This window comes from Brachypodium distachyon, chromosome 1 (assembly GCF_000005505.3).
Source record: "Brachypodium distachyon strain Bd21 chromosome 1, Brachypodium_distachyon_v3.0, whole genome shotgun sequence".
Taxonomy (NCBI): domain Eukaryota; kingdom Viridiplantae; phylum Streptophyta; class Magnoliopsida; order Poales; family Poaceae; genus Brachypodium; species Brachypodium distachyon.
The window spans coordinates 10,239,008-10,292,092 of record NC_016131.3 but is presented as its reverse complement, the minus strand read 5'-3'; the positions used below and the strand labels follow the sequence as shown (position 1 = coordinate 10,292,092).

Here is a 53,085-nt window from a genome sequence, read left to right as displayed (position 1 = left end):
CCTCGTTATTAAATGACAACACATGTCTATGGTTAGGAAACCTTAACCATCTTTAATCAACGAGCTAATCTAGTAGAGGCGTATTAGGGACACGGTATTTGTTTATTTATCCACACATGTATTTGAGTTTCCAATCAATACAATTATAGCATGGGCAATAAACATTTATCAAGAACAATGAAATATGATAATAACAAATTTATTATTGCCTCTAGGGCATATTTCCAACAGTCTCCCACTTGCACTAGAGTCAATAATCTAGTTTACATTGTAATAAATCTAACACCCATGGAGTCTTGGTGTTGATCATGTTTTGCTCGTGGAAGAGGTTTAGTCAACGGGTCTGCGACATTCAGATCCGTATGTACTTTGCAAATCTTTATGTCACCATCCTTGACATATTCACGAATAGTGTGAAACCGGCGTTTAATATGCTTGGAATTCTTGTGAGACCTCGGCTCCTTGGCGTTGGCTATGGCACCAGTGTTGTCACAATAGATGTCCATGGGATCCAATGCACTCGGAACCACACCAAGTTCAGATATGAACTCCTTCATCCAAACTCCTTCCTGTGCCGCTTCTGAAGCAGCCACATATTCCGCTTCAGTTGTTGATGCTGCCACAACGCTCTGCTTGGAACTCCTCCAGCTAACTGCACCACCATTCAAAATAAATACGTATCCGGATTGAGACTTAGAGTCATCCGGATCAGTGTCAAAACTAGCATCGACGTAACCCTTTACGACGAGCTGTTCGTCACCTCCATAAACGAGAAACATTTCTTTAGTCCTTTTTAGGTACTTAAGGATATTCTTAACTGCTGTCCAGTGTTCCACTCCTGGATCACTTTGGTACCTGCTAGTCAAACTAACAGCATGACACACGTCTGGTCTAGTACACAGCATGGCATACATAATAGAGCCTATGGCTGAGGCATAGGGGATACTATTCATCTTTTCTCTATCTTCTGCCGAAGCTGGACACTGAGTCTTACTCAATATCTTACCTTGCAACATGGGCAAGAACCCTTTCTTTGCTTGATCCATTTTGAACCTTTTCAAAACTTTGTCAAGGTATGTACTTTGTGTAAGTCCTATCAGGCGTCTTGATCTATCTCTATAAATCTTGATGCCTAATATGTAAGCTGCTTCACCAAGGTCTTTCATTGAAAAACTTTTATTCAAATAGCCTTTAACACTTTTAAGAAGTTCTATATCATTCCCAATCAGCAATATGTCATCCACATACAGTATTAGAAATGCTACAGAGCTCCCACTCACTTTCTTGTAAATACAAGCTTCTCCGTGAGTTTGGACAAATCCAAACCCTTTGATCACCTTATCAAAACGGAGATTCCAACTCCGAGATGCTTGCTTCAGCCCATAAATGGAACGCTGAAGTTTGCATACCTTATTAGCATCCTTAGGATCGACAAAACCTTTGGGCTGAACCATGTATAACTCTTCCTCAATGTGACCATTAAGGAACGCGGTTTTGACATCCATCTGCCAGATTTCGTAATCGAAAAATGCAGCAATTGCTAACATAATCCGAACAGACTTTAGCATCGCTACGGGTGAGAAAGTCTCATCGTAGTCAACTCCTTGAATTTGTCGAAAACCTTTTGCGACAAGTCGAGCTTTATAGACGGTAACATTTCCATCAGCATCTGTTTTCTTCTTGAAAATCCATTTGTTCTCAACGGCCTTTCGGTCATTCGGTAAGTCTACCAAAGTCCATACTTGGTTTTCATACATGGATCCCATTTCGGATTTCATGGCTTCTAACCATTTTTCGGAGTCTGGGCTCATCATCGCTTCCTCATAATTCGCAGGTTCATCGTTGTCCAACAACATGACATTCATGACACGAACATTGTACCACTCAGGAGTATTACGTGTTCTCGTCGACCTGCGAAGTTCAGTAGTTGTCTCATTCAAAACTTTATGATCATTATCATTAGCTTCCTCTCTAGCTGATGCAGGATGCACGGGAACAGTTTCTGGTGCTGCGCTACACTCAAATTCGAGAGAAGGTTCAATAACCTCATCGAGCTCTACCTTCCTCCCACTCACTTCTTTCGAGAGAAACTCCTTCTCTAGAAAGGACCCGTTCTTAGCGACAAACACTTTTCCTTCGGATCTGTGATAGAAGGTGTACCCAATTGTTTCTTTAGGGTATCCTATGAAGACGCATTTTTCCGACTTGGGTTCGAGCTTATCAGGTTGTAGCCTTTTTACATAAGCTTCGCATCCCCAAACTTTAAGAAAGGACAGCTTAGGTTTCTTGCCAAACCATAATTCATACGGTGTCGTTTCAACGGATTTAGATGGTGCCCTATTTAAAGTGAATGCGGCTGTCTCTAATGCATAACCCCAAAACGACAGTGGCAAATCAGTAAGCGACGCAGTAGATGCTGTTGTACTAGTTGCATGCATACGGAATGTTGTGGCTGGGCTAGTTGCGGCTGGGCTAGCCCGAGCTACTTGCATGCGGGTTGCTGCTACGGTACGCGCAGATTGCCTAACGCGGACACGTTCGATTTATTCCGGCCATAGTCTATTAAGGTTGGTCCCACCAAAACATGATGCTAAGAAACAACTCATTCTGTAGTCATAGTCTATTATGGTTGATCACACCAAAACATGATGGTAGGTAACTCATTCTGCAATAGTACCATTTCTCTAAGGAGAGATCATATCTTTCCATTTGCTATTATTTTGTCATCCACACCATCAAAATGCTGCCACATCATGTTTTAGTAACGACTGATTCACCATGTCGCATATACCCTTAGGGCTTGTTTGGATCACAAGAATCCGAAAAACTTAGGAATAGAAAAAATGTAGGATTGAAATACCATGGTTGCTGACACCGATTTTGGCATCACAATTTAAATAATATGGTAATTATATGAAAAGATATTTTTAGATGGCAAACTCCGTCTTATGCAAAATAAAATATTGGCAAATAAATACGTGTATCGGTCAATTAACTGAGCCAATATTAAGACATGTGCCCTTGGTTGCGGCGGTTCCTAATGACAACTTAAATCAAGTCGTCAAGGACGGCACAAATATTTCCGAAGTATTAGACTATGGAGTAAAGATCGACATCATCCCAACGATCTCACAAAGTAATATTATCACGTCAGAATCAAGATAATACGATGATTATATCAAATACAATATTTTGGGTTACACGCAAATAGATGTTAAGCCATTCTTAATTAAATAAAAAACAATCATGGCACGTATAGGAGCTGCAAAAATCTAGCTTGGACGTTCACGCTACATATGTTAACTAGATGATGCCCCGCACGTTGTTGTAGAAATTTTTAGTAAACGTATGTAAGTGAAAAGAGTAGAACGTCGGAGACATATAATGAAATAGTAGATTTTTCACTTAGTGGGGATAGTTTGATGGAAACTACCATGCATGCATGTGCAAAAAAATATGATTTTTCCACTAAATAGGTGTGAACAAATTAATGATTGATGATGTGGCATGCTTGCATGTTGAGAAAAATCATGTAGTGGGTTTCTCCTACTTAGATATGTATCGGCCAATTAACTGAGCCAATATTAAGACATGTGCCCCTGATTGCGGCGGTTCCTAATGACGACTTAAATCAAGTCGTCAAGGACGGCACAAATATTTCTGAAGTATTAGACTATGGAGTAAAGATCGACATCATCCCAACGATCTCACAAAGTAATATTATCATGTCATAATCAAGATAATACGATGACTATATGAAATACAATATTTTGGGTTACACGCAAATAGATGTTAAGCCATGCTTAATTAAATAAAAACAATCTATGGCACATATAGGAGCCGCAAAAACCTAGCTTGGACGTTCACGCTACATATGTCAACTAGATGATGCCCCGCACGTTGTTGCGGAAATTTTTAGTAAACATATGTAAGTGAAAGTTGAGTAGAACGCAAAGTATTCAAAATTAAAAACATATAATGAAATTGTAGATTTTTCACTTAGTGGGGATAGCTTGATGGAAACTACCATGCATGCATGTGCAAAAAATATGATTTTTCCACTAAATAGGTGTAAACAAATTAATGATTGATGAGGTGGCATGCTTGCATGTTGAGAGAAATGATGTAGTTGGTTTCTCGTACTTAGATATAGAAGATTAGCATAACAAACTTGATTAACAATTAGGCCCATGCATGCACAAGCAAGGCCCACATATACACGTTACGAAGAAAAGCTCGTGCATCAACGATCGAGGGATTCCCTGGAGACGGACAAACCCTAGCCACCCTACAGAGAAAAATCCCGTTTCGATCTTCGTCGATTCCCCTCGCCTCCGATAGCCTATTGGTCATCAGGAGGTGAGGGGAACCACTTATCAACATCTGGCATCGTTTTAGTACCTTCTTTGTAAGGTTTTCTGTGTCCTTGGCGGCGGTGTCCTGACGGTGGGCGACGGCGTGTGGATTTTTGGTCTCCCAGCTTCATCCCCGTTCTGGCGTGGCTATCGTGGTCTGCTCCATGGAGTTTTGGGATCTCACGGCTCGTAATTTCGTGATTTTGGTCTTCTTCCTCATCGGTTCGGCGATGATTCAATGGTTCGACAACCTGTCTTGCGAGGGGTGTGTCCCCGACCACCACGCGTTCAATGATATTAAGTTAGCGGGTGGGCGGTTCATGCGGCTCAGTAAAACCTACAAGGTTAGTCCAGCTTATGCAGGTTTGGTCTTCTACTGTTTCGTCACCAGAAATTTGGAGATATATCAAGATGCGATTGGCGCAGCCAGAAAAGTTGGCTTCAAAGATTTTTTATGCCACTTTCGGTTTATCCGAAATCTTTATTGTCAGTTTAGTTCCCGATCAATTGTAATAAGTTTGTTGAATAAATAAAGCCAGCTCGTTGTTTTAAAAAAAAAGCGTGCATCAACTGCTGGCAATAGAATCGAAAGTCAAAGCAGCAATAAGACAAAAAGAAAAGAAAATCATTAACATAATTAAAAGGAGATCATGGCCCAAATGCTAGCACATGTGACCCGGTGTCCATCGCTAGGAAACTTGGAGCCTGCTTCAAGTTTGCAACGGCCAGCTCCCACGGCCGCCCACGAAATTGACATGAGGCAGTTAAGCTATCGCCCACTCAGCCAAAGAAAAGAAAAATCAAATAAAGAGAACAGGCATTACCGTAACAACCTCCTGTACGTGCTGCTATCTCCTTACTCGATCAATAAATAGGACATCAGCCCCAAGGCTCATCCGGGAGCATCGATGAGAGTCAGACCGCTGCTGCGATCCATCCACAGCATAAAATCCATCGAAGAGACCTCCGGCAGAAATTGAGAAGAGAGGCAAACGCTGCTGCACACATAGTGTTGAAAAATTAGGTAATTTCGATGAATATTTAATCCAGAAAGACAGTGTGTAAAACATGTAGCACATTATATCATGCAAACTAGACAAATTAAATAGCAACGCACAGCAATAAAACTCATCTAATTTCACGGCATGAATAATAGAACTAGTAATCCAAATCAACAAGAAAGAGCAGATTACGTACGGTGCTGTGCTCTTTTCTTGTGTTTGTTTGTTGAGGTCGGTGACGAGTCCGGTGGCGTCGATGTTCACGCCGGCAGCAGCTGCAGCCTTGACTACCTCCTGAGCAGCGGCCAGTGCTTGTGCTTGCGCCTGTGCAGCAGCAGTTGCCTGGGCTTGGAGTTGGGCAGCCTGCTGCTGTGCTTGGAGTTGTGCAGCCTGCTGCTGCTGAGCTAAAGCGGCAGCCTGAGCCGCGGGATCTCCGAGGTCGTCGGCCATTGGTGATGAAGATGCCGACGAAACAGAGACGTGAAGAAGCGAGCAGTCGCGTGAGAACGCTCCCCAAAAACCTTATCGACCGTCTCCCGGGCAGGATCTCGAAGGTCGGGGTTCCGGAGGCCTGCTCTCCCGGCGATCTGTGCACGCAGTCGACGGGATGGAGCAGCAGTTGGCAGCGAACAACGAGATTGGATCGTGGGCGTGACGGCTAGGGTTATCGCATCCTTTTTCCGGAGGCCGGGGTAGTCTTATTATATAGGCACGCAGGCGGACTTCGGTTCGGTTTAGGAAACCAAAACCGATTCCGCAATTATCGGGATTCGTTACGCGTCCGCAACGGATTCCGACTGCCAAAAAGATAAGCTCGAACTCCGAAACGAAACGAAACGCGGCGCGGCGCGTCGTGACGAGGCGAGCGGAGGAGGAGGAGGAGCGCGCGTAGGGATTTCCCTTGCTCACTTGCTCAAGAGGTGAGAAACAACATACCTTATATATTGGTCCAACTCCCCCTAAACTAGCAATGTGGGACTATTCCCACTTCCTCATCCCACTATATGAATGGGCTTTTGAGATTTTCCAGGAATTAATTTCAGATTGGGCCTTGGGCCTAACCCAAAATTCCAACACATAGTACATACGGCAAGCCGCTGCTGCTCTTCGTCCACAATTCCCTGATTCTCATACGCATAGACCCCCAATACATACACACGTACTGTCCTACTGCTGCTTCTCTCGATAAAATCACATAAGCCAAGAACATTCCGTGAGAGAGGGAGAAGAGGAGAGGCAAGAAAAACTGTGCTTCAAGGAGGTGAGCAGGTTGGAGAGTCATGCCGTACCTCTACCTTAGGCTCGGCCTTTTGGTTCAAGTCAAAGAACACCATCATCTTCCTCATGTCTCCTTCTTTCGGCCTTTTGGTTCGGATCAAGGAACATATTTACTTTCTCCCTGATATCATGCCCTTAGGTTCAGCCGACTGGTTCGTATTCGTATCAAGGAAAATTGCATAGTCTCCATGTTATCATGCCCTTCATTTTGTCCACCGCGGTTCAGAACAAGGGTCATATATTTTTGCATACTTTTGTTTTCGCTTTCGCGGTTCAGAACAAGGAACATATATTTCGCATACCTTTGTTTTGGCCTTCACGGTTCAGATCGAAGATCGTATATTTTGCATACCTTCGTTTTGGCCTTCGCGGTTCAGAACCAGGATCATAGATTTTGCATACCTTCATTTTGGCCTTTGTGGTTCAAACAAGAATCATATATTTTGAATACCTTCGTTTTGGCCTTCACGGTTCAGAACAACGATAATGTTTGGGGAAATACTTAAAACTAATATGCTAAAAATAATAATGATCTTAACATAAACTCTGTGCAAGGGTTCTTGGCGAATTCCATGATATGAGCCATTGAAGTCCTAAAATTATAACTCGACGCTCTGCGCAGGGGTTCTCAACAAGAATTCCATGATATGAGTTTTAAATTGCCAAAATAATAAATCATGTCCTTCGAGCCAAGGATGGTCAAATTATCCTCGGCTTCAAAACTGTAGTGTGCAAATTATATTATTGTGGGTTTTAGTCCAGGCGATATACCTAACAAGAAAAGAAATTGTGCAAATAGCAATGCATATATAACTAGCCTCAAACTGACTAATATACTAAACATGATGCATGCTAAAATCATGTCATGATAGAACCATTCATCTACCAAAAGTAAACCATGCAAATTAAATCCTATGGAAAGATAATAACATAAAGATTAAAAATAAACCATGTACTCCTTTCATATAGGTGCATGTATCCATAAAATTGAATTATAAATAGGATCATAGCCTATGTCATTTGCGCTAAACATAGCATAGTGAATGTAAATTTGTCTCATTTACATTCACGCACTTTACATTTTATGTAATTTAATCTGTATCTATGACGTGGACGTGTAGGTTTCCTCGCCCCATTTTCTCATCATCAATGGTATGTTGAGTGCAGAATCAAGACCACACAAATTTCTTTGAAAGTTTTCTTTCGATGTGACATAGAAAAATACAAGAATTTTGAGGTTAAATGATAATTAATTAGGGTACAAGAGGAGAGAGAGAGAGAGAGAGAGAGAGAGAGAGAGAGAGATGTACCGAAACTTCCAAACGAAAAAAATAGAAATGCATGTGTAAAATAGAGAATTGAAAACACAAGAATCTTGTAAACATGGGCGTTTGATTCACATGAATAGGAAAAACACAAGAATCCTACTAAACACAATCAAATCAGAGTCAATCCACTTGAATAAGTACAATTCGAATGCTATTATACCAATTAACACTCTTAACCGGTGAGTGATTGTTTTTAAAACTACTCCCTCCGACCATATTACAACTTTTTACTAAATCTGCGACAAGTAATATGGATCGGGGGAGTAGTTACTTATAATTGTACTTAAAACAAATCTATTCCTCATAAATAGCATTAGACAGATATTACATGTCCTTAATTTAGTACAACTTTGTACCAAACCTGCGACAAGTAATATGGATCAGAGGGAGTAGTTACTTATAATTGTACTTAAAACAAATCTATTCCTCATAGGTAGCTTCTAATGCCTATTAATGCTTGTGGGGGTATTGCATGACTTGTAGTTTTTAGTCATGATTTTTTATGATGCACTATACTCGTTTTATAAAGTGTTTTGTTTTAGAACACTAACAGAGATGCGCCATTGCATTAGGGCACGAGCTCCACACGGCATGCATTGCATAGGCTCCACAAATGCATGTGTGTATTTTTTTTAAATGCGCAAATATGCATGTGTATGGAGGAGAGATGAATGTAAGTTATGATTGTGAGCTATGCATGCGTGGCTGTAAACATTGGTGAAGGATAAAAAAAAATTGAGCTACGGGCAAACTTATATCCATAGACATAACATTTTATATTTATTTTATGGTTATAAAAAGGTATTTCGATGTATCTATTTTATCGTGGCGACATGCGCGTGAACAACACCTGCAAGGGCGGAAGCCCGCGGACGCTCTTGATTTTGTAGTTGTCGCGGGCGGCATACCGCGTGAGGCCATGTACCCTTACCAGGCCAGGAAGGTTACCTGTGACAGATCCAAGATCATCTTCGGCGACTCCAGCCTGCAATTGCGCGACTGGATCAGGCTCGGCACCGCGGAGGGCTGGAAGCACGCCGTGGCCAAACATGCAGTCTTGCTGCTCATCACGGTGGATGACATTTTTCGTAAGTGGGGGCCGGCAGAGCGCAACTCGGACATCTAAAACGTGCAGGTTGGCACAGAGCTCGACCACGCCGTCTTGGTGGTGGGATATGGAGGTAAGGACATAGGCGACGAATTCTGGATCGTGAAAATTTCGTGGGGGTCAAATTAGGGCGTGGGTGGCTACATCAACATGAGCACCGCCCTCTACTGGAGCAAACTGGGTGCCGCCAAGATCCTTACTATTCCTTTGTTTGCTTACTAGTAGGCATCAGGGTGCTAACAACGGATCCAATACTCGGTGCTGCTCCGTTTGTTTACTAATTACTATAGCTAGGTAGGGCAAACTTATATCCATACACATAACATTTAATATTTATTTGATTGTTATAAAAATACATTTTGATGTTTTTAGTTTTTTATAATTTTTATAATATTGTCCTTCGAGATATTTGAATTTTGTCATTCGAGTTATTTGGACTATGTCGTTTCAATTGATTTGCACTATACTATTTATCTTTGAATTGTTATTGTTGATCAATACGTAGTTGTTTGATAATAGAATTGATTGAGAAATATGTGTGCACAATTTTAAAGGTGGACATTTAGCTAGTGTCTGTTAGGTGACGCGGTAAATGGACACTATCCAAATTGTCCGAACACTTACCAAACGGACAGATGGCTTGTCCGTTTGACTAGTGACCCTTGTAGATGCCCTAGCAAATAGATATGGATCGTGAACTCAGGTTTTTATAACTGTTAATATATAGTTACATATTTTATTCTAGAAACATCTCCATACTATATGACACAGCAAACTAGACTCTCCTATCAAAGATATTGTTACATTAACAACATTATAAAAAGTATTAAATTATCACTGCTACAAAAACAGCTACTAGTGGCGGTCGAAAATCGATGTTGGTGGCGGGTAAAAGACCCGCCACCAACCACGCGTCATTGGTGATATTTGCACCAGTGGCAGTGCTGTAACCCGCCACTGGTGCTTACCGCTAGTGCTGGCGGGTAGATATGACCGCCATTGGTACGAATTTTAGAATTTAAAAAAAAAGCAGGCCACGGGCCTGGATTGCACAGAAATAATTCTTCATTAAAATCAACAAAAAAAATGCCATGAACACAAAAACACAGGCCTGGATTGCACTAGAACGTCGACGATGGTGGATCAAATTCACAGGCACAAATCCATACATATTAACAAAGAAATCTAGAGCAGTACAGAGAATAGAAAGCATACACATCGATTAATCGAGAAACCAAATAAATTACAGAGGGCATACACATCATCAAAGCATACAACATGTCCGATCCGGCGGCAGAGAGGCCGGAGACGGCTAGATCCGGCGGCGAACTCTCCACTGCGGCGTCCTCCTCTTCTGCAGGAGAGGAGAAAGAGAGTGAGAACGCAGAGAGAACCGAGAAAGAGGGAGAGAGGGGAAGGACATACCGTGGTGGCGGGGCCGGATCCGCCGTCCTCGGGGCCGTGGCGGCCAGATCTGCCGGCACTGGGGTTGCTCGGGGCCAGCCGTGAACGGCGGAGACGGCGCGGGCGGAGGCGGGGCCTTGCCGTGCGGGGACGAGGGGCCGCGGCCGTAATCGTGGCCGAGGACGGGAGGAGGGCAGCGATTGGAGAGGAGAGGAGGAGGAGGAGATCGTGAAGTAAGGGGGAGGTGTTGGAGCACGGTCTCCGGCACCGGGGATGCCGAGCACCCCCTTTTTGATTCAGTGGAGGGCGACGTGATTGCTCCGGCGATCGCCGGCGTGGAGATAGACACGAAGTGTAGACACAAGAGTTTTACCCAGGTTCGGGCCACCCGGAGGTGTAATACCCTACGTCCTGCTTTGAGTTGTATTCACAAGTTTGAGTGCGTACAGATCACCCGGGGAGTTCCCAGGTTGGCTACTTCGGTGAACGCTGTTCTATGTTCTACTCACTCGGGATCGAACTGAGCTGAACCATTTGACCGGTGGTATTGGCCCTCTTTATATACACAAGGGGATACCACAGGTGCCAACGCATGCAGCGTGACACGTTGCCTAGACACGTGTCACAGCCACACGGAATACACTTTTGCTCATCCGCGCTGGACGCCATGCAGCGCCCGGTCCACTGTACACGGTAGAAAAAATGATTCTCAGGGTAGCCGCTCTAGCCTTGCTAAGCAAGACTAGGCCTGCTGATAAGACTCTTGTCGGTGCATTAAATGCACTGCGCCCACCGTCTTGTCCTGTCTTCACTGTTCTGCGGGTCCCGCCTGCATGCCCGAGCGTGGGTTGCTGGGGTGCACCTTCCCGGCTAGTTGCCGGGAGGCGTTCCTTCGACTTCCCGGGAACGGGTACTCGGCCCTTAGCTTTAGCTTCGCTAGGGGTCATCTCCTCGAGGCAGGCCTCCCGGGCTCGTCGCTTCCCGGGAGTCCTTCCTGACGAGGCTTCGTCATTGGCGACCCACGCGTCCCGTATCAGTGGGACCCCGTGGACCACTGGTACGATAGTAGCCCCCGGGCGTGGGCCGGCAGCCTTGAAGCTTCCAACAAGTGCTATCCTCGGTCGGTTGCCGGGCTACGCCCTACCCGACTCGTGGGTCCCAAGGGGGAAACCCCCTGGCACCCGGCCTCGTGAGCCGCATTTATAGTTCCACTTCTCCGAGCGATTTCGTGCCTTACCCCCCTTAATCACCAGAGAGTTAAGGCCACGTCGCGCACCCCCCTCTTAATCTCCGATTCTTTAGGGCTCTTTATTGCCGATCGTGGGGGTGTCCGTTGCAGTCCGCCAGCCCCAATAAATACTCAAGGCCGGTGGCGTGCACTCCCCATTCTCTCTCGCTCCTGCCATTATCTCCTGCCAAGCTCCCCACGCCCCAACTCCGACCAAATCTCCTCTCCACCTCCGCCGATGTCTTCCAAGGGCCAGAACCGTCCCAAGGGGAGCACCAACAAAGAGGAAAAGCGCGAAAAGGCCGGCAAGAAGGAGCTGTTGGATAGAGCCCCGAAGGATGACGAAATGCGAGCCAAGTTCGCTTTTTTCTCACCCAGGTACAACGGCGAGGGAGTCAGCAAGCTGGTCCTGGCGCTGGCCACCAAGCACAACGACCACGGGCCAACGTGGGTCCTCCCCGTCGGCGCGGAGCACGACGGGCACTACTTCCGTATCTTCGAGAGGTTCATCCTTGCCGGGTTCGTGCCGCCGCACTCCTACTTCCTCTCAGCCATCATGGAGACCTACGGGCTCATCATGGCGCAGCTTCACCCCACGTCGTTCTTCACATTGGCCGTTTTCCAACACCTCTGTGAAGCGTTCGTGGGGGTGATGCCGTCGGTGGCACTATTATGCCATTACTACTACTCGAGGGTGGAGAAGAAGGCTCCCCTGTCCTCGGGGGTAGTGTTCCGATTCCACGACAGGATCAAATCGGAATTCATCGAGCTGGGGAAGAAGAAGATCAAGCACGAGTGGCGCCGCGATTGGTGCTGGGTGCGCACCGACGAGCTCCAGGAGTTCCACGAGGAGCCCCTCGGGCCTCCGAAGGGCTCTGACGACTGGACGCTCCGCGACCAGAAGGACGAGGAGCTGGCCCCAGTCCGTGCGAAGATCAAGGCGCTCCGTGAGGCCGGGCTCATGGACACGGATGTGGGGCGCCACTTCATTGGGAGGCGCGTGGCCCCCCTGCAGCGACCCTCGCATCCGGCGTGGATGTACACTGGACCCGACTGCAGTGCACGGATCTCCTCTCGGAGGAAGTGCAGTTCTGGGTGAAGGGTATCACTGGCCAGGATGAACCTTACCGGCTGCTCCCGCCTAAAGCGCACTCGCTCCACGCCGGGATCCCGAACCCGGGAGCCCGGGATCTCCCACTCTGCGACGAGTGGGGGATCATGGAGGACCCCTCGACGCAACCCTCACCCCCGCAGCCCAGGTCCCGGAAGGGCAAGGAGCCGGCTGCCAACTCGGGGAAAGGGGGCCAAGGCCAGGCCTCCGCCAAGGCAGAGGGCTCGGACTCCGACGACTCCTCGCTGGGCGTCAGAGGAGACCTCGGCGACGACGACGGCGACGACGATGTTCCCCCGGCAGCCGGCGAAGTCGTGCCAGAGGAGGAGGATGAGGAAGATGACGTCCCCCTGGTGAGGCGGTCCGCGGCGGAGCGTGCGGGCAGGCGGGAGGCCAGCCCGCAGCTCCAGGAGCCTCACGGTGACGCGGGGGCTGGGGCCTCCGACGGCAGTGGCGTGGCTGCAGTAGCCGCCCCGACCACCCCGGCAACTCCAACAGCTCCCCCCGCGCGAAGCGGCCCTCCGGTGAGGAGCATCCTGGCAGACAGGGTGCTCAAGCTCTAGCCGGCGAGGTAAGTCCAATGTTGTCCAGAACAGCTTTTATTTCGCGAAATTATTTTGTGCCTAACTAATCTATTTTTGCGTTTTCCAGTTTGTCGAGGAAGAGGGGGCAAGCCAGCGTGTCGCCAGCAGCAGCAGCGGATGTTCGTCAATTTCTTCAACGACGCGCAGCAGCACCACGCCCGCGTAGTTGCGGAACTAGGCGCAGCGCGACAGGAGGCGGAGGAGCAGCGCACCGAGCTGCAGCGGCTCCGGGAGGAGCTCCAGTAGGCGCGGCAAGCCAGGGCAACGCCTGCTGTGCAAGGGTTGCCGGAGGCGCAGGTCCTCCAGCAGCTGTGGAATCTCCAGCAAGAGCACCAGCGGGAGCTCGAGCTGGTGAAGGCCACACACGCCAAGAGCGAGGAGGAGCAGCAAGCGGCTCTGGACTCCTTCCAAGGGCGTCTCCGGGAGAAGACCGACTTACTGTCCGGCTACTCCCTGGAGATCCAGCGACTCCGCCGCGAGGTCGGAGAGCTGGAGACGGCGGCCGCAACAGCAGCCAAAGCCTCAGCGCGCCGGGAGAAGGAGCTGCAGGACCAGGCCCGCTCCCGGGAGCGCGAGCTTGCGGGGCAGCTCATGGCCGCCCAAGATGCCAGCTCGTCCCTTCAGGGCGAGCTCAACATGGTGCGGCAGGAACTCCGGTTGATCGACGACGACGACACCAAGAAGGCGTCGGAGATCGGTAAGCTGAAGTCCGAGTGCCGCGAGCACAAGCTGCAGGCCCAGGAGGCTTGCGGTGCGTGCACAGAGCTGCTTCGGTGAACGTTGTGCTATGTTCCCGGGTTGGCTACTTCGGTGAACGTTGTGCTATGTTCTACTCACTCGAGTTAGAAATGAGCTGAACCCTTTGACCGGTGGCATTGGTCCTCCTTTTATAGACAAGGGGATACAACAGGTGCCACCGCATGCAGCGTGACACGTTGCCTAGACACGTGTCACAGCCACACGGAATACACTTTTTCTCATCCGCGCTGGACGCCATGCAGCGCCCGGTCCACTGTACATGGTAGAAAAAATGGTTCTCAGGGTAGCCGCTCTAGCCTTGCTAAGCAAGACTAGGCCTGCTGATAAGACTCTTGTCGGTGCATTAAATGCACTGCGGCCGCCGCCTTGTCTTGTCTTCACTTTTCTGCGGGTCCCGCCTGCATGCCCGAGCGTGGGTTGCTGGGGTGCACCTTCCCAGCTAGCGCACCGGCTAGTTGTCGCGAGGCGTTCCTTCGGCTTCTCGAGACTGGGGTTCTCGGGAGCATCTTGTACTCGGCCCTTAGCTTTAGCTTCACTAGGGGTCGTCTCCTCAAGGCAGGCCTCCCAGGCTCGTCGCTTCCCGGAAGTCCTTCCTGATGGGGCTTCGTCACTGGCGACCCACGCGTCCCGTATTAGTGGGACCCCGTGGGCCACTGGTACGACAGGAGGGGTGAAGAGGAGCAGCAGATGTTCGTGGAAGAGATCGGAGAGGAGATGGGAGAAAGGAGATCGGGGGGAGGCTGGAGAGAAGGGAGGGTGGCGGCTGAGGCCTGAGGGAGAGGAATACAGAGAAGGGAGGGTGGGGATGGGATATTTTATACCATCCGTGAAAACCCTAGGTCTAACCAGACCGGCCTAGTTAAATTGCTGGGCTCAAATAAAGTACCAGTGGCGGGTACAACCCTAAAACCGCCACAGGTGACTTATGAAATTTTGTTCCTAGGCCATGCCATAGCAGTGATGGGTTTTGCACAAAAAAAAACAGCCACTGCTGAGTTTACAAAAAGAATGTTTTTTTCATTTTTAGTATAATATACATGTATTTAATGTCACTAAATTGGTTTATAAGTTTACACATATGCTCTACTTTGTCTTACAATTGGTTAGGCGCCATTTTGAGATATATTTAAAGTACTTGCTTCACAAAATACCTCGCTTTTTGTGTTTAGAAAATGAAAAAACATTTTTTAGAACTAAAAATTTCTAAACTCTTTGACAACATTGTTCGGCATGCGAAGACGCACCTCTGTGCAAAAATTGGATTCATTCTCACAAACTATGACATATAAAAGGCCGTGGCTTTGGTCATTTGGCTTGAAACTCATAAACATTCATACTTGATAGTCCATTTTGTGAAGGATTTTTTTGAACAATTGTCAAAATACAAGTTTATCATTTTTCATGTCAACTAGTACACATAGAAGGACTCCATGCCGAAGAATTGACTTTTTTGACAATTTTTTCATATTATTTGAATTTTCGCAAGATGGGGTGAAAATTGTCAGCACATGTTTCCATAGAAAGATGTTGAATATTTCGACACCCTATATGAATCTTGCATAATTCTTACTTGGGTAGCTTAAAATGTTTTCTGAATTTTTTAGGAACAAACTATCACACACTTGTAGTTCAAATTTGAATTACTTTTGGGAAATCGCTAAAAATTCATTTATATGGGGAAAAGTATCAATATAGCTAGAAAATTCAAAGCCTTTGGACACAGACCTTTCAATATGTTCTAGTTCGTGTGAAAATTGTATAGGTGCCATTTTGAACCATAAAAATTGTACTTGCTTCACTAAATACTTCATTTTTTGCATTGAAAAAATGGAAAATCATATTTTATGAGAAAGACCATGTGATATTATTGTTCCAACGTGTTAATCATAAAAATGAAGACTTAAGAAAAAATAATCACATCGTTTTGATTTGTTTTGAATTAGTTATGATTTTTGCAAGTTTCACCTGTCTCGGAGGATCACCAGTGGCGGGTTTGAGATTAGAACCGCCACTGGTAGGTGGGGGGTCATCAGTGGCTGTTCTAAGAGGTCACCAGTGGCTGTCCTAATGACCTCCACTAGTGAGCACCAGTGGTGGTGATTATTTTGAAATGGGAATCACCGCCACTGGTGCCACCACCACTGGTCCTGTTCCTGGATGCCCCGAACGACCACCAGTGGCAGTGATTTTTTGGGCCCATTCTAACCGCCACTAGAGGGGGTTCACGGAAGGGGTATTTTGTAGTAGTGAATATATGTATTGTGTATAAAATAATCGGGCCGGGCCGGCCCGAGGCCCTACCTGTGGTGTGCCTGGGGTTCAACCTCAGGCCCTCGGGCCAGCCCGACACAGACCGCTTATATATTTTTTCTTTTTTTTAGATTTAATACATTTGGCTCATTAACCTTCTCAATTCTGTCCCCAACCCAACTCATTTTTACATTTGGTCCATCATCTCAGTCAGTTTGGGCCCAAATCTAACTTTTTTTTTATTTTTTTCTACCTCTAGTGAGGGGCCTTGCTGGGCCCGTTGGGCCGCGCCTGGGCCTGGAGGAGTTTTGGTGCTGGCCCGGCCTGCCCCCTCTATTGTTAGGCTTCACAGGGCCTGCCGGCCCGGGACGGCCCGTTGGCCACCTAGGGTGCATTTGGTCGAGTGGATAGTCATGGATGGGATAGGGATATCCACGCTTTATAGAGATGGTCGGCGCTTGGTGAGTGGACAACGTGGATATGGATATCCATGTTTTTGGCATATTCCGCCGATATGTTGGCTAATGATATCCGCAAAAATTAGCCGGATGGACCTGTCTAGGTGGGCGACTCTCCTTCCCAAAACATTTTCTCAGACTCTGATTCAACACCGACTCCCTTCCTCCTCCATTACTCTCCCGACCAGGTCATCGTGCAGACCAACTGCACCGGCTAGGTCGCCACGGCCAGATCTCCTCCGCCTCCCGTCCTGCATCGAGCGCCACCGTTGGATCTCATCCGCCTCTTGTCTTGCTCCAGGCGGCGCCGCCAGATCTCATCCGCCTCCCGGACTACCCGCCTCCGATCTCTTGTCCGTCCAAACAAAACAGAGACCCGGCTCATCCAAGTTAAGCGATCAAACACAAGGTAGGGATATCCATGTCCATGTCATTCATGGCTATCCCTATCCACTTTTGATCGCCGGGAACCAAACGCACCCCTATAGTTTGGCCCATGTCGGTGTCGAGCTGTTGGAGATATGCCCTAGAGGCAATCATGTGATGATGTTATTTCCTATGTATTCATGAGTTATTGTTATTGTCCTTGAACATCATCACTGATATGTATCAATAAATACGTGATTTGTTTGTGAGACTATGTATTCTATGATGTTGTTCTAATGGTCCCTAGTCATTGAGGTTATGCGGACACATAATCTAGACTAGCAATGTGAATCAGTATGATGACTATGTTTCACAAGCCATAGGGCAAGGTGTTGCCGAGTGAGATTGTTGAGTCGGACAGACCCGCACTGAGACACAACGAGATGATTGTCATTTGTTAGTCTCAAGTACGATGTATATGCCAGTCCTAGACCTGAGGTCATCGCATGAGCTTGGGATGTGAATCGGCCTACTTAGGGGTTACCAAACGCTACTCCGTAACTGGGTGGTTATAAAGGTAGCTTTCGGGTTTGCTGAGAAGCATGCTGCGAGTCATGGTTGAACAAGATGGGATTTGCCCCTCCTGTTCGGAGAGATATCTCTGGGCCCTCTCGAGTGATCAGATTCGGAAAGCATGGCCATGCGACTTGGGTTAAGTGTTAACCCGTTCGGGAATCTGTATCACAGGAACGAGAAGAGACTCGAGCTATCCACAAGGATGACAAGCACTCGCCTTGAGCTCGACACACATATCGTGAGGCAAAAGGAATGTTGCATATGACACATTGTATGGTTCGTCAATATACCTTGTGGTTACTTGGGAGTTGGCATGTGCTGCTAGGCGCCGCTACCAACTATCGACTTGAGTCGGTGCCAGTGGACGAGTAAGGTGTTACTCGGGCCCGCAGTCCGAGCTCGTAGTCGTGTCCGACTGACCGCGAACCTGAAGGGTCACACGCTTAAGGGGTGGGAACCGAGTTGGATCGGATCCAACTCATATCGGGCTTAGACTCCTAACGGGCCTCAAGTGTTGAGCCCACTAGGGACGTCTATATAAGTGGAGGAGACCAACCCGTCTAGGGTTACACCAATCCAGACGCGAGTTAGACTCGGCCGTCACACCTCCACGCCCAAAGCCTTGCGATCGGATCTAGCAGTCCGCCGCACGGAGTTTCTCCCTGTACGTGTGGATAGCTCGGAGGCGCTGCACTTGCGGCGCTTGGACGAACTGTTCGTGGGATCGGCGAGGAGGAGCAGGCTGTTCGACTACTCGGCATCGACGCGCTACATCGACTCTACTTCCGCTACGGGTCTGCGCGTCTAGTGGTAATCTCGTGATCCATTATCTACAGCATTGATCCGGGCGGAAGCGGTAGAAATTTTATTTTGTGCTAGCGTAGCGTACCGCGTTCCCCAACACGAGCGCCCAAGCCCCCGCGCTCTGTCACTCCATTAGCTAAAGTGGATCGTGGTGTAGTGCGCCACCCCTCCCTCCCCATCCCGCTGCCCGGTGCCGCAGCCCCCTGCCTCGTCTTCTTCCACCGTAGGTATCTATCTCTCCTTCGAATCTCTCGCTCCCGACCTCCCATCATCCCACAAACCCTTTAGCTCCACGTCATAATCTTCCCCAATTCCTAACTGAGGCAAAAATCACTGTAGGGCAGTTCGATTCTCTCGCTCCCGACCTCCCATCAACCCACGAACCCTTTAGTTCCCCGTCATAATCTTCCCCAATTCGTAACTGAGGCAAAAATCTACCTTGCCCTACTGGGTCCTCCGGCTGTGGCTGTAAACACAAAAACTATGCTGATGAAAGTACCGGACAACCCTGAACGTGAAGATTGTTTGCAAATTAATTCAAGACTTTAAAATGTCTTAACTCTCAACCTGTTTATTCAGTTTACGATCTGTCTTCACCGGTGTTTATATTTGGATGATGGCTTCGAAACTATATGTTGTATGACTATGTTTTGACAACTTTTTTCGTCTTAAAAAGTTGACACCTGATTAATATATGAAGTGACACCCTTTAATACTACCAAATTACCACGTGGTAACTTCGTAGAAAATAGGATGGTGACTTTTGCGTTAAAATTACCACCCAAATAACATATGAAGTTGACACCATATTAGTACCAAGTTACCACACTTCGAAAAAATTGTACTTCCTCCGATCCAAATTAATTGACACACTTTTGTTTCAAATGAGTGAATCCACACATTGATACGTGTCTAGATACACGTGTATCTAGATCAAATCTGACCAGACTTTTGACAATTAATTTGGATTTGAAGGAGTAACAAGTTACTACATGGTGACTTCATATAAAACATGGTGGTGATTTTTGCATTATAATTAACACCTAATAATATATGAAGTCACCATCCTGTTAGTAAAAAAATTACCACATGGTAAAAAAATCGAAACATAACTTTGTGAAATCTAGTTTTGAAGCCCTTGACCAAACGAAAATAATGATGAAAACGGATTTTGATTAGAGTAGACAGTTTAAGCTATGAAATATTTTAAACTTACATTCTTCTAGTCTATCTGTAAATTAGAAACACTGGAGTTCGTTCCAAGAACTTCAGTGTCAGCTGAGACAGAATATGTCTCAACTTCATTTAGCATTGTACTCCCTCAGTTTCAAACTACAAGATGTTCTAGCTTTATCATAAATCGAACCTTTTAAAATTTGACCTAAGCACAGAAAAATGTACCAATATCTACACTATCAAATAAGTATATATACTATTAAGTTATAGATCATGACAAGTTTAATAAACCTACTTACTTTGGAGTCGTAGATCTCGGCAGGTTTTTTTATAAAGTTGATCAAACTTTAAGAAGTTTGACATCGAAAAAATCTGAATCATCTTATAATTTGAAATAGACTAGGTTCTGTGGAAAAGCATGCCAACTATGTTCATCATTATAGGCTACATGAAGAAACCGGTTAAGTGACCACTTTTTATTCTTCGATTTTTTTAGGGAACTTTATTTAACATTGCAATGCTACATGTTCTCTGTTAAGAATGTTAGTAGGAAGCAAAGAATGCCCAAGGGTTGACAGTTTTTCTTTTCGCTATGTTTTGTTTGTTTTTCTGCAAGCAACCTAGTGCCGCATAGTAAAATATGGCTTGACGCCCACATTGGATTGTTGTCCATCAAGATTTGGTTACTCTAACAAAACAAAAACACAAAATACATGACATCTGGTTGTAGAGAGATCTATACGCTACGGTGGACGGACTGGTGAAATCAGTCAGCTGATGCCTTCAGACTTCTAGTACGTCCGTAGATTTGAGATACAAATAGGCGGTAGCTTCTGCACCTTCACACAAGCATGATCAACAGAGTCTTGTTCAACAACCACTTCGGCACCATTTTCAAATTCCACTATCTAGTCTGAACTCAGCCTTCATAACAAGTACATGCTCGATAGCTGCGGTTGCTTGGAATAGCATTGTATGGTGCTGATCTCTAATCCTGATATAATTATGATGTACTATACTAGTTTCAGAAAACGTTGCATTGTATCACGGTAGTTAAGCTCGGACCTGTAGCTGGAAAATACCAACAGAAGATTCAAATTTTGCATATAATGTTAAAAAATAGTTCAAGTAAGATATTACATAAATAAGTATTACCAGTATAGTTCATATGAGTTATGAAAATTCAATGGTAAACTACTCTGCGTGTCTTCACAAAGCCATAAAACCTTGATATTTTCAGAACAAAGATCTGGCTTTATTTATTCAATGAACGGAGTACAGCTGATCGGAAAAAAAAACGACAACAAAGATTTCGGATAAACGGAAAGTTACATAAAAACTCTTTGAAGCCAACTTCTCTACTTGCGCCATTCGCATCTTGATATTTCTCCAAATGTCTGGCAATGAAACAGTAGAAAACCTAACCTGCATAATTTGGACTAACCTTAAAATCATAGCTAGTTTTACTGAGCCGCCCACCCCAGCGAGTGGGAACTTAAGATAATTAAACGCACGGTGGCCGGGGATACACCCCTCGGAAGACAGGTTGTCGAACCGTTGAATCATCGCCAAACCGATGAGAAAGATGACGAAAATCACGAGATTACGAATCGTGAGGTCCACAAACTCTATGGAGTGGGTTAGACCATGATAGCCACGCCAGAACGGCGATGAAGCCGGGAGACCATTAATTCGCGCGTCGTCGCCTCCATTGTCAGGACTCCGCCGCAAAGGACACACAAAACCTTACAAAGAAAGTACCAAGATGATTGCCAGATGTTGATCCGTGGTTCCCCTTACCTCCAGATGGCCAATAGGCGATCAGAGGCAAGTGGAACCGAGAATGACGGAAACGGTGGTTTTTTCTTCCGGCGGCCAGTCACGAGACGAACTCGGCACAAAAACCTTGATTAGAGGAGTATTTTAGTATTTAGTTAAGTAGGTTGTTAGACTAATATACAGATAAAAACATGATGTACGAGAATTTTGAAATTTTGGGGGTTGCCGTTCGCGATGGCTCTTGAGAGTGTTGTAGCGGTTTTTTGCATCGAAACTTCTTCTTAGTTAATGGACGAGGCAAAGGTTTTGCCTCCGTTTCGAAAAAAAGAGTACCACCTAAGGAAAATTTCCTATCTTTTTCCTATGAATCAAAGAGACCCTAAAATGCTTGCTGGAGCACTCGTTTGAACAACTTGTGTTTTCTAGTCATGATATAATTATGATGTACTATATTAGTTTCAGAAAGTATGTTGTTTTTAGATTGGCTAAACACCATACTTTCCTAACTGCTTAAGTATCACCCCCATTTGTGTGAGAGTAAACAGGTGTGTGGCTCGTGATCGCAAAACAGTTGAGTCACGGATGTCACACCATTGCACATCTGGTGCTTAATCATGCATTTGTAGTTAATTCCTAGCTTATATATATTAGTATGATGGCTGCTCGGATGTGTGCACTGTCCTTAATATGTATATATTTTCTTTTAAAACAGGCTGATTGAGTGAGATATGGGAGGAAAACAACTGCATATATGTCCATGGCTGCCTAGAATATACACACCATTGATACAATCATCGATATGCCAACACATCCTGATAAGTCATCACTGAAGATTCCCATGTTAGTGGAAGGAGAATTCAATTTAATTAGAAATGCTAATGAGAAAAGTTCTGGAAACATTAACCAATCTTGGGCTGACAAGTTTAATAACCGGATTAACTCATCAACTCTGATGGAGTTAAAACCTGCCAATAGGCAATTTATCTGGTCAAATAACCAGGAATCCCCTGTAATGGCGGCTATAGACAAAATCTTTGTTTCAACTTGTTGGGAAGCACACTTCCCCTATTCCCTCTTATCCACTTTTGCAAGAATTGGGAGTGATCATGCACCCCTGTGGTTAGACTGTGGTGGCAGCTTTGCACCTGTTAGGAAAATCTTCAGGTTTGAAAAATGGTGGCTGGAAGTTGAGGGCTGTATTGACATAATTATCCAAAATTGGTCCCTCCCTTGTCCATGCCACAAAGCTATTGAGATTTGGAAATACAAAATAAGAAGACTCAGAAAGTTCCTGAAAGGTTGGAGTATTAATATTGAAGCATAACAAAAGAAACACAAAAAAGCTTTAATTGCTGAGTATGACTGCCTTGATATCATGGCTGAAACACAAAAACTGCTCCCCTCTGAAAACGAAAGAGCTAGAGAAAAAGACATCCTAGAAGGAGATAAAAACACTGCTTACTTTCATGCCATTGCAAATCAAAGAAGGATGAAGAAGAGAATTGTATCTTTGGAGGGTCCAAATGGGATGGTGCATGATACACCTGGCATGTTAAAAATAGCTGTGGACTTCTATCAAAAACTTTTTGGTAAAGAAGAAAGAATGGACATCTGTTTAGCTGATGATTTCTGGGGACCAGAGGACACAGTTACAGAAGAAGAAAACAACTTGTTGGACCAGAACTTCTCTGAGGAAGAAATTAAAGAGGTTGTTTTCTCCTCCTATGCAGAGGGTGCTCCAGGACCAGATGGTTTCCCTTTTTTGTTCTATCAAAAATTCTGGGACACTATTAAATCCGACCTGTTGAATCTCTTTAGAGACTTTGATAACAACAACGCGGACCTATACAGATTAAACTATGCAATGTTAACCTTGATCCCAAAAGAACAAGATGCCACTTCTCTTAAGAAGTTCAGACCTATAGCTCTTACCAACTGCAGCTTTAAAATCTTTGCTAAAGTGTGCACAATCAGAATAAGTAGTTGTGCAGACAGGTTGATTTCTATCAACCAAACTACATTATCAAAGGGAGATATGTATTGGATAGTGTTGTCACAGCACATGAAATTATTCATGAGATGCACTCTAAAAAAGATAAGGGAGTTTTACTGAAACTTGACTATGAAAAAGCATATTACAGAGTCAGCTGGGAATTTCTAGAACAAATGATCACACAGAGGGGCTTTAGCCAAAAATGGATCAAAAAAATTCAAGCACTGATCTATGGTGGATCAGTTGGTATAAGGTTAAATGACTCTGAAAGTGGTTACTTTATAACTGGAAAAGGCCTAAGACAAGGAGACCCTTTGTCTCCTATCCTGTTCAACTTAGTGGCTGATGTGTTTACTAGAATGCTTGTCAAAGTAGCTAATCAAAATCTTATCTTCGGATTGCTCCCTGAGTTTTGCCCTGGGGGTGTCATCAGCTTACAGCATGCTGATGACACATTAATTTTCCTCAAAAATGATATGTAAATGGCACAAAACCTAAAATGGGTTCTTACTCTAAATGAACAAATTTCAGGAATGAAAATTAACTACCACAAGTCTGATCTTATCACAATGAACCTCGAAGAGGAGGAGATTAATTCTTTGGCCCAAATCTTTGGTTGCAAACTGGGGGCCTTCCCTATGACTTATCTTGGTGTACCTTTGCACCACAGTAAACAAAGAAAGGAAGATCTCCAGCCTGTAATTGACAAAGTCATTAAGAGAGTGGCTGGCTGGAGAGGCAGGCTCCTATCTTATGGTGGTAGGATCATCTTGATCAGGGCTTGTTTAGCGAGTATCCCAATCTACCTGCTGTTTGTAATTAAATTTCCAAATTGGGCAATTCATGCTATAAATTCACAAATGGCTCACTGTTTGTGGGACAATTATGAAGGACATCATAAATATCATTTGGCAAACTGGGATATGATGGCAATGAAAAAAGAATATGGAGGCTTGGGTATACCCAACCTTAGAGATCTAAATGTCACACTACTTTCTTCCTGGATTCATAGATATAGGCTGGATTCACACCATGTGATGACAGGTTAAGATCAACCTTTTGGAAAGGGGTCATGTGGGCAGGGAAAGCTGCCATAATAGGTTATCACTGGGTGATAGGGAATGGAAGAAACGTTCGTTTCTGGGAGGACCAATGGTTTGGTGGGTCAAGTCTGGCAATCCAATTTTGGGACCTTTATATCATTTGCAATGAGCAAATGGCCCCCGTGAGTGAAGTTTGGACAATAATGAAATTAGGCTGTCCTTTTTGGAGAACTTTTTGGCCTAGATTAATTGAACAATGGGGACTGCTGTCCCAGATCCTGTCTAGCATTGAATTAACAGATGAACAAGACCAAATGATGTGGAAACTTAATAATTCTGGAATTTATTCCTCACAATCCCTCTATGCGGTGGTTAACTTTAGAGAAATTTTGTATGTACCTGCTCTTTGGCAGATCACTGTACCACCGAAGATACACATGTTTTTGTGGTTGCTTAGTAATAACAAGCTGCTCACTAGAGACAACCTGGGAAAGAGGCAGGAGTTAAAATATAGTACTTGTTTGTTCTGTACAGAATCTGAATCTATCGCTCACTTATTCTTTAACTGTGTGGTAGCTAGATTACTTTTTCAAGAGTTTGCTGATATTATTCAGAAACCTGAGATCTTATCGTATGAACGACTGGCAACTTCTGATTGTGCAATAAACGAAATGGGACGCTTAACATGATCACAGCTGCTGTTGTCTGGACTATTTGGAAATTTCGTAATGACTTACTCTTTGCTCGACACATATGGCCTGTGGAAGAACTTACTGCGCTTATTAAAGCGTTGGCAACCGTTGTGCCCGAAAAAGTTCATCCAAATCTGGGACAGGTGCTTGCTGCTGCTGGAGAACAAGGCCTCGGAGACACCCAGACTGCGATGAGCAAGAAGCGGCGAACACTTCTGACGGGCCCTGGGACTCTCACCTTGGCAGAAGCAAAAAGCCACTCAAGCTGTCGCTGGAGAAAAATGGAAACGAACTGGGAGCTGCCTGACAATCTATAGCTTCTGTGTTGGTAAATGATTTAGCTGCCAATTGTTTTTGGCTGTTTTGGGATTCTATGTTGTTTTTCGATGCTGCTTAGCTCCTGCTCGTTTGAGCTGTGGCCTCTGGCCTATAATCATTGTTCAAGACTTTGTGTTTCGTTTCTCCTGAAATGAAACAGGGCGATAAGCCTTTCATCTAAAAAAAACAATTTTGCTATGGATTTATTAAATCTATATGGCCAAAATGCCTTCACACTTCTACGTCAACTTTATTTAAATTTGTACTCCCTCAGATTGAAATTATAATATGTTTTAGATTTGTTCCAAGTCTAGGTGGCTACCGGGCCTGGCCTGGGCCCGGCCCGGTGAAGCCTGGCAATAGAGGGGCCGGGCCGGCCCAGCCCGAAAACGCAACCTCCAGGCCCAGGCGCGGCACTGCGCCCGGCCGGCCCAAGCCCGTTAAGGCCCGACAGGCCTACCTCCGCACATGGGCCAGATTGCTGAAAAAATAAACATGTTGGGCTGGGCCAAATTAAAGGAAAATAAAAATGGGCTGAACCAAAACAAGAAGAAACGGTGAGTTGGGTTAGAATTGAGAGGGTTAATGGACCAAATATGTAATCCTAAAAATAATAATATAAACAGGCCTGTGCCAGGGGGCTGAGGCTGAAGCCCGGGCACGGCACAGATGGGTATATATGTGCCGGGCCAGGCACAAACGGGCCAAACCCGTCAGGCTACCGGGCTTTTCAAAAAAGCCCGGCCCGATAGCCACCTATAGTCCCAAGTCAAACTTTTTAAAATTTGACCAAAGTACAGAAAAATGTACCAAATATCTATAATATCAGTATGTATGCTATTAAGTAGATCATAACAGATTTAATAAACCTAAGTTGGAGTGAGCTTGGTAGATTTCTTTTACAGATTTAATAGAGGGAGTATGTTCTATGGAAAAACATGCCAATTGCCTAATCAATGTAGGTTACATGAACAAAACGGTTAAGTGACCACTTCTGATTCTTCGGAAAAAAAATTGGGAACTTTATTTAACATTGCAGTGCTACATTTTCTCTGTTAAGAATGTTAATCGGAAGCAAACAATGCCCAAGGGTGACAGTTTTTTCTGTTCGCTATGTTCTGTTTGTTTTTCTGCAAGCAATCTTAGTGCAGCACTAGTAAAATATGGCTAGATGCCCATATCGGATTGTTGTCCATCAAGATTTGTTTACTCTAACAAAACCAAAACACAAAATACATGACATCTGGTGGTAGAGAGATCTATACGCTACGGTGGACGGACTGGTGAAATCAGTCAGCTGATGCCTTCAGACTTCTGCGTCAGTAGATTTGAGATACAAGTAGACGGTAGCTTCTGCACCTTAACACAAGCATGATCAACGGAGTCTTGTTCAACAACCACATTGGCATCATTTTCAAATTCCACTATCTAGTCTGAACTCAGCCTTCATAACAAGTACATGCTCGATAGCTGCGGTTGCTTTGAATAGCATTGTATGGTGTTAATCTCTAATCCTGATATCAACCACGAAGGAACCACAAGAAAATAGACAGGGATGTCAAGAGGAATCACATTACTATGAGCACCAAATTAACGACAATGCCTGCATAAATATATCAGTACGAACCTGCTGACTCATGAGAATCTCAATAGCAACATTTGTATCTCCATCAGCTGCAGCAAGAGCAACTTCAGCCTGAGTCTGCAGCAAAGTAACCACCAACATAAATACAAACCTGTATAGTTAAAACAATTGTGGCATCTTATATAAGGCATATGACTTGAAGAGTTAGCTATGTCTTCCTGCAAGTGTCATCTAGCATGAGCAACAATGCAGTTACTTAATATTCTAACTCACCAGTCACAGTGCACTAGCCAACCATGCAGACAATATTGGCAACAGTGTTCGTTTTACCCGTTCAAAAATGTAGTATGGGTGGACTTCGTAGACAGCAAGGACATGATAAGACAATACACTAGTACGATAGGGACAAGCCATGAAGTACCTTCTCAAATCCCATTCCGACCAGCTTCTTGAGCTCTTCATCAAATGTATCAGGCTGCACAGAATAACTTGCCACTGATTATTACTAAACCAACAGCAAGATTCCACAAGAAACCAGACGTTACAAAACACAGTACCTGGTCAGTTGTTACGGTGGCATCAGCCCTGACTGTGTTTGCTGCTGTAAGCCTGTTAAAATTGAAGGAGAAAAAATACGAATTAGTTAGGTACATTCTCGTATTAGAAGAAGATGCTGCAATTACTACTTCATATGTGTGTCATGTAACAGCAAGGAAAAATGATCTTGCTTGATGTCTCCAGGAAAACAGAATAAGCTTGTATAAGCCGCTGTCTCGCTTCTCAAGGTCTCCAGGAAAAACAGAATAAGCTTGTATAAGCCACTGTCTAGCTTCTCAAAGGCATCTTACATAAAAAAAAGGAGACTGTTTTATACATGTTGTACCTGATGGTTCATAGTCATAAAGGTATACAGCGTAAAATAAATGACACCTTTACTTTTATATGTGAGTTCGCTATGGCAAGAAGAGCGCATAAAAAATTAGAGACTATACAACACTACCCAGCAGTATAAAATTACATCCATATCCTCTGACAGCAAACGTCCCAACAGTACCGTTGTATACTCCCTCCGTTTGGGTTTATAAGACCCGTGCGGAATTTTATGCCAAACTTTGACCAAAAATTACACTGGTAATATGAGATTATTGCGGCACAAAAGATATATTGTTGGATTCACATTGAAAAACTCTTTCTAATGGTATAACTTTTATATACATATACTAAATATGATTTGAATAATTGTTAGTCAAAGTGTGGCACAAACTTCAATAGGAGCCTTATAAACCCAAATGGAGGGAGTAGTATATAGGCATTCAACATTTATATTTTTGATCCAGCACTCATATCACAATAACAGGCTAGAAGAGATCCATATTAGTTTACAACCATAAATAAGCTAAATGCTTGGTGGAGAGTAACAGTTCTTTTCATGAAAACTAGATCAGTTAAATGACCTTTGTGATTGTCTGCGCAAGAACAATAAAGTGCACGAGCTACTCAAAGACGTAGAAGAAAAAACAGGGGCATCCCAATTCCCAGACAGTTTTGAGTCAATAAAACGACCATGGCTCTAATAGTCTTAAACAGAAATCATTCGTAAAAAAAAAACTGTTCTTGCACTGGTAAAACCGTTTTGTCACCTTACCTACACACCTCACATCCCTTCCGACCCATCCGCTCATGCTAACATGTTCAATTCCCACATTACCAACTACCCACTAATCACCCCTCACCTCTTATATGTTAAGACAACTGCAATGACTATGTTATTTCTGCTTCTCCTCATGCCTTCTTTCCAATAATATTCTCTGTTCTGTTTGCCCCGCTTGTTGAACAAGTCAAAACTTCACCCTATTTTGAGAGCACGAAAACAAATGCTACTACTGATACGAAGTCTTCTGGATATCAGGAATTTATTGCATGTAAAACTGAATCAATGACAAGGTTGCAATCTATCATAATCATTTTTCTCAGCCTCTTTTTCTTTTGTGCCATCTACTCTTGCTTGGATATCTCAAGTTTCCAGGAGTGCATAACTTAATTTGCAGTTAGATCTTAAGTACAAAGTTCCAAGTACGATGCAGGTTTTGTTTGGTTACGAGAAACTGATTTAGAAATATTCAATTTGTCTATTCCAAGACGTTCTTACTTCATACGATGTTATACTTTCATTGTATACATGACTGCCGTGTGGATGTGTAATGCATTGAAGAAGTGTCAAGTAGAAAATGCATTACTGTGAATTCGTTAGAGGGTCACTTGGAGTTGTGTTATCCAACAACCTAGCATGCAAATTTGCACTTGCCTCCCTTGCAGTTGGTTCGGTTCCTGTAGAAGCAAGTGTACGTCCTCTCCCTGGAAATCTGGGATCTTCTTGTTCCTACGGGAGAATATGCAGCAAAGACTTTAGCTCATAAATTGTAGGGATAACCCGTATTTTAGAAAGATCGTGTATAGATCCTTGTGGTGTACTTGTTAGATGAAAATGAAGAATCTTATAAGCTTAGGACAGATATATCTATTGGACAGCATCATTTGATGGCTAAAAAACAACCATAACCATGAAGTACAGGACACATAGGAGATAACACCCATATCAACTAAGTGAAAATCAAGCATGACTGCTGTTTCAATGGATAACTGTCCAATATCAAAGTTTTGAAAAGCAGGCTAAGAGATTTAGCGGCAGCTTCTCCAGCAGCTAAGAAAAGCTATAGCGCAACTATAGCGGTGCTAAGCCCGTTTAGCGGTTTTGCAAAAATCATGAAAAAACAAAAAAATAATGACCCAATCAGCCATCATATATCACATATACATGCATATAACCAATTAATCACAAGAGTAACTCTTGGGAAATTAGCAGTAAAATCTTCACGCGGCCAAGCAATATACAATAAGTCAACAACCAAACAAATCGAAATGAGAGGAGACAGGAGAGAGCTGATTGCATGCGACCGGAGGTGGCTGGGCCTGAGACATTGGCTCCAGGAGCAGCAGAGTGTGGCAGGGAGCAGCAGCAGCGGATAGTGGCCGGGAGCAGCAGCCGCTGTTCGTATCCGCTGTCATAGCTGAAACCATTCCAGATCGTCCGCCGGCAGCAGCTGTTTTTTCAGGAGAGAATGGAATGAGGAATGGAGGCTAGGGTTCACACAGTGATTTTCGGAGAGAAGAGGGAATGGGGAATGGGCCACACAAATAACATTCTGGGCTGAATTTTTTGGGCCGGTGGGAACTTAGCACTAAATCAGGTCCAATTTTAGTGCTAATTGCTGTTTAGCGATTAGCGTTTACCCTATTTGGTGCTAAAACATCGTAGCTGTAGCGGGCCTACTCCCAAACCACCATATCAGCGCTATAGTCCGCTAATTAAAATTGGTCCAATGTACAGTACAGAGTATATGCATTACAGAGCTTGTGAAGGAGCCCTTGCCATAATGGTTAAGGGAGCAACTCTAGTAGCACTCCTCAGGTACTGAGTTCGACTCCCCGTGGGAGCGAATTTCAGGCTGGGGTTAAAAAATCCCCTCGTCTGTCCCACACCTTAAGCACAGACCTAAGGCCCGCCCGGCCTCACACGGGCTTCGGTGCCGCTGTGTATGGGTGGGGCAGGGGTTCGGGGCTTTCTTGACCTGCGTGAGAAGGTCTTCTTCTTAAAGGCTCATTTGGTTGCTCCAAACCCCTCCGGGATCCTGGACTGTTCCCTGGCAGAAAATTCCATGGGCCAATCTTGCCCCGGGTAGTTCGGACGCGTGTTTGGACGCCCACCCAACGAGGAAATTTCGGGTCTTCCTCCCGCGATCTCCTCCACGAGCGGCAATGCCGGCGGCGGCCTCGCCTTCGCTCCCGCAAGCAGCAACGCCGGCCTCTCCTTCTCCTCCCGCGAGCAGCGACCCCGGCAGCCTCGCCTTCTCCCTCCTGCGAGCAGCAATGGCGGGTCCCTATCTTCTTCCTAACGCTAGCAGCAATGGAGGATCTCTATCTTCTCCCTCCTGCAAAAAGCGGCACCTGCTGCTTCAGGTGAAGAGCCCCACGTTCCAATCTCCCTCCTCCCCATTACTTTCCTCCCTACCATTTGGTTCCAAATCGTAACAGGGATTTGCTCAGAAAGCTCCCCCACCAGGGAAGGGGATCCCATTTGCCCATGGAAATTCCCTCTAGGGGTTTGCTTCCCTGGTATTTTCTATCCTTGCAACCAAATGAGCCCTAATGCAAATGCCTGGGGGTGGCTTACCCCTTTGCAGGTCGAGTTTTGTATTACAGAGCTTTACATATAAATTTTGGCCTAAATTGTCTAATAAGAATTATTGTATTACTGCAAGTTTAGCTTTTGATTCTATCTACATGAATGCTTAGAATAAGTTGCCCCTCACTCAGACAATCACGTTATAAGAAATTGATAGCTAAACCAACTATTACTTAATCATGTAGTCTATCCTGGAATGATTCAATCTTGATGAATTTTTGCAAGCGTATAGAAACTTCACGAGACAGCTTCCAGGAGCTTCTCCACAAATCAATTAGCCCTATCTCTGTATCACATGGTTTATTTTGTAGTAGATCCAGAAGGACCAGAACAATAGCATACACAACTGCAGTTCTATAAACTCCCACTAGAGGGCACACGTGCCCACACTAACCTTAGCGTGCGGCTTCCCCATGCAGGCTAAAATTCATGAAACTCTTTCCTTTTGATTTTTTAATCTTTTATCTCCTAAACCGTGCACCCGATTGACGATCCGTTTTCACTGTTAGCTTAATCATGCCGAGATCCATGTTGATATGTTTTGACGACTTTTTTTTCGTCACAAGTTACAAGGTTATGATCGCTTGGTTACCAGGTTATAGTCACTTGTTTACCAGGTTAATATCACTTGGTTACCAGTTTGCTGAGCATCAGCGTGTACTTATGCATAAAACTTGGATCATTGTATTTTTATGATCCGATGAAATCTCTTGTTGAAACACTTCAATACATATTTTTTACTTGGTAGCCATATATTATTCATGAACCGATTATTAATATGGTAACTGTTAACATCTAACATGGTAACCATGATAGTATAACCTGGTAACCAGTGAAGTTGAAAAAAATATCGTCAAAACATAATGAAATGTGGTCTTGTTTTGAAGCACTCATCAAGACGGACTCAACTGTGAAAACGGATCTTTATTCGGATTAACGGTTTAGGAGATAAATCATTTTGAAAAACCGAATTTAGTAATTAATACTTTTGAGGAGGAATATTCCCTGCATGCATGCCTCCCTCCCTTATAGGGGGGTCTCCATTGAAAGCCGCCGCATGGTAAAGCAACCATGCACATGGTTGCCAATTAGATTAACCAACTATTCCTTCTTGATGGGTGCAAACCAGATCAGATTGGAGCCAATTATTACTACGATGATCACCTAAAACCCTATGTTTGAGAAAACATCACCTAAACCCTGAGTAGATGATGAGATAAACAGAAAACTACACTTAACACATGAGTATAGTAAACTGCATTCTTACTTTTATACTCTCTCCCCAAGTTATAGGTTGATTCAGAGTTTTTTCTTGTTTCCCATATTAGAGGTCTTTTTAGGTAGCAACTAATGGCTGCATGCACTAATCGCTTTGGTCGTTTCAGGTAGTAACTAATGGCTTTGGTTTCCATCTCTATCTATTCTGGTTACCGATCAATGCTCGCATGCACTGGCCCGTGCAGTCTTCGCATGGCCCATTCATTGGTGCATGTGCATAGATGCAAGCTGCAGAAAATATGCGGCCAAAACACACAAGTGATAGTTGAAGTTCTAATGCAATTGTCATCCAATGCGCTGCGGGCGTTACTCTGAGCCGGCCAGTTTATGCTGTGCTATTTTATGCCAAGGTATTCGTGAACGAACTAAAACAACCTCTAAATTGGGAAGGAGGGAGTACCTGAGTAGGGGATGCTTCAGTAGTTGATGTTTGTCTACTTGGTATCCATGATGAAATATTTCTCAACAAATTTCCATTTATCAGAGAGCTGTAAATGCAAGAAGTTAATTTACTACTTTCAGGAACATCAGATGAATATAAATAAATTCGGAAACAATACCTTGGTGCAGTGCTGGTGGACATGTTATAATGTGTAGGAAGCTGGCCATATGTAGTCCCTCCAGTACAGAGAATAAAGCCAGGACGCCTAACACAAATAGACTGACATCCAAAATCGTTAATATAAATATCGTTATATTGACAAAAATAAAAATCCCACTGAGGAAAATGGACTATGGAAGGCAATATGATAAGGACAACTTGATACATTTAGGCAAAACTTACTAGCAGTGACAAGCCTTCTATAGAAGAATAAAATGATGGTCCCGGCAGCAAGTAGTTGAACAGTCCATAAGTATCTGAGGGAAATAAAAAAGGATCAAGAAGGATGATGATAATAACTAATCTAGCTCGTTAAGATTTAAAAGGAGAAGATCAAAAGGGTACAAGGGACAAACATGCAAACCCAGACAAGATGCCAGATAGGTGCCCCAGCAATGAAACATTACTCGCGAGAAACTGAAACAGTATCAGCAAAATCCATGCATACCTGACAACGTACACATTTATAATATTGATGCATAAACATGTAGTACTAAACTGGAAGTGAAGAATTCAACAAGTCCACAGAATAGGTACCATTTTGCAGGGATGTTGAAGAGACCGAAGACACTGGCAAATGGAAGAGGGATCAGTTCACAATCAATGAATATCATAAAATAGAAAAGTTCTAGCTTCTTTCAGAAAATTGGAAGTAGGCAGGCATTCAAGGAGAAGGGTGATTTCTTTCTGAAAATGAAGAATGATTATATTGAACATTTCTAGGTCCTTGCCTAACGAGTGAAGATGTTCTTGCAGCTATACCAAGGACATTGAAAAGCAACAACCAACAAAAAATAAAGAAGGATTTGTAGGAAATTATAGTACTTCCTCCATCCAACAAAGGATGTCTCAACTTTGACTAAATTTAAATGCATCTATACACTAAGTCATGTCTAGATACATCCAAATTTTGACAAACTTGAGACATCTTTTGTTGGACGGAGGGAGTAGCTTATCCAGTAAAAACCAACAACACATATTTGTTTCCAGTATTTCCTCATGGAAGGGTGATTTCTTTCTGAAAATGAAGAATGATTATATTTAACATTTCTAGATCCTTGTCTAATGAGTGAAGATGCTCTTGCAACTATACCAAGGACATTAAAAAGAAACAACTAAAAAAATAAAGGACTTTTAGGAAATTATAGTAGGTCAAGCTATCTACGTAGCAAAAACTGAAAACACATATTTGTTTCTAATATTTTCTCGTGGGCCATTGGGTAAGTGGAGGACATATCAGATTCATGAGGACTCAATTAATGTTTCCAGGATAACCCCGCCGTAAACAGGAAAGTCGTTTGCCCCCACAATGGTTCCATCTAATATTTATCCAACAGTCCATGTCGGAAAATGCAGCATAATTGCATCTAGATATGGCATTGCACTAGACATGCTCCTTTATAGCAGAGTAAGTACTCCTAATTTATCAATTGCTGGTAATTAAATGTATAAAAAATAACCAATGATGGCCGACAACTGATCATATGATATTAGTCTAACAGCATCATCAACTTAACATTTAAAATGACATGATATTTGAACATTTTACAATCTTATATTCTGCACGCCAAAAATATGGTAATTGGTAGAGTAAATTCCATTTTTTACCCTCTAAATTCATTTTTGTGACACGAATTACCTATTTAGTGGAATTTCCATAATTTTGCCCCATTTAGTGAAACTTTTGCCACTTTTTACCCCATTTAAGATTTTTTCCTGTTTCCCCCCTATGATGACAGTTTGGGCCTACACGTCATGACATTCCTAGGATGCCTATGATGACAGTTTGGGCTTACCGGTTCAGTCGGGCAGCCTGGACGCGGTACCGCTCGCGGGCAGCCCCGGCCCCCTCCCGCTGCAGCTGTTGTTCGTGCGCCACCAGCATGCACGCAGAGGACAGCAGCAGAAGGAAGCTTTGGTAGAGGCCGTCCATATGAACACCGTCGCGAGGCGGTGGGGGGCGTCGGCGGATCAATGCTGCGGTGTCATCACCTCCACAACGACATTGTGAAGGTGATTCTGGAGCTGGACGAGGCCAGTCCATGGTCGTGAGCAGTGTCATGCTGACGACAGGGGCGCCAACGTTACAAACATTGGCACAACCAGAATAATGGCTCCGAGACCGTGGCCCGTGGACGAGCTCAGCTGCAGTGGAGCATGAGATGCTGCACCTGCCTACTCTATCTCCACGTACTTCTCCGCTGGTACAGCTTATAAGTACTGTAGAACTGATCGGCAAGATGTATATCCATTTTGGTGGAGAGCATTGTCGTGTGCCTGCACATGGCCTCCCAGCCTCTAATACGCTTCCTCCCGCTGCTGTCCTCTATGTGCATGCAGGCAGTACCCGAGCAGCAGCTGCAGCAGGAGGTGGCCGCCTGCGAGCGGCATCCATGCTGCCCCGCTAAACCAGTCGGGTTCTGGCACCAATTGCAACTCAAGGGCATTCGGTTTATCAGCCGCACGACGGGATACCCAGGAACGCCTATGACATGCGGAACCAAGTTGTCATAATTGGGATAAAACAGGGGAAACTATTAGGTGGGGTAATAAGTGGCAAAGGTTTCACTAAATGGGGTAAAATTGTAGAAATCTCACTAAATGGGGTAATTTGCGTCAAAAAAGTGAAACTAGGGGGTAAAAAAGGAATTCACTCTAATTGGTACGGACCCAGCACGTGTATTTGTGACATACCCGATTCCTCCCACATGAAATGAGCCCTCACATAAATCATCAAAATGGATACGATGTATAATTAACTACCAGGAGAAGCAATGACCTTCGAGATTGTACTCCACTCAGACTTGTCTCGATGACAATCATTGAGAATAGAACTCCAGAAAAGCCAATAGAACATTCATCCACAAGAGATGGGACAGGGTATAGAGGATTATAAGCCACCAAGAAGGCAACAATGAGATGAAGAACTGCATTAGTCGTTGCGAGAAGGAACATCAGGAATAAGAGACGGACTGATCCCATGATTCTCTCCAACTCGGTACCCAAGGGTGCTAAGGTTAGCATGTTGAATAGAACATGAAGCAAAGATCCATGAAACAGAACAGATGTGTAGAACCTGTACACTGAAAGAAAATATGAACCATGTAAGGGTAAACTTCAATGTAATCTTCATAGTAGGAAAAAACAAAGTCTTGAGCTTCTTCAGAGATAGGGTTCCTAGAAGAGAGGAGAGCCATCCTAGTTTGAGTCTACTCTTTTGTCATTTATTGTGTGTATTGAACTCAGTCAGCTTGTTGCCACAGCTTGAGTCATGTGACAGTGCTCTAGGCCTACTTTAGATAGGTAGTGAGCTCGTTATGGTCATGGTTTTACCCCAGTCCCAGTTTCCTCTAAGTAGTCGAGGAATCTAAAAGGTTGGCCTTGCTGTTCCTTAAAAATGAAGTATGTTCCCCTTATAGCGCCAATGACAAAGGGTTCCGCACTTGTTGGTTTAGGCAGCAAAAAAGAAAGAAAGAAAGGTGAATTAAACAGACCTTGAAAATGTGAAGCTACTGCAGAAGGCAAGAAGCATATCTCACGGTAGGAGTCATATCCAATCAACAAGCACACCAAATATATCGCCCCGCATATTAAGATAACACCTGAAGTAATGAACGGAGTGCTGCTCCACCACTGGTTAAACCTAGTTGTAATCCCAGCCTGCATCCACAAAAGAAATCATGTAAGAAACATAAACCACGTCACTTTTCTTGTTATACTCCGCTCCACTAAATGCCCTGCACAAACCCTATTCTAAGAGCTTTACAACAATCTCCTACAAATCTAACAGTGAGGCAGCTGTCTTTATCAAACAAGGGGAACCAGAACAACTGCCCTGAAATAGAACACATCATAATTTGGTCCAAAGCATTTAATCCTCTTCATTTGCAGCTTAATTTCACGCAACCACTTGGCTAGCGAACCCCTGCACTTAACGGGTCCACTCCACGAATTCCTAATAGCGCTTCTCAGTGGAATCCCTAGGGTTTAGTGGCGAGACCAACCTCGCGACGATTTGAAGCTACTGTGTTCCAGATCCAAAGGCGTCCCGCAAAAATTACTCGAAATCGAAATTGGGAACAGAAACCCTACCTCGGTGATGATATTGGGCCGCATCTCGGGCTCGCTTCCGGTGGTGGTGGATCCGCCGGGTTGCAGGGGTGGAAAGATTTGTGCGGAAGGTACCGAATACCGAGATCCCGAGGGTTTTGGTGGGGTGCGACGCGAGAAGAATTGAGCCGTTGCTTCCGAGCTACGGGACGGAACGGAAGGGGCTTGCGTCCTGCTCGCAAAAATATCGAAGCTTCTAGGGGTTAAGCTGTAAAAGTAGCCTGAAGAGTGAAGAATGATAGCCATCGGGCCGGCCCGGTCACGAAAACTGGACGACACGCGTCGGCCAGAAACCATTTCGTGCTGTCGCGGGCCGGCCTACGGGCCTAGATCTGGAAACTAACATGGCCCGGGCTTATTTCGGCCCGAGGACCCGATGGCCATTAGGCCCGTCCGCGCTGTTTCGGCCGGTTTGGTCTTTTAAAGAAAATAAATTGGGCCAGGAAAAGGGTGCGGCTGACGCTCTAACACCACATCAGCAGGTCAAAATCCTCTCAAAGAAAATCAGCAGGTCAAAATTGAGGTAAAAAATCCTAACCAGCTACAAAACCGTCCTAAATTGGCCATCTCAGTATGAAAACCGCATAATGGGATGATTATCTGGTTTTGTGAATTTCAGATTTAAAATTAAACGGTTTTTTACTTCAGGCTGTTAAAGGTGTTAAAGAAAATAACGCATGCATTTCTATTAACTCTTAGATGCGGCCAAATTGACGGTCACGAGACGGAATACATCAGACATAAAGTTCCCAAGCACCAACAAACCCATCGCGGTCAACACATGCCTTTGGGCAAAAAAAGGACTCTAAACTCAATGAAACCAGTACGGAGGATAAAGTTCAGTTCTCCAGACATGGCTCCAATCCAAGGAAATATCGAGTGCTCTCGCTCCTTTAGATGCTACCGTACTACCAACGCACGCTTGCATCCCTAAAATGTTTTTAAAAATTTCGAAGTAAACTGAGTTGGTTCATAATTAAGATACGTGTCTACCACTTTGCAAAGTTTTAAATCCAAATTCACTATATGCATAAAGAAATAAAAAAAGACAAATCCAGATGTGAATAGGTCGCAAAACGATAAAAACACAAAAGACAAATTTCTGATACTATTCATGTTTGCATTTGTCTTTTATTTCTTTCTGCGTATATCGAATTTAGAGTTGAAATTTTAATATAGACACATTTCTTATGAACTCACGCAATTTATTTAAAAAATTGAAAACCTTTTAGTGGTGCTATCATGGATTTGTAGCACGGTAGCACCTAAAGAGGTGAGAGCCCTGGATATTTTTTCGCTCGAAGTGCGCTGCATCATGATATGTGGACTAAAGGGCACGCTGAAGATTCAGACAATTTGTCTTTACGATGATTCTGCCCATTCCTTGGCTCCTGCATACAGACACGTCCGCAAAACAGCTTCACTCTCAACGTGTAACGTATCCTGTGTCCGGGGGATTTTACCGGCAGCTGCAAATATAATGTCACCGGTAGTGTCTCTAGCAATGCATCCCCACCCTCCGGACTAACAGCTACTCCCACCACAACAAGAACTCAGGATCGGAAGGACTAGCTTGGAAGGCCCCATGACAATTGATCTTAACAAACTCAGCAGGCGGCCGGTTCCAGGCTTGGACAGCACTAGGCTTCTTCTCCTCCTGAAGGTGTGAAAGGCATTTCCATTCCTGTGCTTGATGGCGTACAGCAAACTGGAATTGCTCCGGCGACAGCATCTGTTCACCATAACCACAAAAACGCAACAGCCAGCCCAACCATCTCAGCAGAGAGATTCAAAATACAGTCGATCACCTCCATGGCTGAACCACAAGCAGCAAGTTTGCACTGGAGATCTTCTTGCTGGATGGCGCGCCAGTGGCTCTTGACATGCTTACACTTGAAAAATAAATGGTTACCGTCTGCGAACAGAGAATGACAGACACATCGAGTATCCAGTTCCACACGTACCCCTTCTTGCAATATTCATCCGCAACGGATGAGAGTTAACGAAGATCCTTCTCGCGTGACCCACGCCATACACAGCGGCACTGAAACCCGTATGAGAGCGGACGGGTCTTAAGATACCGAACCCGGCCGATCCGAACTAGCTGAATTCGGATTTAACTGAATTCTAGAATTCAGTACATGCTGACTTCCGACAGAACAGATACTGAAAATCAAAACTGCACAAAAGATAAAAACGAAACTTTGCGTGAAATCAGAGGGCTGGTTCTTCACATTCATCATCATCATCGCAGTTCGTCATTCATCACATACGTAGCACTACATCTACCAGTTCGACATTCACTTAAGTTAGCTAATTTAGAGGAGCAATCACCCAAAAATAAAATGCTACTCGCCGTCCCCACCGGCCACATTCATCATCATCATCATCGCACTTCGTCATTCATCACATACGTAGTTCTACTACATCTACCAGTTTGACATTCACTTCAGTTAGCTAATTTAGAGGAGCAATCACCCAAAAACAAAATGCTACTCCCCGTCCCTACCGGCTTACGGTCCTCTCACCGGAATCTTGCTTACGCGTCATCATCCGAGAGGATCGAGGGATCTGCCCTCACCGCAAACGAGGAAGTGGCAGAGGAGCGGTTGATGGCCTCCGTCAACATCCTCGCTTCCGTGGCAAGTCAGCGCGCGTCGTCTTCCGTGATGGAGAGCTTCTCGCCGCCACCGTTCTCAAGGTCGAACCCCTCCTCCTCCGCCCCCTCCGCCGCTCCACCGACGACTCCAACGAGGAAGAAGAGGACAACGGAGCCAACCACAGCCACTCCTCCCTTGCCAGCGTGCGTTGGACACCGCTCGAGCTACCCTCCCTAGAGGCGATGTAGCGGCGGTGGAGCTCGACCGCGCGGCCGTTGACGCCGGCCCACTTCTGCCACTTGCGGGTACCCTCCGCCGGGCGCTGCCGGGCTTCTTTCTCATCAACGGCGGCGCGAGGGCTAGGGTTTCCGCGGCCGCAGGGAGGGACGGCCAAGCAGGCTCGGCGGGCGGCGGAGGAGATCGGAGGGCACATTTTTGGTGCGTGGCTCGCCGGAAATGGAGTGGGTGGGGGCGGCAGCTTGGATTGCGGCGGAGGGGACTGCCCCCTCCGAAGCTACATATAGGACGCATAAACGCAGTTCAGATCGGTCGTATTCGGTATACTTTACTCCCACTGAAAGTTGAACTCAGGACACGAGAAGTGCTACGACAATTGTTCCCTTAACCATCACAAGAAGGGCTCCTCCGCAAGAATTACTTGCGTTAATCAAGTTGGATAACTAACATACGTTAGATGTACAGATCGGGATCAACCGATTAATTGCTTGATCGATTCAACGAAAGGTCTCTCATCAATCGATTCAAAGACAGGTCTCTCATTAATCGATTCAACGTCAGGTTCTCTCTCGTCGCCTACCCCTCTTGCATAGTATCTTGACTCGTTACTCGTCGCGCTTTGTACCGGCCGGTGGCGACCTTACAGTGGCCGTCTCACCTTGCCGTGCTGCCCCTTGCCGTCCGCTCGTGATGTACTACTTACTACAAGAGGACCAAGAGCCTAACAGCCGTTGCGTCGTAGAAAGGCTTTCGGCGCCAATCAATTTTGGTGGAGGCGATGTTGTTAGGTCTCACCGACGAACTAAATACCACGAAGACGAGATGAGAAACAGCATACCGATCAATCAGGAAATTCGTAATAAGATTGATTTAGATACGAAAATATATACATACAGATTAGAGGAGTAAAATAACTTGACTCCGAATACGTTATGTCCATACAATACAGATTTTGAGAGAACCAAGAGCATCCCTGATGTTTAAAAGTCAATCCTACCTTGTCAACAAAGGGCTAAATTCTAATCTCCACCTCATTTCAGAAGGGGATGTACCGAAGCGCTCTTTTTTCTTTCTAATATATCAGTCGCATTTTTTTAGTACTGTACAAGCTTTTCGATCAACATCCAACATCCAGACCTCCAATCACTCCATATACACGTACATAATGCGGATAATACGGAGTAAATGTGATCGATACGCTAAACTTTTTGTACAGGTATAACTGCCCATCTATGCTAGTGCCTCAGGTCATCTAATCTCTTTAGTTACCGCAATATCTACACAGGCAGCAGTCTTGAACCATATGCACGAAACCTCAACTCTGACTGATGCCTTGGTTCCAAGTCCCCGGCATTAGAAAGCTGACTGAATCAATCGAAGAATCTATGAATCATGAATGTAATCAGAAGAGTCTAAAATTCCAAGAGGAGTGCACTGGGAAGATGAGCGAGAGATCAATATTCAATCTGCAGCTAGTGCTTCGAGCTCACGCAGGTGGTCTGGTATCAGTGTCCCCAGGTGAGGGTTCTGTGGGTTCTCTGCATATGCAACATGATATGCTGCAACACAAGCCTGTGGCCACGCAATCATCATCCGGCACTGCACCATTGCAACAGGAAAATTATTAGAGCAGGGAGTACATAACAGCAAGGGAATTCTACACTTGATAATTTGATGAAAGCAATGTTGGGTGCTTCCCTTTCAGTGGATAAATAACAGTCTCCTTTTTGGACAATAAGTAACCTGATAAGATAAGTATCTAGAACTAAAAAAGTGTAAAGATAGGCCCCTGGAATTTCATTATGGCAGCCTAGCTTGTGAGGCTTATGTATGTGATTAACTAAAACCTCAACTGCCGTGGGCATGCAAAACTAAACAGATTTATGCGGCTTCTTGCAAACAAAACACCGAAACAAATTCAATCAGTTTTAGTAATGTAGACAATATGCTTCTTGCAAACTGAAGACTTAAATAAATTCAACCAGGTTTCACTACTATAAATCCGAATATGCTGATTCTTGTCATTTACCAACAAAAGACTAATGCACATATCAGTTCTCGTGACACAGATAGACAAAAGAAAAACAGAGGGAGAGGGTCACTGAGTAGAATACCATGTAATAACCAATGAGAAATGCATAGATTGCCAAAGGAAGAGCTTGCTCCTTATGATCCCGGTCCATGGCCATTACCCATGAGCCAGCAACCAGTGAGGCCAAAGCGCCTCCAGTGACAGCAGAAAGGAAGCAGAACGAACCAGTGAGGTCTGAATCAACAAGCTTTGCCATCCCACGGAGAACAAAAAGGGACCACACATCCCGCGAAGCAACACAGAACGCCTTCCCCCGCACTCCCACATGCACAAAACCCCAGCGGTTCACCCGTCCAATCATTTTCTCTGATGCAGCCAGGCAGCAACCTCGGCATGAGAAAAGGAACTCGTCGTTGCCTCCAGTCAGAGTGTTAATTGCTCGAGCTAAACTCCGAACTGCCGCAATCACTGGGACAACCACAGCCCCCATACATATATCACCAAGGGCTGGCCCTGATACTGTGCCGCAGAATGCTTCGACAACACCACCGGGCATACGGACTCCATAGACAAGCCGTGCATGTGCCAGTCTTGCCACGGCCACATAGACAAAGTACCGCAGCACTTGCATGGTCCACGACATGCTCACCAGGAGTGCAGCCACATAAACTATCTTGAAGTTCATGAAGTGTCCTTCTGCAGCTGCGATGCAACTGATGGCAACTGTCCAGAAGGCCATATAGCCAAATGCAGCAAGGATAACAAAAATAATAAGGAACGGAGCAGTAAACGGCAAATGTGCTCCATTGACAGAGGTGGAAAGTACTGCAGCGGCATGCTGAAGACGTGGACCAGTTGCCCAACAACTGTATAGTGCAGCTGCAATGGCAATCACAACTATAAGCACTCCAATACCAAGGGCAGCACCATCACCGACAAGGAGTATGACTACATCACAGGCAAGTGCGAAAACAGGAGCTGTCCAGAGAGACGTTTTGATGGCTTTTGGAGGATTGGTGATAGCAAGGATAGTCCAAAAGCAGGCAGCAATAATCGATAATATCACTGAAGAGGCAAGTGGGATGAAGTTAGCGAAGGGCTTATAGGTAGGATTCTGGTGGGAAGAAGCCTGGACTCCAAGGAAGACTGTGAGGGCGATGAAAGCAAGGAGGTGCAAGATGAACAGGATCTTTGAGACACTGGCTGTGAAACCACTGCAGCAACCACGACTATCAGGGACAGCAATATTGCCAAATGCTGGGGAGTAAATTTCCTCTGCTATATCAATTGGTACCTGAGAAAGTAGTGGTTGCAATGTTAGTGGAGTGTAACCTTAAAACCAAAACAACCTTGTTAGTAGGAATTTTTTTTATCCAATTTATATGTGTTTGTTCAAAATCTTTAATGAGCTGATAAAATTTTGCAATGTTCTAAAAATTATGAAAACTCATTTGGGTCGTCAGTAATTAATTCTATTCAACTAAAGATATGAATTCCATTATTGTCATCTGATTATGCGTGAAAACATGATGCATTGAGAATTTGAGAGTACAAGCTAGTTTGAAGCAACGCACACATGCCTAAAGTGATGCCTCATAAATGACACCCAAAAGTTATTTCCAAAACCCTCGTCTTTCATGGATGTTTTAAGTTAATCAGAACAAAGGTAATGTGAATATGTGATGCTATGGCCTAGCTAACTTAGAAAGCAAATTGAGGGACTGCTGCAAATCGGAATTGATCTTGAAAATGTCATCAGATTGCGCTCTGAAGATAATTCCAAAAGTATCTGACCATTTCATAAAATATAAGCAACCATTAGCTCCTTCTAGAATGAAATCAGATGCAGCTTGGTATTTCTGGGTTAACTTTCCCCTAATAAATTGTAGGAATGATCTTCTACCGAACGCTAAGTTGCAAGTGTCTAGCTTTTCTCTAAGCTATCATGTAGGCTACAATTTTCTGATGGACTAGCATATACTACTAGTTTTGCTTTAAATTTTATAGTAGCAGTGTTGCACAAGCAATTCTTGCAACCTTGTGGACCAAAAATACGAACAAAATCACACACCAAAAATTACAAATTGACATGATATCAGGCACCTGCTTCAAATATCTCATTTTACACAGGCACTTCAACTGATATTGGTAATCACAAAAAATGTATCAAAATTCTCAGGTAAGTCAATTTACATGCCAAGAAATAATCTCATTTTATACTAGTATTTCACTAGCATAATAGCCGTATTTTGTCTATGGACATATGATAATGGAAACACTAGTTGTTTTCTTCTGTCGCTGCACAGTCACCACGCCGAGTGTGCATGATAACTATTTCACCAAATGGATGGATCAAAATCTGTGCAATCCCAAACTTTCCAGGTAAATCAACAACAAGCCAAGTCATCTCATCAGGGTCATGACACCATACTCAAGTAGGCCGGCTAACCCCAACCACTTTAGGCACTTCCTGAGTCATTTTCAGAACACGCACGGGTTTGCCCATCTACAACACCAGCAATCATTCTAGGATTAAACCAACTCCAATCCACGACACTATATCCGCAATCCATCACCGGACTTCTTCAACTAATTCTTTTTTTTTAGGGGACTTCTTCAACTAATTCTACACATGAACATCATCCAAACACCCAATCGAGCACATGAACTTGCGAGCATGAAACCGATTCGAGCAATACCGACACAAGTAAACGATTCCGAAGCACATGACTCGTTCGAATGGTTCAAGCAGAACCATCAATGGCAAACTCGGCCAGTTCGAATTTTCGCACAAGTAAGCGCCCAATTCGCGGGCCTGGATTAAAATTTCGCTGAAGGGAAATCGCCACAAATTCTAAGCTAACAGCACTCTACTCGAACCTCAGCGCCGAATCGACCGATTCCATCACACGCACGAGTGGACGTCCCCAAGTAGAAGTAGGAGGAGCAACCACGCAATCGAAGTCAAACGCGGACACGCACAACGCGAGCGCACCGAGCGAGCAGCGGGCCGAGAGAGAATTAGGGACGAGAGGGAGAGAGAAAAGGCGATGGTCACCTGGTGAGGGCTCGCCGCCGGCGTACGCGCTGCCCCACCACCGACAGCAATGCCGCCGCTGGCTGCCGTGATCTCGCCGCCGCCGCCGCCCTGCCTCGCCATCGCCTAACCGCCTCGCTTCCCTTTCTCCCGATCCCTCCCTCTAATTAGTGAGTGGCTTTCCCATCACCATCTGCTTTGGCTTTGGCTTTCGCCGCGGCCGCGGCTTTTGCTTGCCTCGCCTGCACTGCTTGAACGGGGGAGAAGTGGGGGTTAGTGGTGGGTGGGTGGATGCGGTTACCGAACGGGTCGGACGGAGACGGTCTGGGGCCTGGGGAGTGGAGCCGTGTCGTGTGCTTGCGCTGTCGTCGTGCCGTTCCGTTGTACGCGTCGTCGTCCCTGCTTCAAGTCTTCAGCCGGTCAGCCCTGGACCTGGAATGGCTGAGACGAGGAGGTGAGAGTCGCTTACCATGACGTGCGGTGGCTGTAAGGGTTCGCCGTTCGGGCTGAGAACTTCTTCTCTTTCTTTGACACGAGCTGAGAACTTTGGATAGGGCGTTTCCGTTCCGTCCTTTACACGTCGTTCTTTCTTTTTTTCGAGAACAACTTAGGGTGTGTTTGGATTCTCAGCTGGTCTAGCTTAGCTGGGCAAGGAAATTCCTGGTTAGGACCGGCTACAACCTGCAAGTTAGGCTAATTATTTGGTTCACTTGCGTAGCAACTAGCTAACGATGAACAAGAATACAGTTAGTGGAGCAGTTACATTCACCGCTAAGCTTCTTGCCGTTGGAGGAGAGCCGAATTGGCTCTCCCGGCCGGGCAAGCATTTTCTAGCCCATCTTGGCTAGTTTGCTGGGCAAAGCTGGCTTTTATTTTTCTACCAAACGCCTACCTTTGCTAAGCAAGGGTATAACTAATTTTGCTTAGGATCCAAACGCACCTTTACACGCCATTCTTATCGTCCAAGCTTGCACTTTAGAATGCTGTAAAAAATGGACACAAAAAATCTCCACGGTCGTCACAATTTGTTAGCACATTGGCATTAGCAAACGCGTGGGAAACATTTTTAATATCTTTCCCGTAAGTATCTTATTATGCAACAAAGAGTTACTATCTCATATTTTATCATGTTTATTTTGATATTTGAGGCTTTGTATTTCTTTTTATATTCTGAGATGTTAGTATTGTTTTACAATAATAACTTGATATACGGATATACTATTGTACAAGTTTTTTCGTGCAACTCGAGTGAATTTTTAAACGCCTATGGAATGATCCTTATACATTGTGAACATGTGCATTGATTTCTAGAATTTTTGTATTCAAATATGCGTGGTAATGTCTTTGGTCTTTTTCGTAACTATAGGTCTTTCCTTATGAAGATTCCTGAATGTCGTGTGGCATTTCAAAGGACGTGTGCATGGGACACTTGAGTAGTGCAAGGTATGTACCTTTAACTCCATTAGTTCAACAAATTGAACAGGTGCTCTGTGTATCTATATGCCTCCACCGAAGGTTGACTTGTGTAGCGATGGCATCTCGAGACCAAACCTCCCGATACTCTCCCCACGATCTACACCCCTCATGCCTACCAACCACGTATGCATTTCTTTTCCTTTCTTTTTTCTTAATCCCTCTGTCCCCAAGTGATTAGCATATGCCTACCACCCTCCTCCCCTTCGTCTCTCTCTCTCTCTCTCTCTCTCGCCCCCACCTCTCCGCGTTGACCCCCACCTCTGGATCCAGTCAAGGACGCCGTCGGCAGTGCCACGGGGACGGCCTCCTCCACTGCCGGCCGAAGAGGGGTCCTGCACTGGTTGAAGCGGCCGAGGTAGCCTGTCTGCTCGCTCCCGCCGTCCTGGTCTCCACTGCCCCGCCGTCGGCCGTGGGCTCAACCAGGGCTGCCCCCATCGCGTTCCATGGATCTGTTTTTTTTTGTGTACCCCATCGTGGGCCGTGGACAGGATGTTGTTCTCTTAATTTTGATTTTGGATCTCGCAGTTTCTCTTTGAATTGGGAGGTACTTGTACTTTGATTGATCCATGAGGTACTTTGGTTGATGAGGAACCGTGATTGATGAGATACTTAGAAAGATATTGTGATTAATGAGGTACCGTGATTTTTTAGTACCATCATGTACCATGCGTTGTGTGCTGTGATTTTGTCTTGGCACGTGATGTACATAATTTGATCTGACGAGGTACCTAAAAACTGTTAAGGTACATGTGATATACCATACGATGTACTCGTATCATAAGCTAATGTACACGATGTACTTAAAAACTGATAAGATACATGTCATGCATGTACCATAATGTACTTGAAATCTGATAATGTACAATTCATATATCATAATGTACTAAATATGTACTTAAAAACGAGAGAGAAGAACAAAAGTTGCAGTTAGTCGCAGTACTAAATATGTACTAGTGTTAATCCCCATCTACAATTTAATCTAGCCCATAAACTAAGAAAGAGAGAGATAGAGAGAGAGGGGGGATAGCAAATATGTGGTTAGAAGAGGGGGTGTACAGCCTCGGCTTTCGCATCTCGAGCTACTTTCAATGAGAAGATGCAGACCTTGGAAAAAGTGCAAACCTTGTCGGTCAGATTCCAAACTGATTTGGGGTCATCATTTCTTACACTCGACGCGTAATCGTTGAGATGACTTCTACACTCTTTTTTGGCGAGTATGTAGGCAATTTTAATTGAACAAACTTTTTTTTCGGATGCCATGCAAAGAAATCCTATCTTTCTCCCAGAAGTGTGAATTTTGATGATTTCCCTGGCATTCAAAGGCAAGAAACATAACCAAGCATATTGAGCTTCAAATCTCCTCCTAGTGTCAATACTTCTGAGACCCATCTTAGTATATATATGTAGTATCTTCATGGAGTAACTGGTATCGGGTTAAACTCCCATGGGATCCAAGGGTAGCGCCATAATCCGAACGACCGAACTGGCTCCGTTTCTGATCCTCCATATCACACTTTTTTTACCAGCTCTAGGCCGACACTACCGCAAATGAACAAATTCTTGACGGACACATACATTTGTAACGGGTACGTGCGGGCTTTCCGTAAAGAACAGCGTCGTTCCTGGCGTGGAAGACTTATTGGCACCAATGTTTACAGAAGAGGTGTTTTACGGTACATTTTAATACTGCCATGGACTAGTAGTATATGCAAGGGCATTCTGGGTATCTCACATTTCTGAATTTTATTTTTTTAAATCTTGTCAATGATAATTAGCACCAGGTTAGGCAAGGTCGCATCGTCAAGACACTTGCTCGCCGTCACATATCCTGATATTGCGCCGTCGACGCTGGCAGCCTGGCACCCCGTTGCTCACCGGCGTCCCTCCCGCCCCTGCATTCCGTGCTGCTGGAGACATTGCATTCCCTCCATCATCTCCTTCCTTCCCACTACACGTACATCAGGCTCGCCAAACTTGTCTCCGCTTAGCGGCCGTCGGCGTGGCGGCGTAGCCGCTCGCACAACAAATGGAGTTGGCGGTCTGCCTAGGTAGCCGGAGACTGGAACTCGACACGCAGGCAGATGGCAGGAATGCCACGCGGCGTCCAGGCCGCTAGATCATATCCACGGGTCGGTGCTTAAGTATTCAGGAGGGCGGACGGCGGAGGCAATGGTGGACGGCGACCTTGAACCTAGAACCGGCGTCGTACGTACGAGGGTACGAAGCGTGCGGGGGAAACGAGAAGTCGAGAGGAAAGGATGGAGAAAGATGCGCAACTCACCCTGTTTAGACATGCGGGATTCGTTTGACAACTCTATATATCTACTTTGCCCCTTGACCAACAAATACTACTGCTTAGGCAAAGCTTTTGCCTCCGTTTTGAAAAAAGAAATACTATTGCTTTTGTTTTCTAGTATTGAGAAATCTGGACCTTTAGATCATCTCCATGGACAGTTCATATTCACATATCCCTACAGTAAAAGACCTCTATACAGCATCCTTGACGGTGTTTATAGTGACTGTCACGAATAATTACTGCCGGAACGATTGTTTCTTTCGTGACAGATGGCTCTAGCCGTCAAGAAAGCTTAAGAGGGCCGTCAGAAACGTTTAAACGCCATCGAGAACGAATTTTTGGCTACCACAAGCGGACTAGCGAAAATTGTGGGCTTTTTGGGCGAAAAAACTGTGGGAATATTCAGCTGCTTGCCAAGTCGACTAAGCATTGTCTGTATAGACAGTGTCATTGAGGTTCCCTGAGCCCAATATTTGCTGTCTAGGACGAGCAGGGCCTGGTAACCTGGTTGAAGAAGTCATGTCCCTAATTTCTTAACACTTCGGCCATGACAGTGCTATCCATGCGATCAGATGCAAATTACTGTACGCATTTCTTTTCGCCACCAGAATTCCCTGATCAGCGTTGTCAAGCCCTCACAAAATCCAGCAGCTTGCACACGCACATCACTTATGTTGGCAAAGCATGGACGGGTACGTTGCTTGAACGAGGATCCCACACCAAGGAATTCCTGCATGCATCAGAAAAGGCAACGGCCAATCATGTCCAATTGTCCATGACACGGAGAGATTACTATGCTTACCAATGATTAGATTGCACTTTTCTTTCTCTTTCCCATGGTAGTGCTCGTGGAGTGGAAACGATCTAGAGTCAATAAGCAAAGCACGCATGGAATCCACGGTGGAATAGGGGCCAAAAGAAAAGTCATGCTTGCCTTTTTCGGAATACAATAACGAAGAAAGTGGGATGAGTGGGCTGACTTGGATGCTTTACCACAGGCTTTGCCTTGAAGCCATCGAATATTGTCATTGTCCTTACTAGCCCATGGGAAACTGTGAAATTAAGCCCATCACTTGGGTTTTTCAGTTCAACATGACCATACCACGGAGCATGCTATTGAGAAGTCGACGTGTTCAACCGTCATGTGGGAGAGGAAAGAGCAGGGTTACTTTCAGATGTTGGATAGTCAACTCAGATTTAAAACTTCTTTTTTAAAAATCAATCGACTGAAAAATAACCGCATCTAGTACTAATATTGTATGTCGTGATATAAGCCAATGAATCAGGCATTGTTCTTCCGGTTCCGGGGATTATCTATCTACAATTACTTGCCGCTGCCACGCTATCTATCTACAATTACTTGCCGCTGCCACGCTATCCTCTCGCACAATTGGTCACTAACTGAAGCAACCCACATACTACCCTTTCGAGTAATATGGTGGTCTTTGACAAATTGAAGATGAAGTGCCGCCTCATCAACATATCGATCAGAATAATACAACAGAAGCATTGCAGCGGTCCATTATTACAAACTTATATTACAAATCCATACAAACTGAAGTGCCAACACAAAGATCTTACAAACTGATTCCCAAAGTACTGGGAATTTAAAACCGTTCTGTTTGGTACAGCAAAAGTCATACTACACGCTCATCTCACAAAGCTACTAACTAATCTACATGTCATTGCTGTCTTCATGGTACTCGTAGTAGTAGTCCATTCCTTCGTCGACTTTCGTTGAAGGTGGCTCCGCTGGTACTTCTTCTCCAACTTCGATGTACACCACTTCTTCCTCTGCCGTCGGCTCATAACCTAAACAAAGGAGGTTTACATAGGGGATGAGTACGGAAGGTACTCAACAAGTCCAGGGATATCAACTGGTGTTTGTTGCACTATGTACTGAGAACAGAGGTGTTTTCCAAAAGAATGCATTTTGTAAGGTAAGAGAGTCAGGTTATTATTCAAAGAGCTATTGATCCCTTGTCTTACAGGCTGCTAGAGTCCCCGATGGACTCCTTTCCTGCCGCGTTCGTAGTTCCAGCCAGGAACATGGAGTGACAGGTCACACTTTTTACACTCTGCAGAGGTGCATTACTTTACCCACAAAGGACCAAGCGTCATGGCGTTCATGCCGTCGCACTCACAACCAGAGTCTTGAATCACAAAGCTTTTTCGTCGTCTTTCTGCCATACTCCGCGTCGTAGTCCCGCTCAACAGGCCGGGTACTACCGGTCTCATGCTGATGCTACAGATCCAGCACATTGTAGCTGGTCCCAGACCAGACTACCTTCCTAGTAGTTGATACTACAGATCCAACTACCAAGGTCTTGCTCTCCCGGGGGTAGTATGGCATAGGACAAGGGTACTTCGGCTTTGCCCTGCCCATACAGGGTACGTGGTCAACACGGTCGCTACGGCGCTTAAGCACAGGTAATCAATTGTTGTTTAACCTTATATGAAAACCCATTATAGTGGAACCTGCCTTCCATTGTGCCTTCGGCACCTTTCCAGAGTTCCACCACCAACCATGATCACGCCCAAGGATGGCGGTCACTATTCTAATTGATTCACTTTAGAAAATAGGTTTTAATTTTGTGCAAGTTATAGAAGAGATGGAAACTTTGTCAAACAGTACCAAAGGACATGAACAAGAATCTGGACTTGCCTGGTGACGAATAGGTAATGGAGTTCGACGGGTTTGCTTGCTGAACTCCTGCTTCTGAAAAGAGAGAAAGTCCGATAAGGACTTGTTCCAAAAGTTTTGCATCGAATGCATGTAATGCAGATGATTATGCTCATGACATGCTCATGATAGTGCTAAATAAATTTTATCACAGCAAGAAACTTGAAACACCTGCATGTACAATTTTAAGAATTTTAGCTATTGTCATTGAACCTTTATTGTGATTTAAAGCATTAAGCCAATTCAATAATTAGGTTCTGATTTATTTTGGTTTGACAACTCACTTAACAAATTTTCTCACTCACAGAAATTTGGTGAATAGAAACAAACTGACTGAACTGGTCTCTCTAACTCAACTTGATTAACTTTCTGGTTCTGGACATTTGAGTGTTAGCTAACTAGACAATTGGGATTTATTTCCAGTGGTTGCTGCTACTGGACATTAAGGATAGCTGTGCATAACTGTGCTACTAACAATCTACTGGATACTAACACTACTCTGCAAAATGGTACAACTCACCTTATGGTTCTAAGCTTTTGGATCCTGGAACTAAACAATTACTTGGCATGGTTATCTTACTCCTAAAACCTGACCTAGTTCCCCACTAGTTGGTGTATTAAAGCTTTGCAAAGCTTAACCAATAAGTCTACTAAAATCTGGGAACAAAGCATCTAGCTGTAGAACCTGTTGGTGGTCTTTTGGGTTCTAGCTACACTGCACTGGAACCTGAAGATATGCTACAGTTCACAGAAGCTTGCTATGTCTTTGCCCAAGAAGTTCCAGGCTACAACTACTAGCTCTCTAAAGTTCAAAGTATTAAGGTTCAGTTTAATTTATTTCTCACACTTCAATCAATCCATCATGCAAGAAAAACATATATAAACACAGAGCAATCAAGATGACAGTTAAATGATTAAAGGCTGCTGTCATAATTCAGAGTTGGCATGCATATTTGCTCAAACAACAAAACTTGAGAGATATAGACACTAGTACGAAGTAATCTTTGGTGAAAATAATTTCCTATAGGAATATGTACTCTAATATGTGTGTGTACTTGCTTCAACAACCTGAACATCTACTACAGGAGTGTAGCTTCCTTCTTGGATGCTGTTTATTTTTGCTTGACCAGATTTCAAGGTGCTAAAGTACAAGTACTCTGAAAAATAATTGCCAGGCCTAAAGCTGGATGATAGAAATTAATTGTCATTCCTCAATCTAATTCTCTCTACAGCTTAAGCACTCAATCCTACAAACAAGGCATGTATTTACACAGCAGTCATTTAGATACATTAGGA

At 44.6% G+C, this 53,085-nt stretch overlaps 2 protein-coding genes across 6 annotated transcripts; both read right to left on the bottom strand.

The window, feature by feature from the left end:
* Positions 1-26,612: 26,612 nt before the first annotated feature.
* On the bottom strand, positions 26,613-37,618 carry LOC100829161 (rhomboid-like protein 15). 5 transcript variants are annotated; one of them, XM_003561657.4, is made up of 13 exons: positions 37,411-37,618; positions 36,813-36,978; positions 36,098-36,401; positions 33,856-33,888; positions 33,675-33,766; positions 33,502-33,575; positions 33,278-33,378; positions 33,118-33,205; positions 29,434-29,576; positions 27,754-27,805; positions 27,618-27,671; positions 27,239-27,313; positions 26,613-27,125 (listed from the first exon to the last, which is right to left on the bottom strand). In XM_003561657.4, the coding sequence occupies exons 1-13, from the start codon at positions 37,432-37,434 to the stop codon at positions 27,120-27,122; spliced, it is 1,212 nt and encodes a 403-aa protein (XP_003561705.1). In that variant the 5' UTR covers positions 37,435-37,618; the 3' UTR covers positions 26,613-27,119. The 5 variants fall into 5 exon arrangements, 4 of the variants coding, with proteins under 4 accessions (XP_003561705.1, XP_010231959.1, XP_010231967.1 ...); XM_010233657.3 differs by having other exon boundaries at positions 29,479-29,576; XM_010233665.3 differs by lacking the exons at positions 36,813-36,978; positions 37,411-37,618 and adding an exon at positions 35,115-35,803 and having other exon boundaries at positions 36,098-36,240.
* A 3,544-nt stretch (positions 37,619-41,162) lies between these two features.
* Positions 41,163-45,748, bottom strand: LOC100826409 (protein PNS1). Its single transcript, XM_003561652.4, has 3 exons — positions 45,356-45,748; positions 42,380-43,591; positions 41,163-41,864 (listed from the first exon to the last, which is right to left on the bottom strand). The coding sequence occupies exons 1-3, from the start codon at positions 45,455-45,457 to the stop codon at positions 41,727-41,729; spliced, it is 1,452 nt and encodes a 483-aa protein (XP_003561700.1). The 5' UTR covers positions 45,458-45,748; the 3' UTR covers positions 41,163-41,726.
* Positions 45,749-53,085: the final 7,337 nt, after the last annotated feature.

Bases quoted from the DNA above. Each gene is read 5' to 3' on its own strand.
- LOC100829161 (XM_003561657.4), bottom strand. From the start codon at position 37,434: ATGCGGCCCAATATCATCACCGAG. The intron at 33,206-33,277 runs GTATTGTTTCCG...TTGCATTTACAG, and splicing joins TCCACCAGCACTGCACCAAG to CTCTCTGATAAATGGAAATT. The intron at 27,314-27,617 runs GTACTTCATGGC...ACTTTGCTGCAG, and splicing joins TCGGAATGGGATTTGAGAAG to ACTCAGGCTGAAGTTGCTCT.
- LOC100826409 (XM_003561652.4), bottom strand. From the start codon at position 45,457: ATGGCGAGGCAGGGCGGCGGCGGCGGCGAGATCACGGCAGCCAGCGGC. The intron at 43,592-45,355 runs GTGACCATCGCC...CTACTTTCTCAG, and splicing joins CGGCGGCGAGCCCTCACCAG to GTACCAATTGATATAGCAGA. The intron at 41,865-42,379 runs GTATTCTACTCA...GCAATGGTGCAG, and splicing joins TTCTCATTGGTTATTACATG to TGCCGGATGATGATTGCGTG.